At 37.4% G+C, this 72,089-nt stretch overlaps 1 protein-coding gene across 3 annotated transcripts; it reads left to right on the plus strand.

Annotated features, from left to right (window-relative positions):
• The first annotated feature begins 19,583 nt into the window (after positions 1–19,583).
• Positions 19,584–50,778, plus strand: NMD3 (NMD3 ribosome export adaptor). Of its 3 annotated transcripts, none has more exons than XM_077770537.1 (16): positions 19,584–19,648; positions 20,189–20,244; positions 21,128–21,262; positions 23,683–23,779; positions 30,824–30,904; positions 31,625–31,753; positions 32,024–32,114; positions 38,705–38,783; positions 39,719–39,815; positions 41,401–41,518; positions 42,723–42,868; positions 45,594–45,706; positions 46,446–46,518; positions 47,715–47,821; positions 48,884–48,954; positions 49,387–50,778. In XM_077770537.1, the coding sequence occupies exons 2-16, from the start codon at positions 20,201–20,203 to the stop codon at positions 49,518–49,520; spliced, it is 1,515 nt and encodes a 504-aa protein (XP_077626663.1). In that variant the 5' UTR covers positions 19,584–19,648; positions 20,189–20,200; the 3' UTR covers positions 49,521–50,778. The 3 variants fall into 3 exon arrangements, with proteins under 3 accessions (XP_077626663.1, XP_077626662.1, XP_077626664.1); XM_077770536.1 differs by having other exon boundaries at positions 19,626–19,689; XM_077770538.1 differs by lacking the exon at positions 30,824–30,904 and having other exon boundaries at positions 19,626–19,689.
• Positions 50,779–72,089: the final 21,311 nt, after the last annotated feature.

Genomic DNA, 72,089 nt, shown 5'->3' on the forward strand with positions numbered 1-72,089 from the left:
AGATAGTAGAAAAATGGACAGCTTAATAGGGATTTTATAAAACTATTTGAGTGACCAATAAATTTACGAAAATGTGTTCTACTTTCTTAGTCATCAGGGAAAGTAAACCTAAATCACAGTGTGATAGATAGTACTATAACCAGAACTGTGCTAGCAAATGTTGGACAATAAGCTTTCCCAGGGGAAAAAACAAACTGGAAAATGACTAAAAGAAAAAAGCGTTATTAAATATCTGTATTAACCTTAAAAATAGCTAAATGCTTTATGAAGCTAAATTATGTCAGAGTGCTATATCCAAAAACCTTTGTGCTTTCCCTAAAAATAAGGCTTTAATGATAAGAGTGAAGTAGTCATTTTAAAAGTTTTCAAAGACATTATCACCTTGTTCATTTTTTTCCTTTGACCTGGAGCCACAGAGGGAAAACAGCTGCAAGCCAATAAAATAAAATGGGAAGGAGTGCTTCTTAGTAAAAGATATGGGTAACTGGTTAAATGGATTTTGGAAATGGAGTGAGGGTTCCATCAGCTGTAAACACAGGGGAAGGCAAGAAGCAGCTTTTTACTGAGTAGATGGTAATTTAACAGGATATGTTGCAGATAAAAATATTTTCCAGAGATTATTAATTCTTATAGATCAACAACTACATTTTCAAATTAGTATCAAATTACTTTTGAAGATTTTCTCCTCCCATATATAGCATACCAAAATATTACATTAAAAAAGACATTAGATTCTGTTGCTACACAAAGACCCTTCTAGAAGTTTTACCGCTACAGCACATTTCACATTTCATAAATTTTTATGCCAATTTTGACCTAGACTTTCCTTTCTGTGTGAATTACTCAGCAGAACTTAGTTTAAGAATATGTGCTATGTCTAAAAAAAGTATTCATTTTAGATGGATGTGATGGAAAGAGATCGTTTCTTGACGATTCCTGTTGAGCCTTACATTTTGGTCAAGGATGAGAATCATTACCAAGCACCAGTTTGACAATAATTCTACACTTCCCTTCTGCAAAGAGTCTTTAATCAATAACCAAAGATCTTGGAAGTTTTCAGGCATTTGGCTCTGCACACATACAAAGTTATTAAATGTGAATAATAGGCTCAGATCAACTAAACAACCAGATACAGACACCACTTGGGTAAGTCAAACACAGTTTATATATTTAAAGGTGCAGCATGAAGTTAGAGCTGGTAGAGTATGCAGTAGAGAGATCAGTTCTTGTCTTCTGTTTACAGACAGAAGTGCTTCTCCTTGAAGATCCTTCAAAAAGGCCACACCAGCAGACACACAGTTGGGGATGGTAAATCTGAGCAAATGAAGATCACATCATGCCTTTCTAAGCTCAGCTGCCCACTTTAGATCTAGTCTTACACACATGGTGCCAAAGCAGTCCAGGACATGGTCTTACTTGGGTGCATGTTGGAGACAACTACATCTTGGCCAGGTATACCTCATCTGTCTGAGTCATATGACCCATATAAGGCTTGCAGGTGTAAAGTAAATGGTACTCATACTCCTAAATAAACTTTTCATTCATTACTCTAACCTCCTTAAGCTAAACCAGCTTGAGCCAGATAGAATACTGATTTTCATGCTGTGGAGCAGAGCAAGAATCCATTACCCTGATGGTCCTTGGGCCAGATATATTCCTTGTCATAGACTCCGGGTCTGAAGTTCTCTCTCGTCCAGCAAGAAAGTAGGATGCAGGATTAAAAATGTGAGAGAGGCTAATGTCCGGGAGGACACAAGAGTCCTGAGTAAGGGTCCTTGCTCTGTTTTTATTAGGATCAGAAGGCTTACAAGCGTGATAGACATGCACAAAGAGACAATGAAACCATGAACATTATGAACTCATGGGCGTGAGGGAAAGGGGATTTGAAAATACGAGGTGTTAGGGTGTTAGGATTCTGGTGCTGAGTGGAAGGTTGTTTACAGCAAACATGAGGCACTACCTCTGTTTACCTAAACTGGTTTAGGGGACAAGAAAGAGCATGGCATTCTTCTTTTGCTAATGAGCTCCTCTCTTGGCAACTTTGGCCCTACTGCAGTCTGTAGCCTTGTTTACCTAATTTGGTCCTTCCTCCTTATGAAAGCAGCTTTCTGCTATAGTACTAAGTTGGGGGAGGCATTTCTGCCCTGAATATCTAATCTTGTTTATCTCATCTTGGATATTTTCATCCTGAGATTCCCTATCCCTATACCTTTGTCCTATTTACATAATCTTATTTACCTAATCTTGTTTATCCAAACTTGGGTGTGAGCATCCTATGGCTTTCTAATTCTTTTTGCCTTGTTAACCCATCAGTGCAGGCTCAGGGAATGCCTAAACGTATTCCCCACAATTCCTGATTTCTGTGCTGTGGAGCAGAGCAAGAATCCATGACCCATGCAAATGCACCCTTGGACCAGCTCTAGGGCCTATTCTAGAAGTCCTGCCTTACTTAGGTTGACAAGGAATGATTAGATTGAAGAAGGAAAACAAGACTGCAAAATATCTTCCCCAACCATAGACTGTCTAATTATGTAGTCACTAGCCATTATAAGACAACTTCTCTACTCATTATTTTCAATGTGGTTTTGCTGTATTTTGTTCATTTGTTTTGCCTTCCAAACCTATGCATTGAGATATGAGGAGAATTATATCTAGCCATGCTTTCATCAGGCAAAACGCTCATTTGCTTTGGACATGTCCTTCCTTTCAACCCAGTTTAAAATGATAGGTTACAAAGTTGCAGCGTCTCAATGTAATCCCAGCAATTTGCATTCATTATTGGACTCATCCATAATATTTTAATCAGGGAAGAATTGCTAGATGTTACACATCTCTACCTACAGCTTAGTCTACCTTAAGTGCTTTTTCGTGCTGAACCTCTTACTCATCTTAGATCATTCTGCTAAGGCAGAGAATTGATTAGGATCAGGAGCCAGGTTCAAACCCTGGCTTTACCACCTTTTAGCTTTGTAATCTTTGTTAGGTCCCATAGACCTTGAGCTTTGCTTTCCTTCTCAGTAAGGTGTGATTAAATCTACCTCATAGATTTGTAGTGACAGTTAAGATAATGTTTGTAACCTTGGCTAGAACAGTGCTTGACACATAGTCTATGCTCAGTGAATATAAACTGAGTCTAAATCTGACAGTTTGGTCTTTTGGTATATGTAGCATGTGCCAAAATTCTTTATTGTCCACAATTTTTACTGCCAGGGATGGGTTTTATTGAAAACCTTTAAATTTCAGCAATAAATTAATTGCTAGGGTTTTAGAGGATGAATTGTGTTCTGAACAGAGACAAAAATGCTTGCAGCTAAAAGCATTTCCTTGTTATTGAAACTAAGGCTCGTGTCTACATGCCAAGCACCTCACAAATACATATCATATTCTGAGCCACCACTTAGTTTCTTGGAAGATTTTTGAGAAAATTTAATCAGTGTATCCAAGAGTTTGTTGAACTCAAGTAAATTTTCACTGAGCTGTTTGCTTGCTCACTTTGTTAGGTGGATTAAAGGTTATGGGAGAGGAGCAGAGTGGACAGTGCAGCTAATGGACTAGGAAAACAGTGAGCCTGCACAGTAATGCAGGCAAGGAAAATCACTCCACACAGGGATTAAGATTTTAATTGGTTTCTCAAGGCACTTGCAGACTCTTTAGGAGCTAATTCTGAATTTTAAAGAAATGCAAGAAGAGTGCAGGCATGACCATTTAGGACTTTCTATTTTACATTTATAAATATTAATTGAACACATTACCACTGTCTAAAAATGGCCTAATAAATATTTACCAAGAACAGCTGGCTATTAGATTTCTTAACTTCATGCTCCCGACTGTGTTAATTTTGGCGATGAATGTGCAAATTACTAAGTTTGTTTAGGGATTCTCAACTTGGAAGGGGCAGAGGAGGTGAAATAGGAGGAGTTATTTAAAAATGAGCAAAAAAAGGACAGGACAGTAGCAGGCAATGACTCAGCTCTCCCTCCATCTCTAATTACTGCCAAGTCTCCACTGGCTCTTGTGATCTGGGGTCACCTGAATTCAGGTACCAGCCCCGAACTTTCTGAGCTAATTGATGCAAAGAAACAGGGACCTCAGGAAGCCCTACAGGCGCCACCTAGTGGTGTTCCCAGGGGAGCAGTGGTAGCAGCAATAGCTCTGTCCGTGGTACAGGCTGCAAGAGTGATATCTGTGTGGACTTGACTGGGTGAGTTGGCTCTGATGTGAGATTTTGGGTAGTGTTCTGGCTGCATGGCCCAAGTCTGGTTCTCCACCTTTCTTTGTGTTCTGGGGCCTTACCATGAGCATGTTCACAAATTCCTTTCTGCTAAATAAGCCAGAATCAGTTTCTCTTGCTTGTAACTAAGAATATTATGTGATGGAGCAATTAACTCAATTTTTAAAAAGCCAATGGTAGGCTGTCAAAATTTTCTACAGATTGGATTTGGTGTGGCCAATTTGAGACCTCCGTGATAAATTATAAGCTCCTTTATAAGTGCAGTGGGAGAATAGAAAGTACGAACAGAATCCAGTTTCTTCATTTTTTTCTTTTCTTATTGTCAAAGTGATACATTATCCCATTTTTTAAAATGGTGTTTTCAACAGAGAAATAATTACATAATAATTCTTTAACAGATTGTCATAGGTTCAGAGAAAAGGCAGGGGTCGAGTGGAATGACTGATGCACAGGGCATAACTAATTTGCCAGAGCTCTTGGCACACTAGGGTGTTCATGACCAACTGTCTGGAGAATGCATATTTTCTAATAATACCTGGAAAAATAGGTGGCCTGGTGGGAAAGACAAAGGAAACGTTTCCCTTTCTTTTAACACTCATGCCAGTCATGCCAATGGACAACAAAATGTTGTCTATTTTAAGCAAAACATTGTGCTAGCAATTTGGAGAAACTCAAAGAAGTATGGGTTATCTGAATGCCCTTGAAGGAAACACATTCATTCATTCATCTTTCAAATGTTTATTACACTCTATTGAATTAGGCACAATGGATACAAAGGTATACAAGGTACAACTCTTGTCCTCTAAGGCTTATCAGGTTCAGAGGTTAGTAAGTATCATCACTCCCATGACTAGCCACCTGTGTGGCCTCGTGATATACAGGAGCCCATTAGATACATTTATTTATCAGGTTATCTATTTACTTTTGGTTAACATTTTAGACATGTACAACCAATTACCGTAGCCTATGATATTTTTTAAATTGATATTCATTGAAGTATCTCAAGATTGCAGATTTAAGTGGTATATAATCAGCAAGTTATAAATAAACTCAGATTATACATCTATGTTCCCAAAGGTGACATGTATAAGTACACTAAAATCATGCATCTAAAATTATGACTAACGTCTTTTTAAAATGCAGAAATATAAAATTACACTTTTTTAAATGAAGAGATTATCTTTATACTTGAAAATCAAATTTGGCTTATATCAGAGATGGATGACAGCTATAGGATTGTACTCTTCAAAGCCAATTACCTAAATTTTTTTTGTTACATGAACAATAGCAATGACAGTAAAGGAAATTATCCTCTGCATTTTAATTGCCAATCTAGCATTTAAGAAAGTTCTGAAAAAGGTAGTGTTCTGCCTTAAAAAAACTGTTCTGCACTAACTTCACAATATATGGATTTTTGCTATAAAATTTCATCATGGCAAATATCTAACATTTTTTTCACTAAACCAAAACAGTATAATATTTTTGTTTTATCAGGACTGAATTAAAAAAATGTTAATGTTAAACAAAGAACCATTATTTTTTGGCTATTAGATACTGAGTTGGAAAAACCCACAGTTCTTTTGTGTTTCCCCTTTACTCTCAAACTACTGCCACACTCACAACACTTCTGATACTTCTGGTCACCAAATATGTGGAGGTTTTCCCACACCAAGCAATTCTCCAGGACACCTGCTGGGTGTCCTACAATTTAACTCTTCTGACACTGTCCACCTGGAGACAGTGTCAGGAAGATAGTGTCAGATCCCACAGGTTAAGGCCTCAGTCCCACAACACTGTTCTCACCCCACTTCAGATGTCAGTCTCAAGTAATGGGTTCCCAGGTTACCCACAATTTCTGTCTGACGTGGCTACAAATCAATGGTTCTCATGACCTACTTCTTGGATTCACAGAGCTGAGCAGCACACAGAACTCAGGGAAATGCTTACTTATGTTACCAGTTTCTTAAAGGATATAATCAAGGATACAGATAAACTTCCATATGAAAAGATACATCGGGCAAGGTCTGAGGACAGGAGCTTCTGTTCCATGAAATTGGGGTGCATCACCTTCCCACTACATGGATGTGTTTACCCACCTGGAAGGTCTCTGAAACCCTTACTGCTGGGATTTTATAGAGGCTTCCCTCACATAAGCAGATAAATTATTAACTCCATTTCCAGCCCTTTTCCCCTTCTGGAGGATAGAAGTGGTGAGGCTAAAGATTTCAAGCTTCTAATAATCACTTGGTCTTTTCAATCACCAGCCCCTATCCAGGAACAAAAGAGGATTCCACCCCAAATCACCTCAATGCAACAAACAAAGCTCCTAGTGCTCTTATCACTTAGGAATTTACAGGAGTTTTAGGAGTCCTGTGTCATGAACTGGGAATGAAAACCAAATATATGTTTCTTATTATGAATCACAATAAGATATAACTTAAATCTCTCACTAAGAGAAAAAGACTATGAATGGAATGCAGAATTTCTTGAAGTTTAAAGGTTGAAGAACCCCAAAAGGGCAAAATCCAATCAAGTGGTTTAGCAACTTTGAAAGAGGTTAAAGGTATTTAAGTATCTTAAGATCTGAGTCAAAATCTGGGCTTCTCCTCTTTCTAGGTATCATCCCTTTGCTAAGTAACAACCTTTCTGAGCTTCAGTTCCTTCACGTGTCAGGTGAGGATCACTAACCACTTTGTAGGATTGTTGTGAAAATTAAATCAAATAGTGAGTGTAAGGTTTCTGGCTTGTTGCAGATAATTTAACAAATATTTGTTCTGTATCTTTCTCTTCTCTAAGAGCTTAAGATCTAGTTGGGACTATAAGCTGTAAACCCAGGCAGGGATAAAGAAAAATCCGAGCGTTAAGCCACAACTCACATGCACTGAGGTGGCTGGAGAAGATGATCTTTAGTGTCCCTTCCAGCTCTAAGCATCGATTATACTATGACAGCTGTATGAGAAGTGTCATGGGGCAGTGCATGATGAATCGTCAACAGGGAAGTGCAGACAGTAAGTGCTGTGAGGTGGAAGAAGGGAGCATCTGCCCTGGGCTGGAATGGTTTAGGAAGACCATTAAAAAATTCTGAGCTGTCTGAGCTACAACAAAAGCCCAATTCAATTAGGAGAATGAATGGCAAGAGTCTGATTATAATACAAATTCAAGCCCATCAGAGGAAAATAAGAAACATAAAATACTGTAGAGAAAGAAGAAAGGAAAATGCAGTGTCAGCAATTTGGTTTCTGAAACACACAAAGAATATTAAGTAGCTATCATGCTTTTCATCCTTACAATAGTCTTTTTTTTTTAAATTTTTTTTAATGTTTTATTTATTTCTAGGAGAGAGAGAGAAAGCGTGAGCAGGGGAGGGTCAGAGAGAGAGGGAGTCACAGACTGAAACAGGCTCCAGGCTCTGAGCTGGCAGTCAGCACAGAGCCCGACGAGGGGCTCGAACCCACGAACCGCGAGATCATGACCTAAGCGAAAGTCGGACGCTCAACCGACTAAGCCACCCAGGCGCCCCTACAATAGTCTTTTAAGGTGGGCAAAGTATATCAGCCCTGCTGAGAATCTCCCATGAGTGAGAAATTTGTTAGAAATGTGTTTGGTTACAAATAATAGAAAATCTGCCCAACATTGGCTTAAACAAATAAAATGTTTTCTTTTAGTATTTCCTAAAATACAAAGAACTCTAAAGGTGAACAGCCCAGGGTTGGTGCCACTCAAAATAACACAGTCAAGACACAGTTTCTTTCTAGGTCTTGGCCTCAGCATCCTTACTTAGCATGACAGCATATGCCCTTACTGCTTATTGCCTTGTGGGCGGTAGATGGCATCACATTCGCATTCCAGCCCCGAAGCAGACAGAAGGGCAAAGGAGCAAAGAGTGAGGGCAAAATGGCGTATCCATTGAGTCTGTGCCTTTTTATTAAGGAAGCTAGTTTTCCTGGAAGATTGCCCAATAGACTTCCCCTTCTGACCTGCTTGCCAAAACTGTATCTCATGGTTGCTCCTAGTGGTAAGGACACTGGGAAGAAGGGGTTAGTCAGCCAACGATGTTGACAAAAGTGTTGAAACCTTGTGAAAAAAATTACTACAAAAGATAAAAACAGGGAGTTGTTTTCCTTAAACAGAAAGTTTTATCCTATTTTTATTTATTTTATTTTTAATGTTTATTTATTTTTGAGAGACAGAGAGAGAGAGAGAGAGAGACAGAGTACGAGCAGGAGGGGGCAGAAAGAGAGAATTCGAAGCGGACTCCAGGCTCTCAGCTGTTAGCACAGAGCCTGACATGGGGCTCAAACTCACGAACTTTGGGATCATGACCTAATCCGAAGTTGGACCCTTAACCATGTCAGTCACCTAGGTGCCCCGTACCCTATTTTTTAAATAAATCATTTAAAAACTGTAATCATTGTAGATTCACATGCAGGTGTAAGAAACAATGAAGAGAGATCTCCTGAACCCTTTAAACTTCCAAAACTGTAAGTACAATATCACAGTCAGGATATTGACTTGGATATGGTCAAAATACAGAATATTTCTATCACTGCAAGGATCCCTCATGTGGTCCTTATATAGTTACACCTACTTCCCTCCTGCCCTTCCGTTCATTCTTAATTTCTGGCAACCACTCATCTGTTCTCCGGCTCTCTAACTTTGTCATTTTGAGAATATTACATAAATAGAAACATATGGTATATAACCTTTTGGAATTGGCTTTTTCACTCAGCATAATTCTCTGGAGAATCTGAGAGTCACACTGAGTCACCCAGGTTGTTGTTTGTACAACAGTTTGTTTCTTCTTATTGCTGAGTGGTATTTCAGGGTGTGGATGTAACACAGTGTATTCACTCATTTACTTGTTGAAAGATATCTGGGTTGTTTTGGCTATTGCAAAAAAAAAAAAAAGCTGCTATATACATTTGTGTGCAGGTTTTTATGGGAACATAAGACTTAATTTCATCAGGATAACTGCCTAGTAGTACAATTGCTAGTTGCGTTTTTGGCTTTTTAAGAAATTGCTAAGTTGTTTCCTAAAGTGGTTATACCATTTTGCATTCCTACCGTCAGTATGTGAGTAATCCAGGTTCTTTGCACCCTTGTCGGCATATAGTACTATCACTATTTTTTATTATTTTAGCGATTCAGATAGACGGGTAGTAATATCTCACTGTGGTTTTAATTTGCACACCCCTAATGATGTTAAATATCTTCGTATCTGCTTGTTTGACTACTGGATATCCTCTTCAGTGAACTGTCTCTTCGTGTTTTTTGCCCGTTTTCTAATCGGATTGTTTTTTTACTTATGTGTTTTGAGGGTTCTTTTAAAATTTTATTTATTATTTTTAAAGTTTATCTATCTATCTATCTATCTATCTATCTATCTATCTATCTATCTATCTATCATCTATCCAAGTAATCTCCACATCCAACATGGGGCTCGAACCTACGACCCTGAGATCAAGAATAATACACTATTCCAATTCAGCCAGCCAGACACCCTAAAAGTTCTTTTTATGTTCAAGATACTAGTCTTTAGGTGAATATGGTTTGAACATATTTCCTCCCACTCTGTAGTTTATCCTTTTATCCTCTTAACAGGGTCTTTCACAGAGCAAGTTTTTAATTTTGATGATGTACAGTCTACCAATTTTTTCTTTTGTGGATCATGATTTTGTAGTCAAATATAAGAATTCTTTGTCTAGTCCTAGATCCCAAAGATTTTTTTCCTGAAATTTTTGTAAAATTGTCATACTTTTACACTTCATCTTAAATCTGTGATCCATAATATTTATGGAAGGTGCAAGCCTTAAGCCAAGCTTTATTTATTTATTTATTTTGCTACTGGATGGCTATCCCCTTGTTCCAGCACCATTTATTGAAAAGGCTATCTTTTCTTCATTGAGTTTCTTTTATACTTTTAAAAAAAACCAGTTGGGTAGAGCGCCTGGGTGGCTTAGTTGGTTAGGGGTCCAACTTTGGCTCAGGTCATGATCTTGTGGTCTGTGGGTTCGAGCCCCACATTGGGCTCTGTGCTGACAGCTCAGAGCCTGAAGCCTGCTTTGGATTCTGTGTCTCCCTCTCTCTCTGCCCCTTCCCTGCTCATGCTCTGTCTCTCTCTGACTCTCAAAAATAAATAAACGTTAAAAAAATTTTTTAAAAATCAGTTGGGCATATTTCTGGTTTCTTTATTTTGTTTCAGTGATCTCTATGTCTATCCCTCCACCGATACTGTACAATCTTGGCTCCATAATAAATCTTGAAATCTGATAGAAAGATTCTTCCCATTTTACTCCCCCCAATTGTTTTAGCTATTTCATTTTGTTTGCTTTCACATATACATTTTATTTTATTTTGTTATGTTTTTATTATATTTTAATGGTTTTTTTTTGAGAAAGAGAGAGAGAGGTACACGCACATGCACACACATGGGTGGGGGAAAGGCAGAGAGAGATGGGGAGAGAGAATCCCAAGCAGGCTGCACACTGTCAGTGCAGAACCTGATGTGGGAGCTCCATCCCACAAATTGGGAGATCATGACCTGAGCTGAGATCAAGAGTTGGACTCTTAAATGAGCTACCCAGGTGCCCCTACCATGTAAATTTTAGAATAATGTTGTCTACATCTCCAAAAAGTATCTTATTGGAATTTTGCCAGCAGCTGAATGAAATTTATATGTTAATTTGAGGATTGACATCTTTACTATGTTGGGTCTTTGAGTCCATGAACAGGGCATGTCTCTCCACTGACTGAAATCTTTGTTTTCTTTCATTAGCATTTTATAGTTTTCAGCACCTAAGTTTTGTGCACATTTTGTTAAATTTACCTATGTTTTTCATTTTTTTAGCATCTGTGTATTTACAATGTATTATATTTTAAATTTTGGTGTCACATGTTTATTACTAGTACATATAAATACAAATGATTTTTAATGTTTGGATCTGTGACCTAATGAACTCATTTATTAATTCTAGGAGGGTTTTGTTCTGTTTTTCGTTTTTTGTTTTCTTTTGTTTTTCTAGATCTCTTGGGATTTTTCCATTTAGGCAACCATGTCATTTGCATCTAAGGGCAGTTTTATTTCTTGTTTCCTGATATATTTGCTTATTCCCTTTTCTTGACTTATTGTACTGAATAGGGCATCCAAAACTATGTTGAACAGGAGTGGTGAGAGTGAACAATGCTTGCCTATTTCCCAGTCTTAGTGGGGAAAGCTCTCAACCTTTTACTATTACTTATAATGTTAGCTGTAGGGTTTTTGTTGATGCTCTTTATCAAGTTGAACAAGTTCTGTTCTATTTCTATTTTACTAAGACTTTTTTTTTATCATGGATGGTTGTTGAATTTTATTAAATGTTTCTTCTCTATCAGTTGATATAATCATGTGATTGTCTTTTTTTAGCCTGTGATTATGGTGGATTACATTAATTTTCTAGTACTGAACTAGGCTTGCATGCCTGGAATAAACTCCACTTAGTCATGGTGTATAATTCTTTGTGTGTATTGCTGGCTTCTGCTTGCTAATATTTTGTTAAAGATTTTTGCATCTATATCTATGAGTATTGGTCTGTAGTCTTTCTTTCCTCCTTTCTTTCTGTCTGCCTGTCTTTCTTTCTGTACTGTCTGTCTGGTTTTGCTGTCAAGATAATAAAATTTCATAAAATGAATTGGAAACGATTCCCTTCTCTTCTATTTTCTGGAAGAGATTCCATAGAATTAATGCTAATTCTTTTTAAACATTTGGTAGAATTCTCTAGTGAAATATCTGGAAGGTGTTTTGGGGAGAGGTGGGGTTTTTAAATTATAAATTTGATTTCCCTAGTAACCATTGGGCTATTAAAATAATCCGCTAAATATGGAGTGAGTTGTGATAGTTTGTGCTTTTTGAGGAATTGGTTTATTTCATGTAAGTTTTCAAATTTTTGGTCATAATATTCCTATCGGCATCTGACTCTTTGCTTGTTATCTAAATCTGTAAGATATTCAAAAACATTGTCTATAAATCAATTTTTAGTTCCTTGTAGACATCTTTCTCAGAACCATCGCATTGATAATCTGGAGCCAGGTTATCACACCCTCTTTGTAGTACAAAGCTGTCACCTCCGGATTTTTCTTAACTTCTCACCTGTTTCCTAACTTCCATGTCTTCCTTTTTCTTGGTCTATATCTGTCACTGATTTCCTCAGAAGGATGAAACTCCAAATATCTTTATTCTACACTCAACACTTTATTGATAAGTTTGGCTTAGAATAGAATTCAAGGTTGGAAATAATTTTACTTCAGAATTTTCAAAGTATTTCTCCATTGTTTTCTTGTTTCTGGTGTTGCCGTTGAAAGTCTGAAGCTATTCTGATCTCAGTCCTCTGCATGCAACTTGTTTTTTTCTCCCCAGAAGCTTCCAGAATCTTCTTTTTATTGCATGTGTTCTAAACTTCACGATAATGATCTCTGGTATGTACCTACTTGTTTCCATTTTGGTAAGAAATGGTAGATGCTTTCAGTTTGTAAATTCAGGTCCTTACATTTTGGGGGAAATTTCTTGGATTAGTTTTTCAATAATAATTTTTATAATAATTTGGGAGATTGATTGGGAGACCATGGTCAACTAACTGAAAACTGTCCCACAATAAATCAGCTACACAGCTAGATATTTTAGAAAGTACTTTTTCTGACATCCAAATTTGCCTACTTACACTCCCTGCACATCCTTGGAATCTCCCTGAAAACTCACTTTCAGATGCAATAAAATGGCCACATAGAAGTTCATTTCTAAGCAGTCTTGAAAGGCAAATTTTCCCTGTCATCTCCAGACTGGCTGGTCATTGCAAGTGCTATTTTGAAGTCTTCTCCATTCTTGTTATAAGAATGAAGTGAGGGGTGCCTCGATGGTTCAGTCGGTTGAGCATCCAACTTCGGCTCCGGTCATGATCTCACGGTTTGTGGGTTGAAGCCCTGCGTCAGGCTCTGCTGGCAGCTACCTCAGAGCCTGGAGCCTGTTTCAGATTCTGTGTCTCCCTCTCTCTCTGACCCTCCCCTGCTCATGCTCCCTCTATCTCTCTCTCTCAGAAATAAATCAAACATTAAAAAAAAATTTTTAAAAAGAATGAAATGAGAAAATAGCACCAATGATCTTTGAGATCATCTGAGAGGAAGAGGTAAGGAGGATTTTAGCATGAAGGAGAAAATGAAATGGTAGCAGTTACTGAAAAGAAGGATTAGAGCAAAAATGTTAGTTTCATATCTCCAGATTTTTAGTTTTTTGGGACCCAGTACATATAAGGTTTTATTGTTGAAATTTACTTTGGTGCCTCTAAATTTGTTTTTTTCTGTTTTTTTCTTTGTTCAACTTCTCATTTATGAAACCTGTAAAATATATTGCTATAAAATATTTCTTCCTCTATTACTATACTAGTAGTTCTCTTCCATCATTAATGTATTAAAACTAGAGGTCATTTCAGTAATTACATCTTTTAAAAACTACAGTAAAACATTATAAATTCAATCAATATCAATTTTGGAATTTGCAAAAGTAAAGATATTTCTTGAGTATTATTATTATAATTTTATTATTTTTTTCTGTTTTATTTACTGGCATTCATGTGAGGTTATTTTGTATTTTTAAAACTTACATTGAAGTATAACATACGTCAGATATATGCACCAATCATATCACACCTAAATAAATTTTATAAACTGAACCCTCAAATTTCGATGTTTATAATTTCTTCATGTTATAATATAATTTCTTTACATTGTAAATTAATAGTGAAGCAAGAGTGCAAGTGTGATGGTTCAAACTCTATACATTGAAAATATAAAATACAGGGAGGGGCAAGATTGCGGAGAAGTACAGAGCTCCGTGCGTTGCACTCCCTGTCGCTGGGGAACAGAAAAACCTCCGCTCGGGGCACAGAAGTACCATGTGCGCCAAATCCCTGTGTGCCAGGTCCCCACGCGCCGACTGCCCCTTTGAGCTCCTGGCTGTCTGGACCCCTGGAGGAGCCGTGCACGTACCAGGCCTCCGCACCCCTGGCTTGGCTGGACCCCTAGAGGGAAGGCGAAGGGCTTAAATCTGGGAGATTTGCCTGTGAGTTCGTGTTTAGGGTGACAAGACACAGAGGGACCTGGTTTCCTGCTCTCCAGTGGCCCCCCACCCCCCAGTAAACCTCCATCCTTGCTCGCCAACCCAACCTGGAGGAGAAGGGAGCAGAGATTCTGGCTCCATCCCCAGGGCTAGGCAAGAGGCTTGGAATTCCCCCGAGGGAATCACCTGCGATGTTGTGTCTAAGGCAATTTCAGTGGGGCGCGCCAACTGGGATTTGGAAACTAGGCCTGGCCTGGGCCAAAGAGCGCGACCCACTTTGGCTGTGCCCCTGGTACGGGGAGTTTACACGCCCAAAAGAGCAAGGTGCAGCACTTGGTTCAAGAAGGGACTGGAGCGACGCCACTCTCCTCCCGACAACCGCCAAGGCAGAACTACCGCCTGACACATTGGATCACACCACGGCCATCCCTGCTNATTTAAGATAGTATGGTACTGGTACAAAAACAGACACATAGACCAATGGAATAGAATTCAGAGCTCAGAGCTGGACCCAAAGGTATACAGTCAACTAATCTTTGACAAAGCAGGAAAGAATATCCAATGGAAAANGTAAAAAAAAAAAAAAAGGAAAATATAAAATACAAACAGATCCTTTCTATTTAAGTGAATTGCTGTTAAGGAACATCACCTGAGAATAACATACCTACATACAATATCTGTTTTGCAGCTTACTAACACTTCTGTGCACCTTTATCTCAATCAATTCTCATAACACCTGTATGAGGTAGGGATTATTACATAGCTTTAGAAAGAAGGAAACTGAAGATCAGAGAGGTAAAACAACTCCTTAGGCCACAGAATCTGTAAGTCACAAATCTTGAACATGAAGCAAAGTCCTTAGTGTTCGGGTCTTGTATCAATTCAAGTAGACCTACTGCCTTTATGTCATATATGTTGTGAGGCACTGTCCAGATCCCCTTTCAGGAATGAAGGACTTAGACCCCCAGAGGACTTAATTCCTTATTCCAGCTGCTGGCAGGAAGCTCTCAGTTTCACCCACTTCTGAGACTGGCGTGGCTGAAGAGAGAAACTCACCCAAGGTTACGGCTCTTTCTGGGAGCAGTCACAACCAATGACTCCTTGCTGAACAAAAGCCCAGCCCCCTGGGAAAACTGAATGATCATCTGAGCTGGGGAAGCTCCCTGCAGGGTTGGAGGGGCCTCTGTCAGGCTGCACAGGCAGCATAACGTCCCCTTCTACCCAATTGTGGCTGCTCTCCTTCCCGGATGTTGATTCTAAGTATGCTCCTCAAGAAGCCTCTCTGAACTAATCTCTAATCCATGACATCTTGATACCTCAAATGTGCACTCGCGTTTGAGGTGTGAAAAAATTCACACTCTGCATTTGAAAATTCTGTACAGAATTCCACTGATTAACAAATGTTAACTGAGCATTTACTACTTGCTAGATATTGAAGATACTTAAAGTTTATAAAACTTTACATTATTTAAAACATTCAGTCTAGGGGCCTCTGGGTGGCTCAGTTGGGTAAGTATCTAACTCTTCATTTTGGCTCAGATCATGATCTCATGGTTTGTGGGATCAAGCCCTGCATTAGGCTCTGTGCTGACACTGTGGAACCTACTTGAGATTCTCTCTCTGCCTCTCCCCTGATCATGCTCACTCACTCTCTCTCTCTCTCAAAATAAATAAACATTAAAAAAATGAAACAGTCAATCTATCTCCAACAAAGTTATATTATAATCTAAACCACAAGAGATAAAAATCAACATTTATATTTACCTTAATTGGTTGAGAAAGAGGTTTTATGGATTCTGATCTAAAAAAGATTTTTTAAATGGATTTGTGGATAACGAACCTAGATAATGCACTGTAACTTGCTAGGAGGTCATACCCTTCCAGCCCTTTTCAGAATTCCATTTTAAGGCCAAGGCCAAACACATAGAATTTAAGTTTATCAAATTACACCGAAGCCAAGATTTGAATAAGGATATTCAAATCTGAGCATAAGGGCTATGGGATAAGAAAACCCATTTTTCCAAGATAAGATTTGAGGGATAAATAAAAAAGTGCAAAATAAGTTTCTTTCTGGTGTAATCTGCCCCTACTATCTCACTCTGAGACCAAGCTCATCCTAGGTTTGTGGCAGACATATGACACCAAGCACTTACTTCTGACATCTGGAGATCTTATTATCAAGGGGCGAGAAGTGTGAGGAGAGATGTAGGTACTTTCTGCCATGTAAGTATTCCATTTATGAAAAGCCTGTGGCCTTTCCATGCTAACAAGAGAGGGGTCTGTATGGAGGTGTTGTTCTGGGTTCCCATGTAACTTTAAGGGAAACTTGCACAATGTCCAGTGCCCTTGGTGTCCCGCAAAGGGAGGAGGATGTGGTCTAATTCCTTGCAGCAGAACCCGCTTAGATGACACTAACCCTAACTTCCAAATGGAAGTACATCTACAAAGGGAAAATGATGGCACATTACAAATCTGGAGAGATCCCGTGAGAAGTTTCTGCCGGCAGCCACTGGAGCCCCTCCTACTGCGGCCGCTTCACTCCTGGAACCTTCACTAACCGGGTCCAGGCAGCCCTCTGGGAGCCGTGTCTTCTGGTGGTTACTGAGTCAGGGCTGACCGCCCGCCTCTCACAGAGGTGTCCTATGTTAACCCACCTACCATCGCGCTGTGTAACCCAGACTCTCCTCGGTGCTGTGTGGACACTGCCACCCCACGCAACAGCAAGGGAGCTCGCTCCGTGGGTCCGAGGTGGTGGATCCTGGCCCGGGAAGTTCTGCACATGCATAGCACCATCTTCTGTGAACACCATGCGAGGCCACCCCTGACCTGTCCTTCTACAGAGATCCTGAGAGACTGAAAAGGAAGAGCAGGTGAGTGCTGTAAAGGCTGTGACCAAGGAGGAATTTCCAGGTGAATGGACTGCCCCATGTCCCGAATTTATTGCTACTCAACCTGAAGTCTCAGGTGGTCTGAGGCATGCAGGGTCCTCAGCGCCTATCCAGCAGAGACTGGGGCTCTCAGCCACCGCTCAGGCCTGGGCTGCAGCTCCCCGTGCTCGGGCCCCTGACTGGGTGAGAACAGCCCCTCAGTGATCCTAAACTGCTCCTTCCACAGACTCTTAAACAGAAATGGAAATAAGGTTGATGGAAAATAAAGTTTCTTAAAAGAAAAAAAGGGCCTGTTATTAATAGATGACCTGAACCTCAGAAAGGCAGGTAGCCTGGTGTGGTGGTGAGGGCATGGGTGCATTTAGATTAATTATAATTCAGGTCCCAGTTCTACCACTTACTTGCTATAGAACTCTCAGCAAATTACATAATCTTTTGGGATATCACCCTTATCTGTTCCACAAGGGCAGGGACCATGTCGTGTTGTGCTCACTGTTGTATATTCAGTGCCTGACAAGCCTGGCATTGTGGCATTTGGTACCAAATAAAATAGGGTATTAAGGGAGTGTATGGAGAAAGAAAAAACCAGCCCCTGATATTCAGAAGTTGGCCTGTGTATTCACAGGTAACCCACTTTATTCTCCTTTTAGACATAAGCAATTTCACAGTATACCAACCTCTGACAAGGTTACTCAGACACCACACCATAATGAGATAAAGCAAAGTCACTGTATAATTTTGTATAACCATAGATAAATACAAGGTCACTGTGCCACCCAGAAAATACCAAATACCCCCTCTACTGGCCAAGATGAGTAACTGCTACTTCTTTACTAATTGCAGCTTTCTGCCTCTATTTCCATACATAAGATTTGTTGAGATATCCATTTATAGAATTACCCCGGCTTTCTGACAGCGTTCAATCTAGAGCAGACTTGCTCTCTTAGACCTTCTCTCAAGTTACCTAATGAAAGCCCAAATTCTACGATAGGTTTTTTTTCTGACACCCTTCTATTGATACACTCCATGATTCCTCATGGCATGTTGGCATTCACTTCAGTGAATAATAGACACAATCTGTTTAACTGCAGTTGTACTGCTAGTGGTATTTGGCTTAAGGGAAATGACAATAGGAATGGAAAAAAATGGGGGTTAAGTTGTTTCTTCAGAGTTGTTATGCATATCAAATGGGTAATTAATTTACCGACACATATTTAAGGTCTGTTTTGCCCCAGGCACTGGGCTAGGTGCAGGGAATCCGGAGAAGAATGAGACCACCAGTTGAATCTGTGAAACATGCACAGTGGAAAGTTTATGATCCAATTTAATGTTGTTTGCACTCTTATAGAGGCATACACCTTCTACAAAAATGTTGTAGGACCATACACAAAGGAGGAACATCTTTATTAGATTTACAATCTCCAGAAGTGTAAGATAATAAATTTGTGTTGTTTTAAGCCGTAAAATTTGTGATAATTGGTTGCAGCAGCAGCATTAGGAAACTAATATAGGATACTTGAGCTTAATCTTTAAGGTGGATTGTCCCAGGCACAAGCAAAGGTAGACTAGTTCCTGGTAGGCTCTGCCAGTTGGCCTGTATGGCTACATGCTTGGGAATGTGACAGGGTATGTCAGGATTAGATCTAAAGGGTCTTCTTTCTATGCAAAGAAATTGGAAATTATCAGAAGGTTATCAGAGATCACCCAAGGATTAAAAGCAGGAGAGCGTGACAAAATCAGAATTGCATTTTAGAAGGATAGGTTGGCGTCTGGGAGTACGGGGAAGGAATGGGAAATTACTTAAGTAACCCAGGCAAGAAATGAGAGGGCTTTTTTGAACACCTTCTATTAGATGACCTTGCTTATTCCTCGAAATTTGGGGTGAGAAGACAGAAAAAAAATGTGCTCTCCAAATATTTGAGATTCTGTCATGAGAAACTGGTTAGCCATGGTCTGTGCAGTTCTAAGATCAGGTATAAAGTCGTAAGGAGATATGAAGTGTGCTATTAGGAAGCACATTCTAATAGTGGACTAAAACTAACATAGGCTTCTTCACAAATAATTGTCTTATGTTTCTTTCTTTCATCTATTCAACAAATCTGCATTTGAGTATTTAGGATGTAGCAAGCATTAGGCATATGATGGTGAACGAAAGAGACACGCCGCCTTCGATGTAATTTAATTTCTTTGTGTATTGTGGTACTGTTTGCAGATAACTTTTATATAATTATTTAACCATGAAGCAAGCAAGCTCCCAATCAGGGTAGCTAAAACGTGATCTAGGGGCGCCTGGGTGGCTTAGTCGGTTAAGCGTCCGACTTTCGCTTGGGTCATGATCTCGCGGTTCGTGGGTNTTAACCCACCGTTATCAGCCCGCGGGACTTCGAGCTCTTGTCTCGCGAGATTTCCGCCGTGTTGGACTTCGCTGTGGTGGCCGCTCGAGAGGTGACAGGGACTGTTTTGTCGCAGTTTTCCCGCAAAACTGGGTCTGTCCCAGAGGGGCTAAGTAGATTGTGGGCGGAGACCCGACTTGCTGTCGCGCGTGGTCCCTGAGGAGAGAGTGGGGCGGATTCCCCGAGTTCCGGCCGGCCTCGGGCCGCGTGTGTGCCGCGTGTGCGCTGCCTGCCCGGAGCCCCCAGAGGTTCCACCCGCAGTGTGCTGGGTCCGGGTGGGTGGCCCGCCACGCNGAGGGTGCAGGTGGCGGCCCCGGCCCTGTGGGAGGCCTCCTCGACTCGCAGGAGTTGGCGCGGTGGTGATGCTTGCAGTCAGTTGCCGAGTTAATGGCTCAGGGTCTTACGTTTGGGAAACTCTGGAACTCTTCTGGTTCTGATATGAAGTTACTTCTTACAGAGTTGCCAGAGGGAATTGGTTCTTGTTTGCTGCTTTATGAGGCTTGTCTGACTTACTCAGAGAAGGAAGATTTGTATAGAGGTGAATAGACAAGTGACTTAAATCCCACGATTCATTCTCTCTCTTGAATTCAAGGTGTACAGAAACATGGAGTATATGACGGAATCCACCGACCGCACCCCTGGACACATGTGAGTCATTCCTTCCCCCCCAACCCCTGACATTTAAAGATGCTAAAGTGAGTCTTTGAAACTCGCTGTGAAGAAAGCTTTTTTTTTTTTCCCCTTTCTTTTTTCAATGGGAGAATTCTTCATCTTAAGTGGGGAAAGTGGAAAGGCTTTATTTCTTGAGAAAATCGAATTCATTTTTAGTTGGAAAGTTTATTGTGGTAAATACTCGTTTTAAGAGTATTAAAACATTGACTATACATTCTTCTAGATTGGCACTGCCCATGTGTTAGCCACGTGTGGCTAATATTTAAATTTAAGGAAACTAAGGTGAAAGAAAATTAAATGAAGCTCTTCAGTCATACTAGGCATGTTTCAGGTCCTCAGTGGCCACATGTGCCTGGTCACTACCATATTGAACATTACGGATTCTAGAACATTTCTTTGGGACATCAGTGGCTCCTAAACATTTTCTGCCCCAGTACTCCTAGAGTTAAGATGCCTGTGCATTTTGCTGAATCACTACATATGGTTCTCTTTCCATCCTTTGAAAAATTTTCTGCTCTGGGTGAAGGCTTACATTTCAGCAGTCCTGTCCTGGCATCTTTAAAAAATGTCTTTGGACTATAAAGCTGTCCAATGATTATGATTAGAAATGATTTACACTCTCTAGAGCTTGTGAACAACACCGTATCTTGAGGGGTTTTGGAGTAATAGCCGTCCTTGTTTTCGTTTTTTGTTTTTGCCACGGTATTCCAAGGTGATACTTTATAGCATCTTTGAAGATTGCTCTGCCAGTTTGTTTTTTTTAAACCAGAGCTATATGGCCTAACTTGAAAGGCTTTTGTTTGATAACCAGTGCATTTATGAAAGCTAACGTGAAAAATTTATGCTTTATTTATTTAAGCTTGTGCTGCGAGTGTGGTGTCCCAATCAGCCCAAATCCTGCCAATATTTGTGTGGCCTGTTTGCGAAGTAAAGTAGACATCAGCCAAGGCATTCCGAAGCAGGTCTGCGTGTCTTTCTGCAAGCAGTGTCAGAGGTATGTATGGTGTCTACTGTTTCATCCTACTCACAGTTGAGGTTAGTATACAGGAGAGCCACTGGCATATGCTGAGATGACACCCACATACGTAGAATAAGGTGCATGTAATTGACATTCAGTTTTTATTGATGTTGGTGTTGCCAAGGATTTTAGGATTTGCAGTTTTGTAATGTACGCTTCTAGCTTGCCCTGCTAACCTGGTAAAGTTAGTGGAAAGGCGCTTAACTCTTTTTAATTTTTTTCCTTGTTAGGGATTAATAGGTTTGCTGTATACAGTTAATAGACACAAGTTGATGTTCATAAGGGTAAGTGAAAGCAGATTACTAAGGACACAATGTTATTATCATTGGGTTTTTTTTTTTTTCATTTTAGTCACCAGAAGCTATGTATGCTAAAGCCTCTTAAGTTTTAATGTTTTAAGTAATTTAGCAAGGTGTTTAAAAAGTCTATTAAAATCCCCCTGTAACTAAATGACTGTAGTAAGCTATCAAGTAACACAAAACTGCCCAGTGACACTGCCCATATAAAACTAACTGCCTGTGATTTCCCACATGGGTTAGGACGGTAGTGGTTCTTTACTTTTTTAGGACTGGGGAAGGTGGCTTATGAATCCCTTTAGGATTTTGAAAACTGTGTTTTGAGAAAAATACTTAAAATGTACATATATGCCAAACAGACATATATGTACATATATATGTACAAACAGACTGTTTGTACTATTTTAGGGAATTTACAGTTTGCAGGTTTGGCAAGTAACAAGGTTTGATCAGTTACAGATATTTGCTATTGAAAACATGGTGGAGTAGAAGAAGCCCTAGACAAAGAAGCAGGGGACCTAGTTTGTCTTGGATTTCTCACAACTAGCTTTTTGAAACTCTGCCAGTTAACCTGTCTGAACCTTAATTTCATCATCAGAATGAAAGGGCTTTGTTAGTTGATATCTGAAGCCCTTTCTGACTCCAGAAGCATGCTTATTACAAACGGACCTATATAAGGGTTTTGAATGAAACTTTAAGGGTGAAAATCAGAATATGCACTTAAGCATGGCAGACACAAGCATTCACATAACATATTTAGAGTATTATGTATTTAACAGATTTTTTTTTAAATTTTTTTTAATGTTTTATTTATTTCTAGGAGAGAGAGAGAGCGGCAGCGCGAGCAGGGGAGGGTCAGAGAGAGGGAGTCACAGACTGAAACAGGCTCCAGGCTCTGAGCTGGCAGTCAGCACAGAGCCCGACACGGGGCTCGAACCCACGAACCGCGAGATCATGACCTAAGCGAAAGTTGGACGCTTAACCGACTAAGCCACCCAGGCGCCCCTGTATTTAACAGATATTTATTGAGCAATTACTATGTGCTTGGTACTGTCCAAAGTCCTGAGTAGGCTGGGTTGAAAATCTTAAAGCTTGTGCACAAGGGATTTAAGTTTTAATTTAATTAGGTTCTACGTAAGGTTTAGTAACGAGTTTTACAATTTAAAATTTGGAAATGGGGGCGCCTGGGTGGCTTAGTCGGTTAAGCGTCCGACTTTCGCTTAGGTCATGATCTCGCGGTTCGTGGGTTCGAGCCCCGTGTCGGGCTCTGTGCTGACTGCCAGCTCAGAGCCTGGAGCCTGTTTCAGTCTGTGACTCCCTCTCTCTCTGACCCTCCCCTGCTCACGCTATCTCTCTCTCTCTCTCCTAGAAATAAAAAAAAAAAAAAAAAATTAAAATTTGGAAATGGACTTGAAATAGATGAATAGTCTGAACTACCATTGATACATAGTATGAGGTACTAATTTATCATTTTTGTGTGTGAGAAGTTAGTAGTTCTCAAGCATCTTAGATGATTATTATAAACTGTTCTAATACCACTTTAAGATGATTTCTTACCTGTTTTTCAGAGTGTAGCTTCTTACTGTGTCGGTTCTCACTGGAATTCTTTGCTGGTGCTTGAAGTATTAAGACTTCTATTTAAAAATTTTTTAATGTTTTTTATTTATTTTTGAGAGAGAGAAACAGCGTGAGCAGGGGAGGGTCAGCATCAANCACAGAATCTGAAACAGACTCCAGGCTCCCAGCCAGCTTTCAGCACAGAGCCCGATGTGGGTCTCGAACCCACAAACCATGAGATCATGACCTGAGCCGAAGTTAGATGCTCAACCACTAAGCCACCCAGGTGCCCCTGAAGTATTAAGACTTCTTTAAGAGTTTATTTGAGAATGGCTTTCTCAAATATACTTAGGATTTCACATTTTAAACTAAAGCTGCTGATCTAATTGAACACTTTCTGGAACTATTAAATATATTTGAGTTAAGTGCTTCATATCAACCTTGGATATTATTATATCATTAATAGTGGATTGTCTGCAGATTCACATTGAAATTTTTGTTTTTCCTGAGAAATGCTGGATTTCAGTGTATTTTCTTTCTCAGATATTTCCAGCCACCAGGAACTTGGATACAGTGTGCATTAGAATCCAGAGAACTTCTTGCTTTGTGTTTGAAAAAAATCAAAGCTCCTCTGAGTAAGGTAGGTCTGTCAGTTAAAATCAGTTTTTGCAGGTATGTGCTTTTGTTTTTACATTTAATCTCTTATTTTCAGAAAATCCTATGAGTAGGTTTTCCAAAAATAACTTAAATGTTACTGTTGGTAAGCACCCTACCACAAAACTGTGTCCTTTTATTTTTTTTTATGGAAATGTAAATCTTTTTGCTTTAAAAGATTTAATGTAAAATCTTTTTTTTCATTCAGCCAGCCTCTTATGTGCAATAATTTTTTCTGAAAATATTTATATAAAACCATTGCTGAGCTGGTGGCTCAGTCAGTTAAGTGTGTGACTCTTGATTTCAGCTCAGGTCTTGATCTCATAACCATGATCTCATAACCTGCAGCAGGCTCTGCACTAAGCACGGAGCCTGCTTGGGATTCTCTCTCTGCCCCTTACCTGCTTGTGCGTGTGCACACTCTCCCTCTCTTTCACTCAAATGAAAAATAAAGCCGTAAAAAAAAAAAAAAATACCATTGCTAAAATAATACAGGAGGTTATAGTATTAGGGCTCTAGTAGTCAGTTTCTTTTTATTTTCATTATTGCTCTAGAAAGAAAATATTTATACCTGTTACTTAAAGTCAGTGCATCATTGTCTCCAAAAAACAAATAGGATTTTAGTCCACTTTACCTCTCTGCATAACACTTCCAGTCGTCTTTGTGTTAAACTTTGACACAAGGTATGTTTGTAATTGAAATGGACTCGGTTTGGAAGTCTTCAGATTCTATTTTATTTTATTTTTATTTTAGAGAGAGAGAGAATCTCAAGCAGAAAGAATCTATGCTCTCAGCGTAGAGCCCAATGGGCTTGATCCCATGACCCTGGGATTATGACCTGAGCTGAAACCCAGTTGGACGCTCAGCCAACTGAGCCACCCAACGCCCCTTCAGATTCTCTTTTAAGCTTTGATAAAATAATATGGAATAGTTCTTTGAAATTTTTTCCTTTGTTTTCTTTTTTTTTCATCCTTGGAGTTTCTATTAGTCAGATGTTGACCCTATTGGCTTAAAATTTTGTCCTCTTCTCCTTGGGATGTTTTTAATCTTTTGGTCTTTTTTTCCTGTGTTCTTGGTGATTTCCTTTGCTTTGTCTTCCAGTCTCTGTATTGATTTTTGTTGTTGCAGCAGTGATTTAAAAAAAAATTTTTTTTTTAATGTTTTATTTATTTCTGAGAGAGAGAGAGAGTGAGACAGTGTGAGCAGGGGAAGGTCAGAGAGAGAGGGAGATACAGAATCTGAAGCAGGCTCCAGGCTCTGAGTTAGCTGTCAGCACAGAGCCCGGCACAGGGTCGAACTCACGAACCATGAGATCATGACCTGAGCTGAAGTCAGACGCTTAACCGACTGAGCCACCCAGGCACCCCCAGCAGTGATATTTTTAAGTTCTAAAATCTTTACCAAAGTCTTAAATGTTTTTGATGCATTCAGTTCTTTTTTTAAAAAAATTTTTTTAAACTTAAAAATTTGCATATAAGTTGACATACAATATTACATTAGATTCAGGTGTATAGCATAGTGATTTGACATCTTTATATGTTATGCTGTGCTCACCACAAGTGTAGCTACCATCTGTTACCATACAACGCTAATAAAGTTTAATTGACTATATTATCTGTATTGTACCTTTTAGCCCTATGACTTGTTCTGTAACTGGAAGCTGTATTTTCGACTACACTTTCTCCCTTTTGCCTGCTTCCACAGCCCCCTTCCTTCTGTCAACTGTCAGTTTGTTCTCTGTATTTATAGTCTGATTCTGCTTTTTGTTTGTTCATTTGTTTTTTAAATTCCACATATGAGTGACATCATATGGTATTTGTTTTTTTCAGTCTTAGTTCACTTAGCTTAGTATCCTCTAGGTCAATCCATGTTGCTGCAGATGGCAAGATATCATTTTTTTTCATTTATTTTTATTTATTTTTATTTATTTTGAGAAAGAGAAGAGAGAGAGAATCACAAGCAGGATCCGCGCTGCCAGCGCAGAGCCTGATGTGGGGATTAAACCCACAAACCGTGAGATCATGACCTGAGCTGAAAACAAGAGTAGGATGCTTACCCAACTGAGCTACCCAGGTGCCCCAAGATATCATTCACCCAGGTGCCCCAAGATATCATTCTTTTTATGGCTGTGTAATATTCCATTCTGTATATAGCACATCTTTTTTATTCATCCATCTACTGTTGGACACTTAGGTTGCTTCTTTATCTTGGCTATGGCAAGTCATGCTGTAGTAAACAGGGCTGCATATATATTTTCCAGTTAGTATTTTTTTTTCCTTTGGGTAAATAATAGTGGCATTATTGTATTATATGGTATTTCAATTTAAAAAAATTTTTTTTAAGTTATTGATTTTGAGAGAGACATAGAGAGCAGGGAAGACATAGGAGAGAGAGAGAGAGAGAGAGAGAGAGAGAGAGAATCCCAATTAGGCTCCACACTTGTCAGCCCAGAGCCTGATGCAGGGCTCAAACCCATGAAACACAAGATCATGACCTGAGCTGAAACCAAGAGTCGGTCGCTCAACCAACTGAGCCACCCAGGCACCCCTGATATTTTTTAATTTTTTTGAGGCCCATACTATTTTCCATAGTTACTGTGCTGATTTACATTCCTACCAGCAATAATGCATTCTGTCGAATTTTTCTGAAGGTTTAATAATAACTTTTTCAAAAATTTCTTTCTGTTCTCCTAATTTGTCTCTGGAGTCAGTTTTTTCTGTAACTTGGTCTCACTTTTGTATTTCTGGTTTTCAGGCTTTTGTCAAATGTCTGGTGAGCCTTAATAATTCATTAGTTCGTTCAGCAGTGTTTATTAAGTGTCATCTCTGTGCCAGTCTGCTTTTGGTCTTGGGGATATAGCAGAGACAAAAATGTCTGTCTTAGGGAACTTTTATTCTGTGTTTTTATTTTTTTAAGTAAACCGATGCCCAGTGTGGGGCTTGAACTCAATAACCTGATCCTGAGATCAAAAATTGGATGTTCTACTGACAAAACCACCCAGGGGCCCCTAGGGATCTTTTATTCTAATTGGAGGGGAGTGTGTGAAGTAGGCACTGAACAAAATAAGTTGAGGTATTACACAATATATTAAAAGGTCTAAATTCTGTGGAAGGAAAAACTAGGAAGGAGAAAGGAACTACACAGGGAAGAGTTGCAATTTAACCACAGCAGTTGGCATTGTATGCCATCTATATGCAAACAAGTAAGTGAAATAGAGTGGTGACATTTGAGTATGAGAGGGAGCTGTGCAGAAATCTGGAGGAGAAGAGACTTCTGGGTAGAGAAAACAAGTGTTAGGCTAGAGGCAGGAGCATGCCTGTGTGGATAGAGTGGAATGAGGGGGGGAAAAGTAGTGTTGGATGAAAACAGCAATCATTGAATGTCATGGAAGGTCAGGTTTTTACTCTAAATGTAATGGGTATAGTAGGTATAGTATAGAGTAGTAAGATGAATGATTTATGTTTTATCAGGATCCTTTACTGCTGTGTTTAGTATGCATGTGAGAGAGGAGGTGGTGAAGGTAGAAGTGGGCACCTTTGGAGAGTGATTGTAGTAATCATGAGTAATGGTGGTATTTGGATCAGTAGTGGAAGTGGTAAGAAATGGACGGTTTCTGGGTCTGCTTTGAAGGTAGTCAGTAGGATTTACTTATGAAGCTGGATGTGTGTATGTGATTGGTGAGTGTAAGGATGATTTGACATCCATGATTCTGGAGCAACCAGAAGGAGGGAGTTGCTGTTAGTGAGATAGGGAAGACTTCAAGAGGAGCAGGTCATGGTGGGAGAGGTTCGAGCTGTTTCATAGTGGTACTTAGATGTCCATTAAACATGGAAGTGGAAATAGTAGGCAGCTGGATAAATCAGCAGGGGAGTGGTCCAGACTGGAGATCATGAATTTGTGATATAGATGGTATTTACAGCTGTGAAATTGAATATTTCCTAGGGAGTTTAGCTGGAGAAGGGAAGAAATTTGAAGACTGAATCCTGGCATCTTTTACTGATAAAAGCTTGGGAAGATGATAAATCAAAGGAGACTAAAAAGGAGTTGTTAGATGAAATAGATAAAAATTATGTGAGTGTAGTATTTTGGAACACAAGGGAAGTATTTTACAAAGGAAGTGATTGGCTGTGTAATTTACAGTTAATGGGTTAAGCCATGAATTCTGTAGATTTAGCAATGTGAAGATCACTGATGACTTTAATAAGCAGTTTATTTTTAGTGGTAGAGATAAAAGGCCTGATTTGAATGGAAATGAGAGAATAGTACAGGAATTGGAAGTAACAAGCATAGATTTTTTTTTTGAGATTTGCTGTAAAAGGAAACATGGGGCAGTGGGTAGAGGGAAATAAGTAGCAGGGACCCATTGCTCAAGATGTGAGATGTTATATTTATAAGCTATATCTGGGAGTTGTAGAGTACAGAGGAAAAAATTTGTGAACCTGCACAGAGACAGAATAATTGGCTGGGGCATGCCCTTGAGGAGTAGAAATGAGATAGGATATAGCATACTTTTGGAAGAATATCAATAAATATTTGGCACTTACTCTCTCCCAGGCACCATTTTGGGAACCTGGAATATTTTTGTTGAACAAAACAAGTATCTCTGCTCTCTAATGGGGCATCTTAAGGTGGTCTTGGTAGGAGCAAGGACAGTTCATCTGTGGTAACAGGAGAGAATGTAATGGTAAGTGGGAGCTTCTGGAAAACTTTATTACTTTTCTAATTGAGAAACATAAGTCTGGCCAGTAGTTATGAGGGGAAAACTATTAGATGTTTGAGGATAGAGGAGAAGTGGTGAAATAGTCCTCCAGTGAATGGGAGAAAGAATGTACTAGAATGATGTTGTATGGTTACAAAGATTACTGTTAAATATTTAAAGACTAGCATGATGTGTGATTCTTCTCTAGCCCCAACAGCTGTACAGGTAAGGTGTAGAGCAGGCAGTATACCAAATTTAACAGATTGTGATTCAGCCAGATGACTAACGTAAAGTAAGAGAGGAACCAAGGGAATTGAGTGTATTCATGCCAATGGTTTTGATGATTGATCTTGAAATTAAGCTAGGATATGATGGAAGTGAGTAGACAAAGAAGTATGAGAGATAGTGATAAGGTAATAGGATGAATAGATTGTAGGTTGCAATAGGTTGAAGGGGTTTTGGTGCCCAGTAACTAGAGCAAATGAGCTGGAAAGATAAGAAGTGGGGGATGGGATGTTTGGAGTTGAGATTTTGGAGGGATTTCAGTTACTGGTAAAACTTACTGGTAAAAGGATATGAATAGCTGAGAGAGAAGTTAAGACAAGATCTTGTAAGAGGAACTCAGAATGGAGATACTAGAGTACTATAGGGATAATCTGTAAGGATATTGAAATCACCAAGTACTAATATTGTTGGAAACAGCAATAGTGAACCAGGAGCTAAAGTGTTTTGGAAATGAGAAGAGGTGACCCAGGGGTTAACATGACTATAACAGAGTGGGTAGCATTGCCTTCAGATTCAAAACTGGGTGTATTTGAGGAGGAGGCAGGGAGGTGGTTTGGAATTAGCAGTTAGGAACAAGAAGGACACCTGTCTGGCTCTTGGTCCAGGGATAGGAATTAAAAAAAAAAAAAACAATTAGTCCTTAATTAGCTGCAGGGGAGCAGTATATATAATGAGGAGATCTAGAAAGTGAAAGGAATGTTTAGCAAAGAGATTGAGTATTTGGGAGGTTTTGTTGTTAGTGAATGTTGAGTTCCAGAGAGCACTGTGTTCAAAATTTTGGGAGGAATGTTAGATGGGACAAAATAGGGAATATGTGGAACTATATGGAAATTGGAGTGTGGGAGATGAGGAGTGGCTGAAATGTCTGAGAATGTTGTAAAGAAGGAGAAAGGTCCCAATGAAGTTGATTAAGTTGATCAGTTCTGATTGTCTGAGGACTGATAGTGTGGTGAGGCTGTTAGGGAATGTTGAAATAGGTGTCATGGGTCTTCTCTCCATTCCTGTGGATGAGGTTGGAAGCTGAGGGAAGGGCAGTCCTTTGGGCTGCCTTCTGGACCTTTGCAGATGGAATTAAAAGCTGCCTGTCACCCTCTGTACCTGGTGTGGCTTATTGACTACTAGGTTTTGCTTTAGAGGAACCAGTCATGAGGAAGGTTTTACTCTGGAGTGCTGCATCTATGCTAGCTAGTCTAGTTCTTATCGGACAGAGTTGATAAAATCATTATCTGCCCACTGATGTCTCCCAAATCTGTTCTCTTCAGCTCAGTTTTCTCCATAGAACTCCAAACCAAATAACTATCCACTGAACAATTTCATTTGGGTGTCTCATAGATAAATGCTCTTAAACTTAAATGTCTGAAACCAAACGTAGCATCTTCTCTTCATCAAACCTGTCCTTTGTTTCAGAAAAATAGTTATTACCGAGTTGCCCGCGTTGGATACTTGGAGCGTCATTTTACAATCTGTTCTTTTCATCCTTCCCGTACCCAGTATCTCTCAATTCTATAAATCTTATCTTCCTAAATAACTCTTAAGTCTTTCTTCTTTTATTTCTAGCACCTCAGTCGGGTCACCTGAACTTTATGCCCAAATTATTGAAACAGCCTCCATTTTTGTTCCAGTTTCCCTTAAAACACCCATTTTATACGTATTGAGCTACATTCAGTTCTTTACATACAGAAAACTTTTTTGGCCTCTGCTGATTTAGCAGTGAGTTACCTTTGTGGATTCCGTATTCAACATGAGACTCCCTCTAATGATTTTTTTAAAAACCAATGTATTGAATATAGAGAGAATAATCCAGCTAGAAACTTTTATTCATGAGATTTCTAGTAAATGATGACGTCACTAAATTGTCCTTTTATTTGCTCTTTTTGTTGCCATACCTTTAACGATAATTTTTTTTCCCTAGTGATGTTGAGTAGTGATGCCAATCACAGATTCCTTAAACATTTTATGAAACCTATTTATTAATGAGTTGTTCTTTCATCTTTTTTCTCTGGTGAGAATTTATATTTCTTTTTTTTTTTTCGTATTCTTTTGAAGGTGCGGCTTGTAGATGCAGGTTTTGTTTGGACCGAGCCCCATTCTAAAAGACTTAAAGTTAAACTGACTATTCAGAAAGAGGTAATCTATACACAGTTTTCTCAGCATGTCTAAAAGGTAGGTAGTGAAAATGAGATAATTGGTAAGTTACCTTCTGGCTTGAATAGCTTAAAAGGGAAAGATTACACTCTTAATTTTAACCTTTGGTTTTCTTTTGGGTCGTCTGCATAGATGATCAGGTTGCTAGTAAGAACAGCCATTGCTAATGATTAGTGGGTTAAAGTAATCTTTTCAACATTAGGAAAAAGACTGAAGTAAAAGCATGAGCTAAGACAGTGTTTCTCAGGTTTGGCTAGTCATCATAATAGTTCACATTAAGTGAATCCAACTGGATCTATCTGGATGTGACACCCAGAAATCTATGTTTTAAAAGCTGCCCAGGTAATTTCCGATGATTGACCATGTTTGGTAACAATTAAATTAAGGATTTTTTAAGTTTATTTTTTTATTTTGAGAGAGAGAGAGCAACTGGGGGAGGAGCAGAGAGAGAGGGAGAGACAGAATCCTAAGGAGGCTCTGCGCTGGCAAGCGGGGCTCAGACTCACAAACCATCAGATCATGACCTGCACTGAAATCAAGAGTTGGACACTTAGCTGACTGAACCACCTAGGCGTCCCTTAGTAACTTTAAATACTAAGGTTCTTAAGTATGAAATATTATTTTCTTTTAAGAAAAATGTTATTAAAAAGTAAAGAATGAAGGGGTGTGATTTTTTTTTTTTTCTTTTTCCCCACTTAACAGGTGATGAATGGTGCTATCCTTCAGCAGGTGTTTGTGGTGGATTATGTTGTTCAGCCCCAGATGTGTGGAGATTGCCACAGAGTAGAAGCTAAAGATTTCTGGAAGGCTGTGGTTCAAGTGAGGCAAAAGGTATTGACAAAAAGATGATGAGTGAATCTGCATCTTGTATTTCATCTTTGTCAGTTATTAACAGTTAGTAAAACCTCCTTTTTTTTTTTTTTCAATCCTTCAGGCACCAGGGATGGTCTAGGTTTCTGGAACATTCACCTTTAAAAGTGGTTACTATCACATTTTAGACCATCTTTAGAGGTGGTTTTGTTTTAAAAAGTCAGTGTGCTATATCTATAGATGGCTTTTTTTTGCATTAGTATATTAATCTAATAATGCATTTATGTTTAGACTTTGCACAAAAAAACTTTCTACTATCTGGAACAGTTGATTTTGAAATATGGGATGCATCAGAATACACTTCGTATCAAAGAAATTCATGGTGAGTTAAAATTCAAAAGCATTTGAAATGATGTCAAAATTTAGTTCAACTAATGTAAGAAGTCTCTTTATTGACAATATCTAGACTAGTACTGTCCAAAAGAACAGTTTCTTCTGTTAGGAAGGAAAAAAAGCATTATCCATTGTCTGCATTGTCCATTATGGTATCCACTAGCTGTGTATCGCTACGGAATACTTGAAATGTATCTGGTGCAACTGAGGAGCTAAATTCTTATTTATTTCTATTTTAATTTAAATTTACACTAAGTAGCTACCAGATGAGTAAGCCAGTAGCTGCATCAATATAATGTAAAGTGCTATGATGGAAAATTCATCGAAATCTTGCTTTATGCAGAGATCAGTTTCTGATTGGAAGAAAATTATTTTTGAGATTTTTAAGTTCTTTTGTAATAAATTTTAAATGTTTATTTTTGAGAGAGAGAGAGTGTATGTGTGCAAGTGTGTGCACACAAGCAGGGGAGGAGCAGAGAGAGAGAGAGAGAGAGACATAATCTGAAGGAGGCTCCAGGCTCTGAGCTGTAGGCACAGAGCCGGACACGGGGCTTGAACCCATCCATGAGCTGCTAGATTGGACCTGAGCTGAAGTCTGATGCTTAACAAACTGAGCAACCCATGCACCCTTGTAATATTTCTGTTTTTGATATACAAATGATATATATCTTAAAGGTGAAATTGAAAATTTTTTGTATCATTTCATAATGGCTCCTTAGAGGATGTTCTGTCTTAGCATTTTTTGTTGATACACATATGAGATGATGGATGAATATTTCTCTAATTGATAGTAGAAAACATATATATTCCTTTTTTTTCCCACAAATAGTTTATTGTCAAGTTGGTTTCCATATAACACCCAGTGCTCATCCCCACAAGTGCCCTACTCCATGCCTATCACCCCCTTCCTCCTCTCCCGCACCCCCACCAGCCCTCAGTTCTTGGCATTCAAGAGTCTCTCATGGTTTCCCTCCTTCCCTCTCTCCCACTATTTTTACCCTTCTTCTCCCCCCATGGTTCTCCGTTAAGTTCATCCTAATCCTCCTATACGTGCAAACATATGATATTTGTCCTTCTCTGCCTGACTTATTTTGCTCAGCATAACACCCTCAAGGTCCATCCATGTTGCTACACATGGCCAGATTTCGTTGTTTCTCATTGCCATGTAGTATTTCATCGTATAGATAAACCACATCTTCTTGATCCATTCGTCCGTTGATGGACACTTAGGCTCTTTCCATGTTTTGGCTATTGTTGAGAGTGCTGCTATGAACATTGGGGTACATGTACTCCTATGCATCAGCATTTCTGTATCCCTTGGGTAAATTCCTAGCAGTGCTATTGCTGGGTCATAGGGGAGTTCTATTGTTAACTTTTTGAGGAACCTCCACACTGTTTTCCAGAGGGGCTGCACCAGTTTGCATTCCCACCAACACTGTAGGAGGGTGCCCGTTTCTCCACATCCTCGCCAGCATCTAGAGTCCTCTGATTTGCTCATTTTAGCCACTCTGACTGGCGTGGGGTGGTATCTCAGTGTGGTTTTGATTTATATTTCCCTGATGAGGAGGGATGCTGAGCATCGTTTCATGTGTCTGTTGGCCATCTGGATGTCCTCTTTGGAGAAGTGTCTGTTCATATCTGAAAACATAAATATTCTTAGGCAGACTCTTCAAGTTTCTTGCTAAAGGTGAACATGTACGTATATTGTTTTCCTAGTCTCTAAAGTATAGGCTTACAGATACCTGTTCTTCAAGGAATGACCAATTCTTATATCATACTCCTCATTTTAAAACTGTGAGTTCCACTGTTACTAACTGATTTGTTACTTATATCTCATATGTCTTGAAGAAGTACTTTTGAGAAGTGTGGTCTTGGGTCCTTACATGGGGGGAAGAATATATGTAGTGATGTCAACTGGAGAACATCTTTTAAGCTTTGTGTCTGACCTCAATGCTTTACCAATAGATTTAAGGTTAATAGTCTAAATTGGTGCAACACAGTTTAATGAATACTTACTGTAGGTAATGTACCTTGCTGCCCATATAACATAGTGCTTGGCTGTTTGTGGTTACCCACCAGGCAAAAACACATCATTGTTTTGAGTAACTTGGTTTTGAGTAACTTTCTGGGGGACAAGGAGATCAAATATTCTAGTTAAGAGAGCAAAAACACTATTAATTTTTCATCACTATGACGGAAATGTACTCACAGAAATGTTTTGTAGCAAAAGACTTGGATAAGTTCTGGGTCATACTTTTGCAGTTGTTTTCAAAACCCAAATATTGCAAATTTAACAGCCCTTTGTTCATCCAGAGGTTTTAATCTGGTTTTTTTTTCCCCTACTAGTTCTTGATTTGATTTAAATAAATTTTTTGTATGCGGTTTATTTGTAACTTTGTTTTTAAAATCTTAATATTAAAAATTCAAAGATAGATATGAATAAAAGACCTCTATGTCCTGTTTATCCGTTTGTTATCCCCAGTGGTAGCCCCCTAAAACAAGATCATAAAATAATGTGCTCTGTATGTAAATTGTGGTAACGTTTGTTTCCCCTTATAGGGTATCATTCCATAATATCCTGTGACCTGCCATCTTAATGTATTTGGAAACCTTGCCATGTCATTGAATGTGGTCCTATTTCATTATTTTTAATCACTGTGTGTGTGAGTGTATATTCATTAATCAATGTATATTTAATTAGTTCTTATTAATTGGCCTACAACATATTCCATTTTTTGCTGCTACAAATGGCACTATATTAAATATCCTAATGTTTGTGCATATGTGGTGGGTTTTCTGTGGGATTGAGTTCAAGAATTGAAATGACTAGACGGGGTGCCTGGGTGGCTCAGTTGGTTAAGCATCTGACTTCACCTCAGGTCATGATCTCACAGTTTGTGGGTTCGAGCTCCACATTGGGACTGACAGCTCAGAGCCTGGAGCTTGCTTCAGATCCCATGTCTCCCTCCATCTCTGTCCCTCCCCTGCTTGCGCTCTGTCTTTCTCCTTTCTCAAAAATAAATAAAACCTTAAAAAAATTAAAGAAATGGACTAGACAGGAGTATGCAATTAAATTTTTACATGCACTGCTAGGTTGTCTTCAGAATAGTGCCAGTTTATAGTCTCAGCACTTGCCAACACTATAAAATTGTATTGTCCTTTATAATTTTTACTGTTCTAATAGGTAAAATAATGGTTTCTTGTTTTAATTTGCATTTCCTTGATTACTAATGAGGGTTAATATTTTTATATATGTGTTGACCATTTATGTTTATGTCTTACATGAATTGTCTGTTTTCCATATGTCTATTTTTTCCCTCATTAATTTTGTGTCTTATTCTGGATATTAATCCCATTGTGTGTATGTGTATATTATGTACGTATGCTTAGAGACAGCTGGTGTGCATTTATTTGAATGTGAGCCTAAGAGAGCAGATCCTTTCTTGCATTGTCACATGCCTTTTGTCATTTAAATCTTTTATTTCATAGTTACAGAGCTATGGCTTATAAACTTGTGCCAAACATAGGAAAGCTTTTTATATTCCCACAGTTATATTTTTAAAAGTAAATTATTTTGGAAGATTTTTAGTCTTAACCAATTAGAGTCATAGGTTAATCTGTTCTTTTCTACTGATTTGAAACATCTCCTTTCTTGCATACATTGACTTCCTTTTTTTTTTTAACTTTTAAAAAAAAATTTTTTAATCTTGTGTTTATATCTCAGAGAGAGAGTGAGCAGGGGTCAGTCAGAGAGAGAGGGAGACACAGAATCTGCAGCAGGCTCCAGGCTCTGAGCTGTCAGCACAGAGCCCAACGCAGGGCTTGAGCTCATGAACTGTAAGATCATGACCTGAGCTGAAGTCAGATGCTTAACCAGTTGAGCCACCCAGGTGCTCCTCATGACACATATGATTTGCAAATATTTTCTCCTAACCCAGAGCCTATCTTTTCAAAAATGTTATCTTTTTTTATCATGATACATACTTAACATAAAATATTCCCTCTTCTTACTACATACTTATTTATATACTTATATATACTTTATTTATTTACTTATATTTACTTATATATATTTATATTTATATACTTATATATACTATATACTTACTTATATACTTATATACTTACTATAAGTATATAGTACAGTATTGTTGACTATAAATACAGTATTACTCAGCAGATCTCTAGAGCATATTCGTCTTGCTTCACTGAAACTTTATGCCCATTAATTAGCAACTCCTCTATTTCCCTTTCCTCTCAGTCTCTGGCAGCCATCATTCTACTCTTTGATTCTATGAATTTGAATATTTTAGGTACCTCATATAGGTGGGATCATGCAGTATTTGTCTTTCTGTGACTGGCTTATTTGATTTAATATAATGTCCTCAGAGTTCACCCATGTTGTTGCATATGGCAGAATTTCCTGCCTTTTTAAGGCTGAATAGTATTCCACTGGATATACACACACATTTTATGTTTTCCTCTGTTGTGGAAGCAATCCAAATGTCTGTCATCTCGGCTACTGTGAATAGTGCTGCAATAAACATGAGTATGCTGATATCTCTTTGAGATTCTGATTTCAATTCTTTTAGATAAATACTTAGAAGTGAGATTATTGGAACATATGGTGGTTCTATTTTTAAATTTTTGAAGAACCTCCATGCTATTTTTTTATAGTGGCTGCGCTATTTTTTTTATAGTGGCTCCACTATTTTGGGTTTCTGCTGGAGTATACAAAAGCTCCTTTTCTCCATATTTTCATCAATACTTGTTTTCTGTTGTTATTTTGATAATAGCCATCCTAAAGAGTAGGAAGTGATAGCTCATTGTAGTTTTGATTTACATTTGCCTGATGATTTGTGACCTTGAGCATTTTTCATATGCTTGTTGGCCATTTTTGTATGTCTTATTCGGAGAAATGTCTATACAGTTTCTTTGTCCATTTAAAAAATTTAAACTTTTTAACCAGGATTAGTTTTTTTGCTATTGAGTTATAGGAGTTGCTAATATATTTTGGAGATTAACTCCTTATCTGATATATATGCTTTGCAAGTGTTTTCTCCCATTTTGTAGGTTGGCTTTTCACTGTGTTGATGTTTCTTTTGCTGTGGAGAAGCTTTTTAGTTTCATGTAGTCCCAGTTTGTTTTTGTTGCCCGTGCTTTTGGTGTCATATCCATGATATCATTGCCCAGACTGGTGTCATGAAGCTTTTCCCTCTGTTTTCTTCTGGAAGTTTTATAGTTCAAGGTCTTATATTTGATTCCTTAATCTATTTTGAGTTGATTTCTGTGTATGGTGTAAAATAAAGGTCCAGTTTCATCCTTTGCCATGAGGATATCCTGTTTTCCTAGTGAAAAGGCCATTCTTTCCTCAGCAGATTGCTTGGATCCTGTGTCAAAGATAAACTGATCATAAATGTCCCAGTTTATTTTTGGATTCTCAACTTTGTTCCATAGACCTGTTTATGTATCCTGTGCTAGTACCATGCTGTCTTGACTACTTAAAGTTACCAAGTTTTCAAATTGGGAATTATATGTTCCCAACAACTTATCTTCTTCATCTTCAATTTTTTTTTTTGTCTACTCTGAGTTATTTCAGTTTCCTAGTTAGATGAGTTATTTGGAAGAAGATCTCTGTAAACATTTCATAGCAGGTAGGTCTGCTTTTAATTGTCCCTTTGTTGCTTATTTTTAATGCTACTGCATTGTGATCAGATAATATTGTCTAATTTATAATGTTTAGAATTGATTGAAGTCTTAAAAATATTTGTATATGATTGTTTTATGAATGTTCTATGAATTTTTGAAAATAATATGTTTTCTTGGTACTGTGTTCTATAATGTCAGGTAAATCAACCTTGATAGTTAATTATTCAAGTTCTATGTATCCTTCCTATTTTTAGTCTGTTTGGTCATTTTGGTTTTGATAGTCTCACACTAGTCCCCCACAGTGATTGTACATGTGTTAACATTTATAAATTTCTTTTTTTCCTTTTTTATAGTTTTCTTTTTGCATCTCACTGCTATGTTATTAGATGCATTCCTATTATCTTCTTGGTAGATTATTTATTATAGAAAATATTCTTCTGCTCAGTGTTTTTCTCTCCTCTTTAGACCTTGAATTTTACTTTGTCTAAAATTAAAATTGTGAATCATTTTTTGTTGTTGGTTTTCTTGTTTTAAAGTTTATTTATTTATTTTGACACAGGGTGGGGGGGGAAGGGGAGGGAGAGGGAGGGAGAATCCCAAGCAGGCTCCACTCTGTTAGCATGGAGCCAGATGTGGGGCTTAAACATGGGAACCATGACATCATGACCTGAGCTGAAATCAGCAGTTGGATGCTTAACTGATTGAGCCAGCCAGGTGCCCCTAAAATTGTGAATCTTATTTTCTTTTCTTGTTATTTGTTTATCTTTTTGTTAAGTGAGCCTTAATTGATATGATATAATATTTTTTAGTGTTTTCTGATAATTTAATTGTTCACTACACATTTAATTTGTGATATAGTCATGTTAGTAGAGGAAAATTTTATTTGCAGAATGATTTTCACGTGGCTTTCCTTTTCTTTTCTTTTTAAAGATGGGCTGGATTTCTATTATTCCTCAAAACAGCATGCTCAGAAGATGGTAGAATTTCTTCAGTGTACAGTTCCCTGTAGGTATGTTCTGAACCTAACTGTGATTAAGTCCAAGGATCTGAGAATGGATGTAGGTCACATCCATTCTTCAGGCTTAGACTGCTTCTCTTTTATGTTAAATTATTTAAAACTGTAGTCGAAGGGGCTTCTGGGTGGATCAGTCAGTTAAGTGTCTGGCTCTTGATTTTGGCTCAGGTCATGATTTCATGGTTCTTAAGAGTGAGCCCCAAGTTGAGCTTCATGCTGACAAGGCAGAGCCTGCTTGGGATTCTCTCTTCTCTCTCTCCCTCTTGCTCTGCCCTTTCCCAGCTTTCTCTCCCTCTCTCTCTTAAATAAATAAAGTAAACTTTAAAAATTAAAAAAAAATAGCTGTAGTAAGAATACTTACCTAATTAGTAAGCATCTGTTGCACTAACCACTTTAAAGGAATTATTAGCCAAAGACTATATAAGAATCTCTTTGGGAATTAGACCTCACCCTGTGATAAGTAGTATAGTGCTAAACCTTTGATTGAATGTATTTAAATAAGACAAAAGAAAGATGGGAGTAGAGGGCTTTGGGGAGAAGCTTCATGATAGAAGAAAGCCTGAAGCTCCTAAAATGGGAAATTTTGAGAAGTAGAGTATGGTGAAAGGTGAGATTAGTGTGAACAAAAACTTGTGGTGGACATTAGTGTCACTTTTAATGGATACTATATATAGACTACATTGGTCTGAGCCAAGGGCATGTTTTGGAGGTTTTGAGTAGATAAAATTGAAAAGAGGTAGAGTACAGTTTGATTGATGAAGGTTTTGAAGTGTAAGTGGATGAAATTAGGCTTTGCCATAATACAGGCATCAGGAAGCTGTTTCGGACCTTGGACAGTGATGAATTGATTTGATAAAAATTCATATTCCCTAGACTGTATAAGTAGGGACCTTTGGTTTTATATTATTATAAACTTTGTTTCTTAACAGACACAAAGCCTCACAGAGACTGATCTCTCAGGATATCCACAGTAACACATACAATTACAAAAGCACTTTTTCTGTGGAAATTGTTCCAATTTGCAAGGTACTTTTTCCTCATTTAATTCATGTCTATAAAAGAGTACAAGTAATTAATTGGTTTATATGTAATAACTTCTGAGTTTCTTCTGAGATTGGTTAAAAATTTAGAGTAACTTTTAAAGGATTCCTTTGTGACATACGCAATCATGTTAAAAAGATGTTAAAAAATAATCATGCTCAAATTGTAAATTGGCATACCCATCTTTTTGGTGTACTAATTAAAAGGCCTACTTGAAGCTTTTTAATGTTCATATTTCTTAAAATTTGTGATCCTAGTAGACACACAAAAAGTATTATGAAAATTTGAATACAGGAAATGACATTAAAAAAAGTATCAGTGAACCATTTTGTAGAATGTGCGCAAAATGGATTTTGGCATGATGAAATTAAACAGTATGGTGAAAATGAGATGATAGAATCATTTTTGTGATTTAAGTGCCATAATTAATTGTGACCATTCCATATAAAGTTAATATATTTGAGTATATTTCACTTCTTCACATCCCATTATAACTGAAGTAAATCATATCATCATTTTGAACATGAGAAAAGTGAAGGTTCGGGAGATTAGATGACTTGCCCAGAGTTACATAACTACAAAATGAAAAAGCCAGGATTTATGCCTACGCAAATGATTCTAAATCTATAAAGATACTTTCACTAATTTATGGTGTAGTATGTGGTAAAAGGATGAAATGATAGCCTAAAACAGGGTCAGCATGTACACCTGGCTGGCTCCATTGGTACAGCATGTGACTCTTGATCTCAGGGTTGTGAGTTAGCCACCCCCCCCCCCCCGCCGTTGGTCATGGAGGCTACTTTAAAAAAAAAAAAGCAAAACAGGATTAACAAACTTCTGTAAAAGGCCAGATAGTGAATATTTTTACACAATGTCAAAGAGTATTTTCATTAATATTTGGAGACTTACTAAATTAAAAACAAAGTACTGGACTAGGTTCTATTAGGGATGCATAGAGTGCTCCTTCAGTGGAGGAGACTATGATTATGAATACAGCTTAAAATATAATCCAGATCCCTTTTGTATTTTAATACAATTTAAAAACAGATAACTACATTGCTGATAATATTTTCTAATGTATACATGGACATATGTGCTTTTTGGGCATTAAGTCTTTGATTACGTACTGGTGCATGTAGCCATGATAGAGAAGAAACATGTGGCTCCTCTGAAATTTGTTTTTTATGGAATTTGAAAGAAATCACAAGTAGATTTAGAAAGTCACTCTCCTGCTGTTTATAATACTTTAGAATGTATGTTGTACTACCATGGAGCAGTAAGCATTCACACTTCAGTAAAATTGAAATAAACTTAATAGCTCGGTGAATAAGATCTGAAAAAATACTTTTAAAGCATGTTTATTACAATAGATATTCCCATCTTAAGAATAACTTATTTTCTATTTCTCTAAGATTTGATTCTTTCCTTTAGGCTCTTTGTTGATAAATAGAATTAAAAATAACATTTTGGTTTGGGCATATACACTTGGATCAGGCTTATATGGATGAGTGTTTATTGGAGATAGTTATTTAGGATTTGCTTCACTCTAACTGTTAGTTCTTATGCCTAGGATAATGTTGTTTGTCTGTCTCCGAGACTGGCACAAAGCCTGGGAAATATGAACCAGATTTGTGTGTGTATTCGAGTAACTAGCGCCATCCATCTCATAGATCCAAATACCCTTCAAGGTAAGTTTTAGGAAATATTTGTCTTGACGGTTTTGTCCAGCAAGCAGTAATAATTTATTAATTTTATCAAACATTCTCAGTAATATTTGTTATGCAAAACAGTTGGGAGTTTTACTGCAAGTTAGTTCTTACAAAATAGTGGCATTTTTAAAGCTTTTGATTAGTAACACCTTATATTTTTTATTTGGAGAAACAAGTCTGTGAACTTTAAAAAATTTACTAATTCTAGTTCATATATTTTTACTGAAATTGACTTATGTCATTTAATTTTTGTGATACTTAAGTTCATTGCCAAGTTTAGCGTTTAGCAAATATTTCAAAGTTTGGAACATTTGACTTCTTAGTAATGCAGTAAAACATTTAGTTTAAATATAAATTTTAACTAATCTCATCATTATCACATAATTTTTAACATTTCCTTTTATAAAAACTAATTTTTATTTTTGAGAGAGAGAGAGATAAAGCATGAGCTGGGGAGGAGCAGAGAGAGGGAGACACAAAATCTGAAGCAGGGTCCGAGCTTGACCTGTCAGCACAGAGCCCACCGTGGGGCTCAAACCCACGAACCACGAGATCATGACCCAAGCTGATGTCGGACACTTAACTGACTAAGCCACCCGGGCACCCCTATGAAAACTAATTTTTAAAGATCTCACATTGATAGGAGATGCAAGTCTCAGTACTTGCTTGCATCTCCTCCTCCTTGATCTTTTTCACTTATTTCCTATAAGTTTTCTATTATAAAAAGTTGAGTTTATAGTTTTTAGAGAGTCCTTTATTATCCTTGTCAATTAGAAGTCATAATTCAAAATTATGTTTGCAGTATTGGGATGAACATCTGTCAGGTAGAACTTTACTTCCCATAAACAGCTAAGATGATTGATAACATTTCTAACATTCATGTGCCAGCACATGAAACAAGTATATAACTGAATGGATCTTATCTTATTTTCAAGGCACTTAGCTCTGCGGGATTTTGATGATAGTAACTACCTAAGATATAACTGACACCTGAAACTCTTCTTGTGCTGTGAAAAGTTTGGGGCTGATTTATAGGAGTAAATGACGACCTAGAGAGTTGCCACTGTGGTCTGTTGACCTCATGCTTCCCAGTTCATAGATACCAACTTCTTCATTAGCACATTTGATGGCTTTTGAAATACTTCATTTCTGTTGGTCTTTGATGTTCTGTGTTTATACTTAGTTGCGGATATTGATGGAAGCACTTTCTGGAGTAACCCTTTCAATAGTTTATGCCATCCCAAACAGCTAGAGGAATTTATTGTGATGGAATGCAGCATAGTCCGAGATTTAAAACGCAATGCAGGTGCTGGAATGATATCAAAAAAGGTAAGTTCTGTCCTGCCCATCTTTTTTTCTCCCCAGTTCATTGTTTTGGTCCCTCTCTTGTATTATTTTTATGTTTTTTAGTTTTTAGTAATTCCAAAATGTGATTCCAGATAAAGGTAACACCTCATTAGGTTACAAATGCATTCCATATTTGTATGTTACTTGTTTTTAATATGTGGTCATTGTGGTGAAATTTATTAGACTTAATCTGATAGATTCATTTTTCTCTTTAATGTTGTGAACATTTTAAAAAATGTTTATTGTGAAAAAGCATTTCTTTGCTTTACTTTTGTATAGAAGGACCAAATGACAGGCAAACCTTTTCTGACTAAAAGTTTTCAAACATTTTAAATTTAAGATGTTATATTATCACTAATTACTGAATACTTCAGAATGCATCTCTAAAACAACATTTTTCTACAGAATCAAAGTATTATCATTTATATATAGTTTATATTCAGATTTCCTTGTTTGTCCCAAAATGCCTTTTATGTTCAAAGTAGTACCCAGCTGAGGACCATGTATTGAATTGACTATTATACCTCTTAAATTTTTTACTTAATCCATTCTTTCTTTTTTTCTTTTTTTTTTTCTTTTTCTCTTTCATGATAATCAACTTCCAAGGCAACTAGGGCATTTATCTTATGGATCTCTTACTGTTTTCTCATGATGTCATTTAGCTTTCTTCTTAATTTCTTTTAATGAAAAGTGATCTAAAAGATTTTCTTAAACTTAGGTTATTTTTGGCCAGAACATTTCAGAAGTGTTGCTGTGTACCTTTTACGATATATAAAGTGATAGTAGTGTTTGGGTGTTTCACTGATAGCCAGATCTCTTCATTGTAACAATTATGATTTATTTTCCCTTTGTTATTAGCCTGCCTTTCTTCCTTCTTTCTTCCCATTCACGTTGCTCCATATTTAGCAAGTGGGAGCTCCTGAATTTTTAAAAAAATGTTTTTGAAAGAATTGTACTTTTTTAGAATAGCTTTAGGTTCACCACAAAATTATGAGGAATAAGAGATTTCCCATGTACTCCCTGCCTTCATACATGTGATAGCCTCCGTTACCAGTATTCTCCCATCAGAGTGGTACATTTGTTACAATTGATGAATCTACATTGATACATGATAACCATGCCAAGTCCATAGTTTACATTATGTTTCTCTCTTAATGTACATTTTTTGGGTTTAGACAAATGTATAATGACATGTGTCCCTCACTATAGTGTCATAAAGGGATTTATGTAACTTATTTTCCCTGCTCTGAAAATCCTCTGTGTGCTGCTTGTTCATCCTTCCCTCTCTCCTAATCCCTGTCAATCACTGATGTTTTTACTCTGTAGTTTTGCTTTTTCCAGAATGTTATAGAGTTGGCAGGATATAATCTTTAAGTACCAAATAACATTTCATTGTGTGGATTTACCACAGTTTGCCTATTCATGTAGTGAAGGACATCTTGGCTGCTTCCAAGTTTTGACAATTATAAATAAAGTTGTATAAACATCCTTGTGTTTTCAGTTTTGTGTAGATGTAAGTTTTCAACTCCTTTGGGTAAGTAACTACCAAGGAGCACGTTTTGTCATATCATATGGTAACACATGTTTAGTGGGGTTTTTTGTAGTTGTTTTAAATTAATTAATTTATTTATTCATTTATTTTGGAGACTGAGAGACAGACAGTGTGAGCAGGGGAGGGTCAGAGAGAGGGAGTCACAGAATCAGAAGCAGGCTCCAGGCTCTGAGCCAGCTGTCAGCACAGAGCCTGACATGGGGCTCGAACCCACGAACTCTGAGATCACGACCTGAGCCGAAGTCAGACGATCAACCAACTGAGCCACCCAGGCGCCCCAACACATGTTTCGTTTTGAAGAAACTAGTAATTTTTTCCCTCAGTTCTTTCCTAAATCTGGGACCTATCATTTTTCAGTTTTTCCATCTACTTTTCACCTCTCTGAGATTCCTCAATTCCTCGATTTATTACTCCTAATTATTTTCCTCTTGTTCCCGCTTTACCTAGGTCTCTTTTTGTTAGTAAGAAGTATTGGCAAATGCTATACTTAATTCAGCCTAGAAATTTGAAATGCCAGTTATATTGCTTGTAAAGTCTGTCTTGGAAAGGGACTTTAATCCTTTTCTAGTTTAAAATTTCAAGCTTGGAATGTTGTTTCTGCATCAAATATTAAAGAAAAAAGAGGGTTAGAGCTCAAATAGTAGACATCTAAAAATTAATTTCATAAAGATTTGGTTTCTATAGTAGCAGCAGCAGCAGCAGCAGCAGTAGTGGTAGTAGTAGTGCCACCACTGGGATTGCTAGAATGTTTTGTCTGAACCTTTTTTTTTTTTTAAACTTATGTGTAAAATTTTTGTTGCTTTGGATATTTTCCAGAGTTAAGATTCCTTTACTTTTTCAGTTATTATTCTTGCTCTTTGTATTGCCTATCTCCCTGTGAAAACATTTGTTTTGAAAATTCTATATATGATGTTTGTGTTGAGGTGACATTGTTAATGTTTTATAAAATAAAATCTTAAACATTTATGTATTCCTTGAGTCTATATCCAATACAGTAATATTTTAGTTTTGACAGTGTTTCAGAGATCTGAAAAATAAAGTTACTTTCTTTATAATGAAAATTAGAAAACCAAAATCAACATTGTGTATAATTTTTGTGAGATACATTTCGAGTTATACTTGGTTATTGAAGAGTGCATTTTCTTTCCTGTCAAGCATACCCTTGGGGAAGTCTGGGTACAGAAAACATCCGAAATGAATACAGATAAACAGTACTTTTGTCGCACTCATTTGGGACATCTTCTAAATCCTGGAGACCTGGTATTGGGGTTTGTATTATTTTATAGTGTTTTCTTTTTTCTTTTCTCTTCTGGGTGTGAGCATGCCCACATGAGTGGGGAAGGGTCAGATGGAGAGGGGGAGAGAGAATCTTAAGGAGGCTTCATGCCCAGTGCAGCATGGAGCCCAAAGTGTGACTTAAACTCACGACCCTGAGATCATGACCTAAGCTGAAATTAAGTCAGATATTTAACCAGCTGAACCACCCAGGTGCCACTATAAATACTATAGTATTTTAAACTGGCAATTGGCATTGTAAATTTTCTTTGGAATCCAGCAAAGCCATCTAAAATACTGAAGTTGTTTATTCCAAAAAAGAATTTAAGAGTTTAGAAGCTTTACATTTCGCTTATTGGTAACTAAATTAAACTGGATTGGATAAAAGCTCATAGTTACTCCATTTTTTTAAAGAATCTTTTTTTTTTAGTAAACTAAATGGAACCATCTAACTGAATTCTTAATGTTATACTGATCTGTGTCTGTCTGGATTCTTTTACAAGTATATGGTAAGGTGGACAGTCATGGATAATACATGAAACTCACAGATAGCAGTGCATTATTGTTTTTACCAGTATCTATAAAGGCATGCTCACTGTATAGTAAACTGCAAAACTTTTAACGTGGAAAAGCATGTTAAATGTTAATGTTAGGAACTCTAAATTCCATAAAATAAAAAGTTATGTGGAAAGCATAAATGTTTCTGTCATTAAGTGTTGATTTTTATTTCAGATTTGATTTGGCCAACTGTAACTTAAATGATGAGTATGTCAACAAAATGAACTCAGATAGAGTCCCAGACGTGGTAAGGCTTTAGATTTTTTCCTATGTTAAAGAGGATTGATAACTCTTATGGGTAAGATGCAGGAGTTCACATTTTTGAAAATAAAATCTATTTAGAGGTTTCTTTTGAAATTGCAGTTAAGGTGTATGGCAAAGCCTTTATGCTTAATCATGTGTCTTTGAGGAGAAAATCCAAGATTTATTGAGTTTTTTTGTTGCTCTTAAAATCCTGTAATCAAATTTGCATTCTCTGTCAGAATGGCTTGATACCATCTGTAGAGCAAAAATAAATTTTCAGATAAAAATGATGACCGTTAGAACTTAATGTAGATTCATTCTTTTAGGCTTAGCTTATTTTATATGTTGTTCAGTTAAAGCATTTAGAATTTAAACCATCATTTAGATTATTCAGGCTTAAATATAATTGCAATTGAAAATAATCTTTCAGGTGTTGGGTCTTAGAGAAAGAATGTCACTTCTTAAAAAAAAAAAACTGTTAAATACTAACATGAGTTTATTAGAATCATAAACAAGAGTGAATGTGAAATGGGAAAGACTCTATCTCCTGCTTGCCTTATTCTTTAAAATAAACACTAATCTCTTTAGCTGTGGGCAAAAATAAAGTCATGATATAAGAAGGACTCCCCTTCTCACCACCCAGTTGTGCTTTTATTAATTAAGAAATAGAAGCATAGTTTAGATAGAGTTTAACAAGGTTGTAAGAGGAGATGAAGACAGTCATACAAGATTTTGCACTGTGTAAAATTATATTCATTCCACAATTTTTCAAACTGTCATAGGACATACATTTGTGAAAGATATATGTACTTCTTTAAGTACTTATTAGTAGTACTAAAAGGAAAAATTCTGCCTGTGATAATATTTCAGGATGATTAAGACATTGAAATTTAAAATATTTGGTATAAAAAAGCAGTTTAATTTTTAGTCACTGCAAAATTTCATTAGTAAATTATAACAGTTATGCAAATAATGGCTGAATGCTTCTCACAAAATACTAAGTACATGAAGAAAAATGTTAAAAAGTTCTCTTGACCCTGCCTCTTGATCCCTACTTTTTTCCCCTAAGATGTAACCACTCATCAGTTTGGTGACTTTTTGGCATTCTCAGAATCTTTCATTTTTTAACTTTGTTGAACTTTGAGGCCCCATTATTTAGTTACCATTTTTTGTAACTGCATATATTTATTTTACTTTCAGGTGTTAATCAAGAAGAGCTATGACCGTACCAAACGTCAGCGTCGTAGAAACTGGAAACTGAAAGAGCTTGCAAGAGATAGAGAAAACATGGATACAGATGATGAAAGGTCCTACTTTTCTTTAAACCTTATATGTTGTCTAAAAGGAAACCCTTGTAATAAATCTTTATAGTTTTTATATATAGTCATCCCTTGATTATTCCATTCAATATTAATTTTGTATTCTTTCTGTGTTAATTGAATCAGTATAAGAGGATATCAAATCAGTGTAGGAGGATATAATGATACTTAACAGATTTGATTATTATTTCCTGGGTTTTGACCTGAGAATTACAGCATCATTGTAAACAATGCATTTGAAAAGTTAACATTAGTAATACGTTGTGGATATCACAAATAGCAAGTGAGTACTTATGACTTGGGATGAAAAGAAAATAGCCCTTTAATATCAAATTTCTGTTTTTCAAACAACTTAAGGAGGCATGAAGATGTTGGGTTTTAGAAAATTGTATTGGATGATTGAAAAATGATCTTAATGATGGTGAAGACACTTTCTAAAAAAATGAAGAGTTTAAATAAAATTGTGTTATGAAATGTAAGTGGGAAATAGCAATATTTCCAAAATATAGTCTCATGTAATTTAAAATAAGTATTTATAAATATATAATGTTAAATTAGATATTATAAGTACATATTTGATTATTTCATCTATAGACTTAAAAGTGCATGTATTTTAACTTGGCCATAAGACTTGAGGGGAGGGACATTAAAGTTTATTTACTTTTAGAGAGAGTGTGAGCACCGGAGGGGCAGAGAGAGAGAGGGAGATACAGAATCTCAATCAGGCTCCATGCTGTCAGTGTAGGCCAAATGCAGGGCTCACACTCACAAACTGAGATCATGACTTGAACCAAAATCAGGAGTTGGATGCTTAAGTCCAAGAGCCACCCAGGCACCCCAATTGTGTATTTGTCATGTAATTTTGAAGGAAAATATTTTTTTAAACTTGTCAGAGTATTTAATTAACATCCATATTTGACCTTCAGGTATTATTTTTAAGGAATTTAATACATGGAACACATTTATCTTAGTGCTGAAAATGAAGAAAACACAACTCCATACTGTCTTGGTAAAAATGAAATATGTAAATGTTTCTTTATTCTTCTGTAGGCAATACCAAGATTTCCTTGAAGATCTTGAAGATGATGAGGCAATTAGAAAAAATGTAAACATTTATAGAGGTTAGTGTTGTAGGATTGTCTAATATAAGTTGCATCTTTTGTTTTTTATGTTACCCCAGTATAAGTATTTTGGTGTCTTAAACTTTCATTCAATAGATGACTTTTACTGTGTGTTTTTAAAAGTTCTCTAATTAAACATTCACAAAAAATAAAAATACTTGCAGAACAGTAGGACTTATTAAAATGTTGTTTGCTTTATCACATTTGATATCATTGTATCTTAGCATGACCCTTCAAGTTCCTGATCCCTATACCAACGGATATTTATTCATATGTTTATTTAGTTCAGTCATTCAGTGAATATAAATGCCTGCTCTAGATATGGTACAAGAACTGCTAATATGATATGTTTAAATAATAGTAAAGATGGTAGGGACAGGCAGTTTGTATATTTTCAGATTTGTATTTGAAATCCTCCTTGTAATTTTTTAGATTCAGCCATTCCTGTGGAAAGTGACACAGATGATGAAGGAGCACCTCGAATTAGTCTGGCTGAGATGCTTGAAGACCTTCACATTTCCCAAGATGCTACTGGTGAAGAAGGTGAATCGATGATGACACAATGACATTAGGTTGTAGATGATTTTCGTATCTGTAGGCTTAGGGTGTTGGACAAAATAACTTTTATTGTCTATTGCATTTGTGCTTCCATATTGAGAGAGGAGAAATTTAAACTTGAATAAATAGGATTATTTTCATCGCTTATTCAGAGCACTGAAAGAGATTGATGGTTTTGAAGTTTTAGATAAAAGATTATGGAGAATGTAATTATTACTGATATTTAGGCCCTTTTGCATGTGGAATTTTATAAAAGTTTGCCTTTTTAGGAGACCCTACTATTTTTGCATGTAGCACTGGGTTTCAAATCTTAAAAGTTGTGATTATTTGGAGGTTACCTAAATCTTGAAGCCTAAAATAAGCGTTTACATTCATTTTGCATTGATTGCTTTAGTAAAAGAGCATATGAAGAATCATTTTTAGTATGAACTTGTTATGCACTTTGATCCACTTTAGATCACTTTTATGTCATTGGGGTAGGTAAGTTGGGGTTCAGTTTATTACTGGACATTCAGGGGAAGCTAATCTATTTTATTTATAATGTTAACATATTCAAAAGCTGTTAAATTGGGGATTATCTTAATTTTTATTGCAGAAGAAAATATATTTAAAATATATATGGATCTGTAGCAAACATAGACTACTTGAAAGCTAAAAATTTGTACTTTTTGCTCATGCTAGCAGCTTAAGAGCAGTAGCTTATGTCATAAAAATGTTTTCCTGTCACTTCAAACATTTTTGCTTTTAGGATTTTTCATTTTCAAATTGAGAAAAGAATTTTTTATATTAAGTTTCTGTCATTGAATAGATCACCATCAAAAAGAATATTAGAAATCAGCATATAGATGATGAAATAATAAAAATGATCTTTATGCTTTAAGAAACCATGAATCAGACATGAATGAGAAATACCTCCCACAGCCTTGAAAGTAAAGCATTGGCTTGAGTTTTAAAATGTTCTGAGAATGAAGTATTAAGATCCTGTTTCAATAAGCAAGATCAGACTTACTGAGTATGCCAGAACTAAGAGCTAATTCTTAAACTCTGGGTATACCACTAAATAAGGGAATTAAGTAAGAGCTGAATGGAACACTTCACTTTTTTTAAGATTAGACTCCCCAGTTCTGAAGTTATGTATAAAGGCCTGAAGTTTTTATAGTGGCTCCTATTCTGTCTGCATATTTAGTTAAAGTTTTCACTTGTGGTTTGGTTTACCTCTTGTATGTCAAGACTTTAAAAACATGAAATAAAAACATTCTCCCCTTTTTTGTGTGTTCTTGAAGTGATTGTATTAGTGTCATATTTAAATGACAGAATATCTTATGCAGTTTTCCCAGGTGAAATTATTTAAGTATTTGTCATATGATTTTCCCACTAAAAATACAGTTTCCTGCTGTACTTATTTAGTTTTATTCTCTTTGATGTCATCTTTATGAGTAATAAAACTTGTTAGTTGAAAGAAAGCTATGACAAGGTGAAGGAATATAGCTAGAAAAGATGATAGCCAAGAGCTCTCACAGAGTTACACAGCCTTGATAAACTTACCATTTTAAGAGCATAGTTCACAAGCTATGGGTCCCCAAATACTCTTGTCCATGTCCCAGAGTTGATACAATTTGGGAAGGCTGGTATTGATCAAACTTTCAAGAAGGTGATTTACAACCCAATTTATAAATATGAGTAATTTCTAAGTCAGTATGATAAGTTATCTTCACTTGAAGGTAGTGTTTTATAGGTGGAAGTCATTTTATGAGCATGCAAAGAGTTGAGGGAGAATTGCTTGTATAATTTAACAGCATCAAGCTAATCCTTGCCATAGTAGAATCTAAAACTCCAGGCGGAGTGCCAGGACTAGACACTCCTCTGTAGTCAATACTGACTAAGTGCCAGCATTTTCCCTAGACTATTTTAGTAAGTTGGTTCATATTGATTTCATCCTTTAGATTACTTGATCTGTTATTTTTAGCCCAAGGGATGTTGCTTTTTTCAATAATTTGCTTTCAGTTTTGATACAATTTCAGACTAAGTTACAGGAATAGTACAAAGAATTCCTGGATACTCTTCCCTCAGATTTGTCAAATGCGAAAGCTTACCTCATTTGCTTTCTTTCTAATTAGGTTTTCTTACATAAACATAGGGCAGTGATCAAAATCATAAAATTAACATTGACACAATAGTGATATCTAATCATTGGGCCATATTGAAATTGTCAGTGTTCCCACCTATAAAGTCTTTTATAGAAAAAATAAATCTAAGATTGTGCATTGCCCTGGGTTCTCATATCTTTAGACTACTTTCATCTGGACCATTTCTCGAGTTTTTGTTTTAGGTAATTGGCATTTTTGAAGAGTCCAAGCCAGTCATTTTGTAAAATGACCCCAATTTAGCCTTGTTTGATGGTTTCTCATCATCAGATTTAGGATAAACCCTTTTAGAAGGACTAGAGGTAATACCAAGTTCCCAGAAGTAATACCAAATTCTCAATGCATTTGTATCAGGAGACTTGTGCTGTTGATTAGTCCAAATGTCCCTAAGCTTTCTTAGGTTGTTAGTTGGTTTTCTGTTTTAAGGAATTAGAGGATTTATTCCTTTATAATCATTATTTTCCCTGATTTTTCCTTTCAAATGTATTTTTAACTTACAGACAGTGAAATTCAGTTTTGTGATATACAGTTCCATGAATTTTAATACATGTAGATTCATACAGTTACCACCACAAATTCCAGAACAATTTTATCATTCCTCCAGCACCCCCCACCCCAAAATTCCCTTTGCTACCCCTTTGTTTTCAAGCCCTTCCCTCGTCCTTAACCAACCCCCAACCCCTGCAACTTTGGATCTGTTCGCTGACTTTACGGTTTGTTTTTTCCAAAATATGTAAATGAAATCATACAGTTTGTAGCCTCTGAGTCTCTCTGTTTTCACAGCGTGGTGCACTTGAGATTCATCCAGGGTGTGTATATATTCATCCAAGGTTTGTTTCTTTTCACTTTGAGTAATATGGTGTTCCAGTTATCCATTCCCCTATTGAGGCACATTTGAATTTCCAGGTTTTGATGATTAGGAGTAAAGCTACTATGAACATTTCTGTATAGATTTTCATTTTACTTAGGTAAATAAATATGGATAGGATTGTTGGGTCCTATAAATGTATACATATATTTAACTTTATAAAAATTTGCCAAACTCTTTTTCTGAAGTAGTTTGTGGCATTTTAGTTTCTTAACTGCAGTGTGTGAACTTTTCAGATATTCTGCATACTCACCACTGCTTGGTGGTGTCAGGTTGTTTTAAAGCCAGACTGATAGGTAGATGGTGGTGTTTTTCTGTGGTTTTAATTTTCATCTCCCTAATGGCTAATTATGTTAAGCATCTTCTCATGTACTTATTTGTTACCCATATATGTTTATTGGTAGAATGGCCATTCAGATCTTTTGTCTGTTTCTGGAAGAGGGGTGGTTTGGTTTTTTTATTGGTTGAATTTTTTATTTTTATTGGCCAGTGGATACCCCCATCAGTCTGGCTTTTGTGTCCTTTTTAACAGGCTCTTTTCCATATATATATTTGATCTTGTTCATGGATACTGATATTATAATGTTAGGGCAGGTTTTGGGTTTTCCTTGTTCAAGCCCCACATGCAATCTGCTCTTGGCTTAGTTTCACGATACAGACTAATTTACCTAAAAATAGACCAGTTTACTCAGCCTTAGTTGAGTCACCCTGTGAATTAAGGAATCACGAAATGGCATCATAAAAAGCACAGATATAGGCTATTCATTCTGTTTATCAATTCTGTCACATGTTGAAATAACTTGAGCAGTGGGGTGGTAAGCCCTGATGAAAGCAAGAAGTCAGCCTCAGTATCTCTTTGAATTTCAAAGTAGTATGTGGAGAATATTGAATTTTAGTTCTTTACTTGACACTTTGAAAGAACTGCTTATTACCTAGGAAAAAGGTATGATTCACAATTTCTGGTAAAACGAGATCTCTGTAAGTACTTAAAAGTTATTTGGTGTAGGTTTGGTAGCCACGGTGTTTCTTACATAGTAATGCAGCTTGTTGTGTTATCAGATGGAGATTTTATGTTTTTGGTGGAGTTAGCACTGCAGTGGTGCCTGTCACACATTTTTCTTATAACACAGTTTCACATAAATAGGGTTTTTTATAATTCACTTCATAGCATTGTTGTGAAGTGCTTTCAGATAATATATATACCAGCATTAGCTGATGAAGTACTATACAAGTAATTCTGGGGAAGCTATCTTATGTAGAAATAAAAGGAAGTTTTGGAATCAGTTTACCTGCTACCTCTTAGCTGTATGACTTAAAGTTTCTGATGCTCTATATCTTCACATTTTATTTTATTAATTTTTAAGTTTTTTTGTTTTGAGAGAGAGTGGGGGAGGGGAAGAGAGAGAGGGAGTGAGAGAGTTCCAAGCACTGTGCAGGACGACTCACCCTGAGCTGAAATCAGGAATTGGACACTTACCTGAGACTGAGCCACCCTGACACCCCACATTTCTTCACATTTTAAAAAGGAGTAATACTGTTCACTATAATTGTTAAAATAATTCCTCATATAATTGTTAAAATTGTTTTTAACTATTTTAAAATTCCTTATATACAATTCATAGCAAATTGTAATTATTTAATAGTCTTTGCTTTTAAAATTTATAATTACAATTCCCGTGTTTAATATTTAAACACGTTGAAAAAAACCACAAATCTTGTATGTATAGACTTTTTAGAGCAGCATAGAGCTTATCCTAGAAAATGTGTGTAATACAGAGAAGTATAAAGACAAAAGCATAGATTACCCATGTTTTCCTTATAGAGAGATTATCACTGTTAATGTTTTGTTAGTAGATTTTAGATCTTCTGAAAAATTGAGAGGATAGTACAGAGTTCACATGGCACCCCCAGCTTCTTATATTACTTAATGAGTCAATACTGTTATATTATTATTAACTAAAGTCTATAGTTTAGATATCTTTAGTTCTTATTTAATGTACTTTTTCTTTTCTAAGATCCCATCTGGGATACCATGTTAACATTTATTTTTTTAATGTTTATTTATTTATTTTTGAGAGAGGGAGAGAGAGATGGAGGAGGGTACAGATACACACACACAATACACACAGGCATGTGCCTATGGGCAAGAGCCAGGGAGGGGCAGAAAGGGAGAGAGAATCCCAAGGCCCCGTGCTCAGCGTGGAGCTCAATATGGGGCTGTCTCAAAACTGAGATCATTACCTGAGCCAAAAATTGAGTCGGATGCTTAACTGACTGAAACCCCCAAACACCCCTCCATGTTACATTTAGTTGGCATGTTTTTCTTAGTCTCCTCTTGGCAGTGGCTATTTCTCCCACTTTCCTTGTTTTTGAGGACCTTAACAGTTTTGAGGAGTGTTTGTCAAATATTTTGTAGGATACCCCACTATTGGAATTTGATGTTTTTCTCTTAGAGGACTGGGATTATGGGTTATTGGGAGGAAGACCACAGGCAAAATGCTATTTTTATGACATTATATCAAGGGCATATACTGTCAACTTGATTAGTCACTTTTGATGTTGGCCTTGATCACCTGACTGAGGTAGTGCTTCTCAAAGATTTCTCTACTCTTTTCCCCACCTTTCCATAATGTACACTTTAGAAGGAAGTCACTCTGTACAGCCTATACCTAAGAAGTAGTGAGTCCTACTTCCTCTCCTTAAGGATGAGATATCTATATAAATTATTTCAAACACTTCTGTATTGGAGATTTGTCTCTTTCCTCCCATGTAATTTGTTCAGTCATTTACTTATAGCAATATGGATTCATGAATATTTATTTTATATTTTGGGTTGTTATCTACTGCTACTTAATTTTGTTTGAATTGTAACTTTGGCCATTGCTCCCATCATCTGCCATCCATTTACTTAATTATTGAATTCTAGTATATACCTGTATCCCATGAAAAACCTTGTGTTTTATGTATGGTTCCTTTGCCTTAGTCTTACAGACTGCACTCATTTCTAGAGTTACTTAGATCAGCACCTTCTCCCCATCCCCTTTGGTGAGCTTGTTTCATATATTTGTAATGCAGTTATTTGTCACAATCTGCTTTCAGTCCCCTAGCCTAAATGCATTTTTAAAATTTGCATATAGGAAGATTCATTATTTGTACTGTGAAGTTCTGTGGGCTTTGACAAATTCATGCTGTGCATCAACCATTATAGTATCATACCAAATAGTTTTTACAGCCCTTAAAATACCCTGTACTTTACTAATTCATCCTGAACTCCAAGCCCTTGGCAACCATTGATCATTTTATTGTCTCTGTAGCTTGGCCTTTTCCAGTGTGTCATATAATTGGAATCATATAACCTGTAGCCTATCATACTGGTTTCTTTCACTTAGCAGTATGTCTTTAATGTTCTTTCTTTTTGTGGCTTGCTGTATTTATTGTTGAATATATCCCGTAGTATAGATGTAACATACTTTGTTTATTCACCTATCCATTCATGTTGGTTATTTCCAGCTTTTGGTGCTTATGATTAAAGCTGCAATAAACTTCCATATGCAGGTTTTTGTATACACATATAAGTTTTTACATCAGTTGGATAATACCTAGGAGCCTGATTGTTGGATCTTGTGTTAACACTATGTTTAGTTTAGGAAGAGGCTGCCAAACTGTCCTCCAAAGTGGCTGTACCATTCTGCATCCCCACCAACAGTCAAAAAAGTTCTTGCTGCTCTACATACTTATCAGCATTTGGTATTGTCAGTTTTTTGGGTTTTAGCCATTATAGTATGTAGTGGTATCTCATTTTTACTTTAATTTACAGTTCCCTGATGACAAATGCAGTGAACATCTTTTTATATGTTTATTTGCTATCTGTATATCTTTGATGAGGTGTCTATTCAGATCTTTGGCCCATTTTTAAACTTGGTTGTTTGTTTTCTTATTGTGAAGTTTTAAGACTTCTTGTGTATTTTGGATGCAAGTCCTTTTTATCAGGTATATATCTTGCAAGTATTTTCCCAGTCTGTGCCTTGTCTTTAAAAATATATATGAAAATAATATATGTATATGAATTTTTTACATGTAATACATGTACTTATACATGATTACATAGAGGTGAGATCATACTGTCTATATAGTGTTTTTTTAATCTTAACAATATTTTATGTCTTTTCTAAGCCATTAAAAATTCTTCTTTTTAGGGGCGCCTGGGTGGCTTAGTCGGTTAAGCGTCCGACTTTTNTTTTTAAAGAATGTTTTCAATGTTTATTTCAATTGTATATTTTACTGCTTTTTTTTTAAGTTTATTTATTTTGAGAGAGAAGAAAGAACCAGTGGGTGCGGGACAGAGAGAGGGAGACACAGTGTCCAAAGCAAGCTCTGTGCTGACACCAGAAACCCAATGCAGCTCAAACTCAAGAACAGTGAGATCATGACCTGAGCAGAAGTCTGATGCTTAACCTACTCAGCCACCCAGGCACGCTCACCATTAAAAATTCTTAAACATATATAATAATAAACCAATATTCCACTGCTAGATTGCAGAAATAGTCCTAATTCTTCACTGATAACCTTTATCCTAGGACCAAATACTAAACATTTAAGACTTTGCAGGTCTTATGGTCTCTGTCACAATCACTCTGCTATCATAGCATGAATGACCTATAGCCAATATGTAAATGAAAGGGAGTGGCTATATTCCAATAAAAATTTTAAAAAAATAGATAGTGGGCCAGGTGTCTGTGGCCTGTAGTTTCCTGACCTCTGATGTAACTTTGTAGTGCCCTTTTGCTCTGGGCTTTGGTGATTAGAAGGAGGTGGAGGCTCTGATTTTAGGCCTTAAGAGGGCTTGGACCTCTGTCATTGCTGTGAGAACAGGCACCCCAGGATTTTTGGTTGTTGTACAGCATTACTGTGGCATTAGCCAGTTGATAGACTGATACACCACCAACATTTGATTAGCTAGTCTTTGAAGTTGGGCATTTTCAGGCTGGTTTCTCCACCTACCTCCCATAAAAATTTCTCCATTTTGTTCATTATTTTCTTAGGAAATGATTGTGTCAAAGAGTATATAAGAATCTTAGCATATATTACAAAATCCTTTCCAGAAAGATACCTCCCATGGGGTACAGTTTATGGGAGTATCTCTTTTATATTCTACTATTCTTGATGTTTGACATGTTCTCTCTTTTCACTTAATGTTTTCTAGGTTAACTCAGATGAGGCCCAGTTCACACTGATCTGTTTGTTGAACTTTTGTAGCAATTACTATCTGTCCTACTTGGTTGGTTTTTATATGCTTCGTAAGTTTTTATTACTATTTTTTATGTATTTGTCTTTCTTTCTAACTAGGCTTTATATTTTCTTAGGGCAGTGCAGATATAGCACAATGCATATGTCCTCAAATACATAGTTAGTACTATCTGATTATGAATAATTTGAAAAATGGGTAGAAATTTTTGTTGGGTATAGTTTGACTTTAATTCCTCTCAAGTCTGTCCATAAAATAGGAAACCAGATCTTAGTGGCATTGGAGAGATGGTAAATGGGATTTGTGGGGAGAGTTGTTCATGTCATTCAAGACTTCTTATTTATACAGATAGAACCTGCATCTAATTCTAAACTTTGGTAAATTTTATGTGTATAGTGCTAATTAGTTAACCACGGAAGTCTGATTTTGTAGTAATAACACAGACTGTTCAGTTTAACACAGTAAATTGTTTTCTTCCTCCAGGGTATTTCATTGTATATAATAGCACAAATGGTATTTGTAAATAATCATGTGGACAGGGGACCTATACCAAGAAAGTATACTGTAATCAGAAAGAAATTTATTGGGTGGTATTCAAGAAGTACAAAATATGTGTGGTACTTTTCCTGTGTTTATATATTTGGATCAGAATAATGTTGAATGGCTGACTACTTGAGATAGGCTGAGATAAATCGATGTTCGTCTGGATTCAAGAGTGTCAGTGTAAACAAATACTGTACAAATCTCACTGGAATGTTCCCAGAAAGATTTCTGTGGTAGTACTCTAAATGGTCTGGAACGTGGAATTGTGACTTCAAAGAGGATCTTTAAAAAAATCTGTATTTTGATTGTAGCGGTCCACTGTGGTATTTTGTCTTTTTATTTTGTGAGAATAGTTAGACAGACTCTCAGCCTAGGTAAATATGTAGAATAGCATAAGTTTGGAGTTGTTCCCCCAATCTCTTACTCTTTGCCTCCCCTGGTCATGTTTGCCATTTTTCTCTTTTCATGAGAAATAGTTTGATACTAAGTGATAAATAAATAGTTATGAAATAAAGTGTTACCTCTGACAGTGTTTTCATTTTTGTTGAGGACCAAAGGCTTAAGAAAAGGCATGTTCTAATGAAGGAAATATTTTGGGACATAGCAAGTCTTGTGTGTGTGGTATACTGAATTGTTGGTCACAATTCTTAATTCCTCTGTATTAATATATAGCTTTATACTTGCCCTGTCTTCATGGTGGTGGAATGTATTTCTTCACCCCTTAACTTTGGACTTGGTTTTATGACTTGGGATGTTAGCAGACATGGTAAGAAGGTAGGATTAAAATGCTTTAGCTTATTTGCCTTGTGCTCTTGTCTTTCTGTCATCAGCATGAGAAGAATATACCTTCCCCAACTTGGCTCAGAATCGAACAATAAGGCACTGTCATCCTAAATGGCTGATAAACCCATGAGTGTGAGAATAAGTGATTATTATTAAGCTCTTGAGTTTTAGAATGGTTTCTTATGCAGCATTATTGGCAATAACTAACTGATAATCTTTTCATCTTTAAAATTTGTTTCATTAAGCAGTTGTTGATGGATAATACTTTTTCTTAGATTATAGAAATAGGCAACCTCTCTTTCTCTCACTTGCTTAATTAGGGTTAGTTAGATTTCAGGTGACAGTAGATGTACTCTTACAGACTCCTGACTTTTCATTCCTATTTTCACTGTTACTCTGAGTGGGTACAAAAGCTATTTTGAGTTCATCCCCATATATTCTCCTTTCTGTATTATATGTTTTAATGGTTTTAAATAGTGCTCTGTAAGGTGCTGTGGGCAGGTGGTGGAGGTTAAGATGATCTAGCTCTAGTTTTTCCTGACTCTGTGTCAGGCTGAACAGCTGCATTTTTATTTAGATATTTGGTTTTCTTGCAGTATTTTGTTAGGAAAATTATTTTTTAGAAAATTAAATATCATTGCTTATAAACATACTTGTACATTCATACCATAGAATATTATTCATCAATATAAAGGAGTGAACTGTTGATACAACAACCTGGATGGATCTCAAAGGAATTATGCTGAGTGAAAAAAAACAATCTCAAAAGGTTACATACTGTATGGTTCCATTTAGATAACATTCTTGAAACAAAAATTAATAGAGATAGAGAACAAGGTTTAGGAATGTTTGTGTGTACGGGGGGGTGTTGTGTGTGTGTGTGTGTGTGTGTGTGTGTGTGTGTAGCTTGGGTGTGGCTGTAACAGAGTAGCCCAAGAGAGCTTCTTGGTGATGAAGCAGTTCTTGATTGTGGTGATGATTACATGACTACCCACATGATAAAATTGTACACATGTGAGCATGTGCGCATGCACACACACACACACACACACACACACGCTTATGAAGCCACTAAAATCTGAATGAGCTCTGTGGATTGTGTCAGCATCAATTTCATGGTTTTGTCCTGTAATTTTCTAAAAATTATGCAAGATGTTACCATGGTGGGAGTCTGGGTGAAAAATGCACAGGATATCCTGTACTTTTTTTGTTTTTGCTGCTTCCTGTGAGTATATAATTATTTCAGAATTAAAAGTTAAGGATCAAAAGCATTGTCCTGTATAAGAGCTAATATTAGGAAAAGAAATAATTCTTTCTCTGCTGTTATCAGGTGATTTGTTTGAAAGAAATTTAACTGAATATTTTATTGGGCAATTTATTCTCCTTTGATAATCTGAGATGGTCCTTCAAGAAAAGGTAAAGTGACAGAGAGAGTATGTGTGTGTGTGTTGTTTGTTCTGTCAGTGGAATTTATTTAGAAGAGGCTCACGAAAGAACCCATTTTTTTCCTTTCGTTATTGCTGATACTAGCAAAAGGGAAGAGGAGTCTCAGTTTATGGAAGGTTATGAGGGAGAAGGCAACTAACAGAACTAATGCTTTTCAGTTTTGACCATTCAGAGAAATTTCTGTGTCAAGAAATTAAAAGTAATTTCTTTCTAATAGGAGTCTTCAGAGCTGTGAATGTGCTCACATTTGCAGTAGCATTTTCTTTTGCTGTCAGATATTTGGGGATAAACTGAAGCTCAGAGGAGTTGGGTGGAGGCTTACTGGTTTGAGGAATAAAATAATCTAATAGCCCCTAGCTTTGGACTGTAACCGAATTAAGTGATGATAACAGCACCAGTGTCCTACACTTTTTCCTCCATGGTCTGTGGTTTTAGAATTTCCAGTCAAGCAAGAACACTGTAGACTCAGGAGCCAGATATCCTAGGTTCATATCCCAGCTGTGAGCTCAGGCAAGTAAGTCAGTTCTCTGACTGAATCTTCTCATTTGTAAAATGGGAATTCAGTTATTTAATATTAGAGGGCTCTATTATGAGGCTAATAGAAAAGCGCTATTTTTCAAATGGTTTGTGCTGTTGTGTACTGACATAAATGGGCAAGAAGCGCCAAAAGGAAGACAAGTGGGGTTGGAGTGGTGAAAAGGAAGATGAGATGCTGCATCCATTTGTGTTGATCTGTTGCTGTACTCAGAGGTAGGCCTGGATCTGCTGAAGAGGTGTCACTTAACCAAAGGGTGTTGCCTCTGCCCCCCCTGCTCAACTGGAATCACTCCATCCCCACAGCAGCAAGAGTGTCTGCCAGCACCTGTCACACATTGGGAGCCCGAGCCTTTCTCTTCCTTCAGCTTCCTCAGTTCCCTTCACTGCCTAACAGGAAGCCACCTGGCAAAGGAGCATAGAAATATAATTTGATGAGGGGCGCCTGGGTGGCTTAGTCGGTTAAGCGTCCGACTTTTGCTTAGGTCATNTTTAAAATTAAAAAAAATATTTATTTTGACGTTCAGAGTAGCATATAGAAGGGTAGGTAAAGTGAAAAACAATAGGTAACTAATCTGTTCAAAGATTTGATACATATGCACTACATACATACTTTTTTTTAAATAGGTAGCACTATGTATTTATGTATTTATTTATTTTTATTTATTTATGGGAGAGAGAATGTGAGCTGGAGAGAGGTGGGGAGAGGGGTAGAGAGAGAGACAGAGAGGGAGGGAGGGAGAATCCCAATCAGGCTCCATGCCCAATGTGGGGATCAATTTCACAGCCCTAGAATCATGACCTGAGCAGAAATCAAGAGTCAGATGCTCAACCAACTGAGCCACCCAGGTGCCCCACCCACATATATACCTTTTATAATCAGTAATTGGATGTCTCCAGGCAACAGAACTCAATGGCTCAAGCATAGCCCCCGAGGGATGCATTAGTTTTATTTCTGTCTTTACTTTTGGGCTTTGTTTTTTAATGCCTTTAGAACTACAGAATTGAGGGCTGCCTGGGTATCTTAGTCTGTTAAGCATCTGACTTCAGCTCAGGTCATGATCTCACGGTTCGTGGGTTCAAGCCCCGCATCCGGGCTCTGTACTGACAGCTAGCTCAGAGCCTGGAGCCTGCTTCAGATTCTGTGTCTTCCTTTCTCTCCGACCCTCCCTGCTTACGCTGTCTCCCTCTCTCTCTCTCAGAAATAAATAAAACATTAAAATTTTTTTTAAATAACTACAGAATTGAATTGATTATACTCATTTCATGGCATGATGATTTTGGTTCATGGAAATCATCATGCCCACTATTTTCTCCCTTTTGTCACCTGTATCTCATATGTCTACCTCCCATACTTTTAGGTAGGTACATTGAAATTCATGAAAGATAATATCATTCATGGGTTAAATTTCTTACTTTATTTAAATGTTTGTTTATTTTTGAGAGCACGAGCAGGGGAGGGTCAGAGAGAGGGAGATATAGCATCTGGAGCAGGCTACAGGCTCTGAGCTGTCAGCACAGAGCCTGACGTGGGGNAATTTAAATAAAGTGTGTTGTGCATTTCTTTCGTAGACTCAGCATTATGTTTTTGAAGTAGTTTTGAATTTGGTTCATTCTCATTTGCATAGTATTTTTCCATATGCTTGTATCACATTTTCTTTTCTCATCTGTTTTCTCAATGATGGGCATCTAAGTTGCCTACAACTATCTTCCACACAATACTACAGTGAACAGCCTCATCCCTATTTTATTATTGTTCTGTTGAGAGTTTCTTGGATATATACCCAGTGTGATGGACAGCCTTTAAATGGCTCCCAGTGGTCCTTGCCCCCTGATATTCATACCCTTTTTTCAATTCCTCCCTTTTAATATGGGCTGGACCAAGTGATTCTTATGTAATGAATAGAATGTGGCAAATGTGATAAGATGTCAGCTCTGAGTAGTTCACCAAAGATCTGTGACTTCTGTCTTGCTTGCCATTTCTCATTGTCTCTAATCTGGGGGAAACAAGCTGCTACGTTGTGAACTGCCCTATGGAAAGGTCTATGTGGCAGGGAACTTAGTCTCTGACCAACAGCTACGTAGTCAAGCTTGGAAGCAGATAATTCCCCACTTACTTTGAGATAACGGTAGCCCCACCTGACCTTTGACTGCAGTCTTTTGAGAAACCCAAACTCAGAGGCTCCCAGCCAAACCACATCCAGATTCCTAACTCACACTATCTGTGAGATGATATAAATGTTTGTCATTTTAAGTCTCTAAATCTTGGGATAATTTATTACATAACAATAGGTAACTAATACACTGAGCCACGTGACTATTGGGTTATAGAATATATGCATACTTAGGGACACCTGGGTGGCTCAGTTGGTTGAGCATCCTTCTCTTGAAATTGGCTCAGGTCATGATCCCACTGTTATGGGATCAAGCCTTGCATAGGGCTCCACGTTGAGAGCCTGGTTAAGATTCTCTCTTCTTCCCCTGCCCCTCTTAACCCCTCGCACTCTCTCTCTCTCAAAATAAAAATAAGTAGAGGCACCTGGGTGGTTCGGTTGATTCTGACTCTTGATTTCTGCTCAGGTCATAATCTCATGGTTCGTGAGATCGAGCCCCATGTTGGGTTCTGTGCTGACAGCTCAGATCCTGCTTGTGAGTCTCTTTCTGCCCCTTTCCTGCTTGTTTTCTTTCACACTCTCTCAAAATAAACATTTAAAAAATAAATAAAAATAAGTGCATACTTAATTAAGTACTGCCAGACTTCTTTCCAACAGAAATACTTGAGGGCTTTTGTTTCTTACATTTTCACTAGCCCTTGATAATATCATATTTTATAAATAACTTTTTGCTAGTCTATTAGGTATAAAGTGATACCCCATTTTAATTGTATTTATTTGATATATACTGAGTATCCTTTCATTTCTTTTTTTTTTGGTAAGTGCTTATTCATATTCTTTCCTTTCTTTGGTTTTTCTGTCTTGTGTTGATTTAAAGAAAGGTCTTGTGTAAATATAGACCTTGCTGGTTTCAGACATTACAGATATCTTCACTCATTTTATTACTTGTTAAATGTGCAAATAATGTCTTTTGTTAAACAGAAATATTTAACACTAATGTAGTTATAATTTCTTTCTCCAAAAGGTTTGCTTCACTAGGTCTTGTTTAATCAGGACTATTGATATCCATAATTTAGATTTTTTTTTAAATGTTTATTTTTGAGAGAGAGTGGGGGAGGAGCAGAGAGAGAGGGAGACCAAGGATCTGAATCTGGCTGCATGCTGATAGCAAGCCCGATGTGTGGCTTGAACTCACAAACTGTGAGATCATGACCTGAGCCGAAGCTGAATGCTCAACTGACTGAGCCACCCAGGTGCCCCCATAATTTAGATTTAAGTAAATCTTTTCTCTAAAAACTCTTGGATAAATTTAAAAATATGGAAAGGGGCACCTGGGTGGCTCAGTCAGTTGAGCGTTTCACTCTTGATTTTGGCTGAGGTCATGATCTCACAGGTTTTGAGTTCGAGCCTCATGTCAGGCTCTGCACTGACATTCCAGAACCTGCTTGGGACTCTCTCACTCCCTGTCTCTCTGCCGCTCCCCAACTCATTCTATTGCTCTCTCTCTCACAATAAATAAACATTAAAAATTAAAATATGGAAATAACTTGTGCTATTTTGTTGCCCTTTTCATTCAAATTTCTTTTGCTACACCACTGTCAAGTACTTATTTTACTTGTAATATGGTAACCTAACGCGTTCACAAATCTGGATAAAGATGAAGAGTGGCCATGTAGTAAGTGACCTGAGTTAAGTTGATAGAGAAGCCTAGGAGTGAATTGATACATTGGTCCCCATGTTACAGAAACTATAAGTTAAATTTTGTTGCAAAATAATATAAATGTGGTTTTCTGCTTTTTTTAAAAAATGAGGAACGCCCTAAAGTCTTTAAAACAATAATTTTAGTTTTAGTTCAGAATGTCCACCAGATGGCACCAGTGCATACTAAGTACTTACAAAATCAGAAGCAGTATTCTCACACTTCTCTTAAAATCTGTTAAAAATGTATTGGCCATGTAATTAAGGAGATAATTCTGACTCCCTACTAATTAGTCTTAAAGAAACTTTCTGAGGCTTCAGGTTGGGTGAGGTGTTTTCCTGTGTGGTCTTATAGCTAATAGCCTTTACCTAATTGCTCTGTGATTATTTACTGAAGTCTGTTTCTTCCACTTTAGGTAAACATTGGAATATTTTTAGCCTCAGTAGGCCCTGAATAGTGAGGCTTTCATTTACTTTTCTAATAGTCATTAAGTTATGAATTAGAGCTAGATTTGGGGGAAGTAAAATCTAAATGTAGACTATATTGGGGCACCTAAGTAGCTCAGTCAGTTAAGTATCCGACTGTGGCTCAGGTCATGACCTCAGCGTTCGTAGGTTTGAGCCCCATGCCAGGCTCTGTGCTGACAGCTCGAAGCCTGGGCCCTGCTTCAGATTCTGTGTCTCCTTCTTTGTATCCCCTCCCCTGCTCATGCTCTTTCTCTCTCTCAAATATAAGTAAATGTTAAAAAAATAAAGTGTAGACTATAATTTAAACATACCTTTCAATGCTTACAAAATTTACCAGTTTGGGGAAATGATGGAAATAAATATTTCATTGTTTTAATTGTATATATTGAACTGATAATGAAAAAAATAGTAATCATTATCCACCTCATTCACTGGACTGAGCTAGAAATCCCATTTCCTTTTAGGAAATGAACATAAGAGAAATTTACAGGCCTTGAAAAATAAATTTATGAATTAATATGCCCAAGGACCATAAAAGTGACTTCCAAGCAACAGGTTGGACTCTAGATGTTAAACTTTCATACCATTTATCCTGAATAGCACTAATGAAACTCGGACTCTGTGTCTGTGATGTCTAAGTGTCTTAGAAATGTTTCACTGAGCTCCCTCTTGTTTTTGGAGAGATGACATTTTTTTCTGTATTATCAATACATTTGAGATAGAGCAGAGACTGGATTCATGTCCCCTCTATCCTGACTGCAAAACCCAGGTTCCTTGGATTGTGGAAACACCACGCGCTTTGAATAGTACCTCTTCAGGGAATATGGAAGCAGGATGCTTACCAGAGGAGAAACTTGATTACGAAGACTGATGAAGACCAAACCAGTCTATACCTAGGTGCGCCCTGGAGCTAACCTTTCACCAACTTTTCCCCTCTCAATAATATTCAAAATCATGCCCTGGGATGGAGACTTAACATGCTAATGAGACATGAGATGCATGATGAAGCATATTCTATCTATCGTGCCTGTGCACCCAACTTTCTGAATCTCTCCCTGCCCCTACATGCTTAGCCAGCACTCCTTTCTGCCTCTTTAAAAACTTTCCCTGGCCTTTGTTTGGGGAGTTAACCTGGAGGACCCTTTCCTAGTTGGTCAGAGGGTTGTGGGACCCTTTCCTTTGTGCTATTTTCCTTGTGCTAAAGCACAAGCCCCAATAAAAGTCTTCCCTGAAATTCCTATTTGGTGCCAGTGAGAGAGCCCAAGGACCCAAGTGTTTAACAAATCGAAAGGTTCAGCCAAGCATCAGACTTTCCTGGAAAACGTATCTCCAGAAACTTCTTAACTGCTATTCACTTGTGGCAGGTTACTTCGTATGCTTTCTCTATAGAACCTTCTTTTTTAAAAATGATCAATAGCAATATTTCACAAAGTGTTATTAGTGAAACAATAGTCTTCCTAGACTTTATTTCTTGGGAAAGTGTTCTGTTGTTAAATATTCTGCTGTTTTCCTCTTTATAGGCCACGTTGTTATGTTAAAGACTGTAACAGTGATTCTCAATGGAGTGGTACTGTTCTCTAGGGAATATTTGATAAATTATAAATTTCTGAGAGTGTTTTATTGTAATCATGATTGGCCAAGAGATTATGGACACTAGCTAGCTTGCATTGCACAGACAGTCCCACAAAAGCAAGAATTAGCTCTGGCTGTCTGGGACTTATTCTTATCCTTGTGGTCATATAACTGAAAACTCTGCTTATAATTAAGCTTAGAACCTAACTCCGTTTTACATATAAATACAAAGTAGTTGTGATTTTATAATAGACACTGAATGTCCCAGGAGTATAATGACCATGTCAGTCAAGGGAAGATTGTATTTTGTTTGGAGCTTTGCCAAGAATTGTTTACTATTTCAGAAAACCACATCGTGAGCAAGCACAACTGGTTGTATTTGAGTCACTGATGCAGCACAATTTTTGTAGCCTCGTTTGGACTGTCATATTCACGTGATTCTCTATATACATGTCCAACTTACCTCTTTTGGTTTAGTTATTCCCAAGCATTTATATATAAAAATTCATGTTTTGTTGGTGGTAGTCCTTTTGGAAATAGTTGATGTAGGATATGTCTTAATTTTGTTTCCAGGTGGTGGTAAAGGAGGTGTTAAAAAGATAGACATTTATACAGCAAAGGCATATTAGATCTAATAGGGTTGGGAACCACTATCCTAAGGAGAAATCTGGTGAATTTTCTTAACCTAGCATTTGCTAAGCTAATTTGATAATAGAACCTCTTTTTTTGTATAGTATCTGTTAACATTAGAGAAAGCTATAGTAATTCAAACCCTGTCATTAATGAAACTTTTTATAGTACTTTCTACCTCTCAAAGTGCTTTCACGTGCCTTATTTCAACTTATTTTCACATGAGGTACATAGCATAGGTATTCTCTATTTGTTCTGTAGATGAAGTAAAACAGGAGAATTCTGGTGACCCACCCTAGGACACTCAGAAGTGTGTGGCAGAGCCAAGGACAGAGATGAGAGGCCTGATTCCCTGATTCATGCCCTTTTGATCTACATCTTGTGGCTCTGAAAATTTGCCAATCCCACGTAGAGTTCTCTCATGCTTCTGTGGCCAGGAAGTAGGCAGGGAGAAGGTAGAACCATGTCAGAGCAGCACTGGGGCAGGTGAAGCTTTCCACACTAAGGGGTCTGACTATCCAGTCTAAAGTCCACCAGCTTATTTCCACCGATTCATCCTTCTTGCTGTTTGCCTTTCAGGTTCACCACCTTTCTTGTATTTCTAGATCGAAAGGGCAATCAAAGGAAAGGAGAGAAAGTGAAACTGCAGCTCACTGGTTAAAATTGCTGGATGGAATGTGGAAATTGTGATTTAACATTGCTTTTCTCATTATCTTCTGTTCTTCCTGGGACTTATGGTTAGTATTTGCATAACCAACTCTTGCTGAGATCACAGACCTATAGGATGTCTATTCTTAAGAGAAAATAATAATGGCAGACCACTTTTACTACATGTCAGGCATCATTCTAAGTGCCTCATATACATTAGTTTATGTAATCCTTACAAACCTTTGTGAGGTAGATAATAGTATTATCTCCAGATGAGGAAACTGAGGCAGAAAAGGTTTAAATCACTTCTTCGAGGTTATACAGCTAGTAAGTGGTAAAGAAAGGGTCAGTACTTTGTCCCAAGTTGTTCAGCTAGCAAGTGGCAGAACAGATTTGAATCTGCATAGTCTGGCATCAGAGAAAAGCTCACAGATGACCAAAGAGGAATGGACTGTGGTAGAGTCGAATATGACAGATGGAGTCTTGTGGTTTTCTTTTAGAATGAGTGTTGTGAAAACTTTTATTGAAAACTTATAATCAAATTTGAGCTTTGTTTTTAAATCTAAATAGAGTATCAGGGTACAAGAGGTCTTATAAGGAAGCTACTACCTCTAAGTCTCAGGGGTCATACTCTCTTAAATTCTGTCCATTGACATATCAAAGCTTTGAGTGTTCTTTGGGCTTGATGTTAGATATATTTTTAAAAGACTAAAGTATTAAACTAAATGACAGACAAATATCACTGTTTTTATNCAGCTAACTTCTTTCTTTCCTTCCCTATTGCTTTCCTCTGCTCTTTGGCTTTGCTTATGGCTGCACTCCTAAGTAACACCAGCAGCTTGTAAGTGTCCACAAAAAATAGATTTCAGAAGAAGAATAGGGCATTTTTATTTGATGCTTGCTGCCAAGTTTCATTAAGCTGTTTTGCTGGGTTTTTCATTTATTCCTCTGTGATTTTGATATAAATTTATTACCCATCCCACATGTGGGCCAGTGCTTCTTTTCAAGCGTATGCTAATTGATAACACAGACCAGAGCTGGAAGTTGGACAAGGCAAAGATGCAAGCAGAACACCAGGTGGGGAAGTGGACACATATCACATCTGGAGGTAATGGTAAGCATGTTGGTGACCAGAGGTGAAGTACAGTGGGTGGGATCAGCCCAGGAAACATTGGAAACCAGTGGGCATGCACCAAGGGAGTGCCTGCTTGCTCAGAGTTGGACACTGGGCACTTTGCATACAGCGGCAAACAAATTAAAGATCCCTGAAATCAGAGTTTAAAATAAGGCAATATATGGAATTTTTTAAAAGTCTCAGTTTTGATGAATTGTTCCTCAGAACTCCCTAACAGCATGTCTTACCAACCTTAACATACACTTACCACATTGTGATTTCAGACAAGCCTGATGTAAAGTTCGTTTGTTTTACATTCCCCTTACTACATACAAAAGGGAACACATGTCATAAAGAGAAGAAAGATGAGGATGATTTGTCTCAAATGCTACCACAAAGCATTTTCATAAAGTATGTAGTAGGTATGGAGATGTCAGGTGCTTTGAATGCTGAGCAGTTAGCTATAGGAATTTGTCACCAGAGAAACTCAGAAGGAGAAGCACTTTGCAGATGGAATCTGGAAATGGCTGAGTAAAATGAGTGGATCATAGGATCATAGTGGTTTTCTTGGTGGCCACACAGTCGGGATTAAGAAACCAAGGAATTGGGAATTAGCCTTCTTGGGCTTGACTCCTGCTTTGCTGTGAAATAGTGGGAGGTCCACATAGCCTCTCAGTGTCTCACCAGCCCACCTCACCAGGGATAATAAGCATCATATACAACGATAAGTGGGAAAATATCTTGAAAATTGAAACTTTGTACTATTTAAGATACTGTTGTTACTTGTTAATTCTAGTTCATAGTACAGTTTTTTTGTTGTTTTTTTTAAGTAGGCTCCATGATGGAGCCCAAGGTGGGGCTCAAACTTATGATCCTGAAATCAAGACCTGAGCAAAGATCAAGAGTCGGACACTCAACCAACAGAGCCACCGGGCATCCCTAGTTCGTAATATAATTGAGATAAGGCTCGTATATCCTGTGCAAATGGATTCTTTCCTCTGTTGTGATAATACTGTTGATAATATTTATATATTTGTTTTTAAGATTTTTTTTAAAGTAATCTCTACACCCAACATGGGGTTTGAACTGACAGCCCCAAGATTAAGAGTCCGCATGCTCCACTGACTAAACCAGCCAGAAACCGCCCCTTTAGAAAAGAATTTTTATTTTTTTAAATAGATAATACTTCTTTAGTTAACAGAAATATGATTTGTCCACAGACAGACAGTAAGTAGCAGTGCTGCAGCTTGGGCCCTGATGAAGTTTCTGGAGATACATGAATATCCTGATTCATGGTGCTTTCCCAAGGTCTTCAGGTCACTTGCATGCAGAGCTGCTTGGGATCTAACTGGATTCTTACTCTGTGGAGTTACTATTTTATAACTAGTCAAGAGAGATCACCTTCTGGCTTAATACATCCCCACCACATTTTTACTGGTCATGGACTGTTTCTCTCCATATGGGCATCAGTATCTGGGTCCCAGCCTATATCCTACTAATTGTATAGGTGCTGCAGGTAAAAAGGTGTCCCCTAGTTTATGTCTATATCCGTATGTGCAGACCCACCTGGGTCTTCAGGGAGGCTCTGTTCTCTAGTGGTCTGAGGAGCTGAGGAAATTGCCATAGGAGGCCCCTTCTTGGAGAGACCACAGAGAGCCATACATGTTCTAAAGGCTTAAATGGTTCCAGGCCCTCTCTGAGGAACCAGACTTCTCCTCATCTGACGTAGATCCTCAGGGCCTGCAGAATAGCCCTGAAACCCCTGAGGGAGCCTTAAAAGCAATTTGCTATCTACCAGAGAGACACTAGCAGCCCTAAACCTGACTCTGTTGTCAGGCTGGGGCTGTTCCTCATTGAGTCCTAATGTGGTCAGTTTCATCCTCATTATAAGTTTCTCTGAAATACTTCATATTTCAACACCCAGCATAAATGTCACTTTCTTTTCCTGTAGGCTCCCAACTTGAACATAACAAATTACTGTACATTTATATACACATACTATACCATACAGTGCTGTGTGCCCATAGTACTTTATCCATGCTTCTAGTGAAACTCTTAACACACAGTGTCTAAAATGTGTCTACCTTTGTGCTTTAAGGGAGCTGAAAACTTCTTGCAAGTAAAGACTACATGTAACTCCTTTGATCTGTTTACATATTTGCAAGGCCTCACATCATGATTGGAACATTCATGTTTTTTGCCTTAAATTCTTTTCAAGGACAATGTGATGGTAATCCAAGATAGTACCACTCTTTTCCTGATTAGTTATTTCAACAAATTTATCAAAAACCTGCTAGCATGTTAGACACTGGCCTGCCATAAAGAAGCAGTTATAAATAAGACACATGTATGTTTCACCTACAGGGAGCTTGTAGTCAGGTAGTCTTCTCTATTTTCATGCCTTGTTGTCCCTGATAAATCAATTGTTGCTTCTGATGGTGGTGAGCTAAGCTAGGCTGTTCCTTCTCGCTCATCCAGGACATGGAAAGGTGTTGCTGATGCTGGTGGTAGAAGTAGCAGACAGTAAGCAGAATTGTACCTTCCCCTTCTAACTGTGTCCATGATAATTGTAGATGACCAGCCATCATCTACTCTTGCCTGCTTTCCTCAAGGGGAACTCTAGATGAGCTCAATGGCACTGGATAATGGCAGACTGGATCCTGGGAGCCTAAGCTTGACATCCTGGAGTAAAAACTCAGGGTGAATGGAGGATGGAGTAGATGGAGTCAGAGAGTAAGGAAGGGATTAAATCTGAGAAGCCAAGTCCATT

Source organism: Crocuta crocuta, unplaced genomic scaffold (assembly GCF_008692635.1).
Source record: "Crocuta crocuta isolate KB4526 unplaced genomic scaffold, BGI_CrCroc_1.0 scaffold226, whole genome shotgun sequence".
NCBI classification, from domain to species: Eukaryota; Metazoa; Chordata; class Mammalia; order Carnivora; family Hyaenidae; genus Crocuta; species Crocuta crocuta.

Excerpts from the sequence above, each read along its gene's own strand:
- NMD3 (XM_077770537.1), top strand. The coding sequence starts at position 20,201 with ATGGAGTATATGACGGAATCCACCGACCGCACCCCTGGACACAT. Across the intron at positions 21,263-23,682 it reads TTCTGCAAGCAGTGTCAGAG|ATATTTCCAGCCACCAGGAA; the intron begins GTATGTATGGTG and ends TTTCTTTCTCAG. Across the intron at positions 41,519-42,722 it reads AGATCCAAATACCCTTCAAG|TTGCGGATATTGATGGAAGC; the intron begins GTAAGTTTTAGG and ends GTTTATACTTAG.